The sequence below is a fragment of the Zea mays genome, chromosome 3, assembly GCF_902167145.1.
Source record: "Zea mays cultivar B73 chromosome 3, Zm-B73-REFERENCE-NAM-5.0, whole genome shotgun sequence".
In the NCBI taxonomy this organism is placed as follows: Eukaryota; Viridiplantae; Streptophyta; class Magnoliopsida; order Poales; family Poaceae; genus Zea; species Zea mays.
In genome coordinates, this window is record NC_050098.1 from 36,377,995 (window position 1) to 36,450,083 (window position 72,089).

Here is a 72,089-nt window from a genome sequence, read left to right on the forward strand (position 1 = left end):
ACCGGACAGTGTCCGGTGCGCCATGGAGAAGCGGCCTCAGGAACTCGCCAGCTTCGGGAAACTCCAACGGCTAGTCCGCTAAAATTCACCGGACTGTCCGGTGTGCACCGGACTGTCCGGTGCGACTCCGGAGCAACGGCTATCTCCGCGCCAACGGCTCTCTGCCGCGCATTTAATGCGCGCAGAAGTCAGGCGCGCCCATTCTGGCACACCGGACAGCAAACAGTACCTGTCCGGTGTGCACCGGACACCTAGGCGGGCCCACAAGTCAGAAGCTCCAACGGTCAGAATCCAACGGCAGTGATGACGTGGCAGGGGGCACCGGACTGTCCGGTGTGCACCGGACTGTCCGGTGCGCCATCGAACAGACAGCCTCCCAACGACCACTTTTGGTGGTTGGGGCTATAAATACCCCAACCACCCCACCATTCATTGCATCCAAGTTTTCCACTTCTCAACCACTTACAAGAGCTAGGCATTCAATTCTAGACACACCCAAAGAGATCTAATCCTCTCCAATTCCATACAAAGCCTAAGTGACTAGTGAGAGTGATTTGCCGTGTTCATTTGAGCTCTTGCGCTTGGATTGCTTTCTCTCTTTCATTCTTTTCTTGAGATCAATATTCACTTGTAACCGAGGCAAGAGACACCAATTGTGTGGTGGTCCTTGCGGGGAGGTTTTGCTCCCGATTGATTTGAGAAGAGAAAGCTCACTCGGTCCGGGGGGCCGTTTGAGAGAGGGAAGGGTTGAAAGAGACCCGGCCTTCGTGGCCTCCTCAACAGGGAGTAGGTTTGAGAGAACCGAACCTCGGTAAAACAAATCCGCGTGTCTCACTTCATTATTCGCTTGCGATTTGTTTTTGCGCCCTCTCTCGCGGACTCCATTATATTTCTAACGCTAACCCGGCTTGTAGTTGTGATTATTTTTGAGAATTTCAGTTTCGCCCTATTCACCCCCCCTCTAGGCGACTTCCAACTTACCCGACTAAAGAAAAGACTATCAAGGGTATGCTGGATTGAGGACTCAAGGAAAATCTCATCAATTATCAAGGACTCCTTTTTGCAGAAAAGCAAGCTTACTAATAATGGATCCTTAAGCCAAGTTTTACTTCACAAGTTAGGTTATTACCTGAATCTTCTAGCCTGAATCTAGCATTTTGCCTAATCTAGATCATTCACTTGACCTAAACTAGCTTCATTTTGTCAACTTTAATTTCACTTGTTATCTACGCTGAAGGTCGAAGATCTAGTCTTCATATCCGAGAAGTTCGGCGATCCGAATCGATTAATACCCAGCTGGGGATCTCCAACCACACGACATATGCCTCCCTTAACTGTTTTGCACATGTCTACCATTCCCACGGATCCTCCACCACATGAACAGGTCCGCGCCACCCGAGAGCACACCACCCCTTTTAGGCGGTCCTTTTTGCCAGGAGGGTACGTGCCACTCTCGCCATCTCTCCACTCCCAGTGCGCGATTGTCTTTTCACGTATGGAATAGCCGGGTTCAGGCTTACCCATGACGAGGTATGTGGCCAGATAAAAGGTCCTAGATCAGCAGGCCAACAATCGGTACGGTCCTTAATCGACACAGACGGTCGACTTTTCCTGCTCAACTTCTGGTCCCATTTTAAACTATTTCAAAAATTTGGCGCCTGACAGAGGGGCCATGCCTGGATAATGAATTTATCAACGTCTTGATGCCTTCATTATCCCAAGCCTATTTTCTTTTTTTGTAAAAACATGAGTCATAGATCAAAAATATTTTTCTTAATCTATCAGCAAGACTAAGCATCTCTAGCTTTTATAAAACGGGTGACAAAAGGTGTGGTAATCAACCTTTCAAGGATGGTAATGCATCAAGTGTTTAATCAATCAACTCCTATCACCTAATGCAGCATATAAGTGATAAAATTTTATAAACACAAGGGAGGTGGCAAATGCACCGGGGCTTGCCTTATTGCAGGAGAAGATCCCAAAATTATTCTACTCTGGTAAGTAGTTAGATGAAACTCCACCACTGGATCAACAGGCACTGAAGTGAACTCCTTCAAACATCACTGCTTCTAGGTGTTCTACAAGTCAATACATGTAGATGAATGCTTGCTATGGTATGGAAATGCATTTCATAAAGAAGGTAACAAACAACCCATCTTTAGTACACTTTTCTACAAGTGCATAAAACTAGCCAAAACACTAGAGGATTACCAAGGGTACGAGAACATGGCTGGAAAGGCGCTCGACGGTGAGGAGCTCGGCCGGACCCGGACAAGCGGCGCTAACTGACCATGAACGCGAGAATAGGGGAAGGATAGGAAGCTGCGCTGGGCAAGTCTGAAGGATGGCAGTTATGCTCTTGTTGGCGGAGACGAGAGCGCCAACAACCTCTGTGAAGCGCGAACGAGCACGAACAGGCGCGAACGAGTAGCTCTGGCGTCTGGCGATCACGGCAACGGAAAAGAAAAAACACGGTGAACATGCAGTGTTTGTCCACCAAATAAGGCCTACGTGGGGAGGCAAGAGCGTGCATGAGCTTGGGCACGTGGCCGTGAAACCAGGGCACCACGCAGGCCCAAGTTACAGAGAAGCACTGGGAACTTCGTGGTGTGCTGATAGCAAAACATCAGCAACCAAGTCACTAGTTTGGATAGGTGTCCAGCTCACTCGATCCAAACATTTCGGCGGTGAAACCTCCTTGAGTTATCCCCTCCCCTGGTACACCTTTGCACTCGACCGTATCCCCAAAATCCGAGCTGGAACACTGAGTATAGAGGTAGTGCGTGGATATCCATTTTCAGAATTCTGAACCAACTTGGAATCCACACAACCAGGACCCTCTTCACTCGCCTGCACCCCTCCAGTTCATCCCCATTTTTCTCACAATTTAAAATAAGGACAGGCCGACTTCATCTAAGCAAACTTATTCACCTAACTAGGTATATGCCCGTGCGTTGCTACGAAATCAATATGATAAAAAGGCATTAACATGCAAAAACAATCTTCTCAATTGGGAAATCATGCTGGCTAACACTGTTCTTAAAGCCTTGTCATTAGATTGCTTCGGAGCTTGACAATTGAGCAGAAAAACTCGGTTCAGGTACTTGGTCTGGTTTTGGTGCTCTTAGAGTCTTCTTGTTCTTGTTTACTACTCTACATAAATCAACCTAAAAATTATGAATTTGCAGATGTAATGACATATTAGAAGTTGTCCCTGAGTCACGACATAGTTTACATGTGACTTTAGAATTGGGAAATCATGCTTTCTTGGTTCTTGTAAATCGAATACATTGAGTTAAATAAAACAGATAAATGCTTTTGACTTTCCATGCTTACAGACATACAGCTTGGATAAGGATTTTTTTTAACTCAAAGTGTTTTTCTTGAGTTTTGTTCTAAGTAATTTAAAGCATCTGTTTCACTCGTGTCGTTACAAGTTTACCTACAACACAAGAGAAACATAGTTTTTATTTGGTCTCTAACATTATTATTCTGAACCCTATGCCTGGAGTTTTAATTAGTTGTAAAGGCATATACGCACAGGAGCATATACCTAATATATATATATATATAATAGTCCGTCTGTATATCAATTTAAAACTCGTTGTGTAGGTAGAAGGCTGTTAAGTTTTTCGTGGAAATGACTTCTGATTATCGATTTAAAGATAAACATATAGTGAAATTTGCAAGTAATGTGAGCCTTTTTGTTTCTTTAATTTCTTTGGTACTAATAGAAAACTGACCCACCTTCGCAAAACGGCCCCAACCTCCACCGCGTCATCAGAAATGACTTTTAAGAAGGCCATGAGATCCATTAGGCAGGCCGAAGAGCTTCTACGGGAGGTCTCGTTCAGGGCCAAAATTGATTGTGTCTACTTCATCGAGAACTACACCTAGAGCAACAACGGCCCCAACCTCCACCCCATCATCAGGAACGACTTCGAGACTCATTTCACGGTGCTGACAATCATTCGCCAGTGTCTTGAGTTCATCAAGCTAAACAGGAGCCAGTCCAAGAGCAAGAAAAAGACGAACGACAAGCAGGAAAAAGCACCCGAGCCTAAACTTAAGAATAATCCACCTGCAGAAACTAATAAGCAGCACCAGAAACTCAATGAGTCCTTTGTAAAACCTGCAACAGGTGCTTTGCAGACCTTGGTGAGACATGGGTAGGTGCTTTGCAGACCTTGGTGGCAATGCTTCCATCTGGAATCTTTCAATCGGGCTGCTTGGCATCTTTGGTGCTTGGAGATCCAATGGCTTCCTGATATAACCATCAACTCTTTGAGGAACATGACTGAACTGGTCATTCATTGAGTACTCAGGGCTCCTCTTGAGGTTGTGGCTGTACCTGAACAATCTTGTGTCTCGGAAAGGTGTGCAATACGGTTCTGGAACACCCGAGGTGGGCATGGCGTCCAAGCCCATGAGCCTGGCCACCACACCTGGCGCCTTCATCTCACGCACTTCCTCATCGGTCACTGAAGACGCACAGCTGTAGTCGCTGCTCCCCTTGAAGCTTGATACACCAATCCATTCATCATCATCACCCTACACAAATGCATCCACCTAAAAGTTAGTGAACGCAAGCCCCTTCACACGTATAACAACAACAACGATTTGCTGTTCAGAACAAGGTTGAGGACGCCAAAGATAACTCACCAAGTGGAGACGCCCTGACAGCAAGGTTTCTTCGCTCCTCTTAACAAGCTTGGACCCCTCTGCGAACAGATCACGAGATCAGATTAAGAAAGCATTAGCCAGGTAGAGAAGCTCTTCCCGGAAGCGAGGCATTCTTACAAACACATACTGGGCGAGTTGGAGAACAGCTTCTTGCGCGACTTTCGCTTCCAATCAAATAGGTTGAAGATCCCGCCGCCGCCAATAACCTTCGCTCCACCCTTCTCCGACCCCATCGATTCTAGAAACCCTCTACACCTGAATCAAAACTCGTCGCCGCTCCTCAGCGTTCGCTCCGCAGCATCCCCCAAAAGGAAGAGAAAATCACCTATACAGTCTGCTTCAGATCGAACAAGAAAATATACCTGAGCGGAACAGAATATCAACTCATGAATCTTAAGGTCAATGCTCAATGGCGGGGTACGGCGCCCTCGAATCGAAAGCATTCGTCTACTCGTGAAGCTCACCGAGGTCTGTAACTACCAACGTGCGGGAGTCGCGACGGCAGGCATGCAAGATTTGGCGCAGGGGCGGCGGATTTGGCGCAGGGGCGGGCGTTGCGGGCGTGGATGAAAAGGATTGCGCGCTGGCGATGGCAGGCGACGGATTGCGCGTGGAGACCTTCCATCGGCGAGCAGGGGCGTGGCGGTGGATTTGGTGATTGCCTGTTTCTTCAACAGTCTTGTCTTGTGCTATTACATCTTCTTGTGTGCTGACATTACCCCCTCCAGGAGCACCAGCTTGCCTCCAAGCGGGTGCTAAGGGAAAGTGCTGACGCATAGCTTCAATATCCTCCCAAGTTGCCAGGGATGGTGGAAGAGAGGACCATTGGATAAGAGCTTGTGGGATTGCCTTCACTCCACGATAGACAATCCTGCGCTGCAGCACTGCCATAGGTACTGTAAATGAATCAGCTAGGTCTGGCAATGCAGGAGTTACCTGACTTGGAGGATGCACAGATTGTTTCAGCAGGGAAACATGGAAAACCGGGTGAATTGACGAAGATGATGGCAAGTCCAGTTTGTAAGCTGTTGTTCCCACTTTAGCCAGTACACGGTATGGCCCAAAATAACGGAACGAGAGTTTGTTGTTTGAACGACGAGCGAGGGACATCTGAACATATGGTTGTAGTTTGACAAAAACTAAATCTCCCACCTGGAACACTCGATCAGACCGCTGCTTATCCGCTTGGTGCTTCATCCGCTGTTTGGCACGAAGCAAATGTTGCTGTAACAGCTGGTTCATTTGAATTTTGTCAGCAACGAATGAACTCAGGTCGCCTGAGTGAGCATCAAAGGCCTGGATACCGAAGTGCTTTGGAGTATAGCCATATAAAGCCTCAAACGGAGATCTGCCAATGGAAGAATGTGGACTGGAATTATACCAAAATTCTGCTGACGCTAGCCGACTGAACCACTTGGAAGGGCAAGCATGGACAAAACATCGTAGATAAGTTTCCAGACACTGGTTCACCCGCTCTGTTTGTCCGTCGGTCTGCGGATGGTAAGAGCTGCTCATAAGAAGAGTAACTCCAGCAAGCTTGAACAATTCCTTCCAGAAGTGACTAGTGAACACTTTGTCGCGATCTGAAACGATAGCAGTGGGAAGGCCGTGTAAACGGTATATGTGCTGGAAAAATTCCCTGGCCACAGACGCTGCCGAGAAGGGGTGAGATAGTGGTATGAAATGCGCATACTTGGTAAACATGTCCACCACCACAAGAATAGAATCGAATCGTTGAGATTTTGGTAACCCTTCGATGAAGTCCATTGAAATAGTGTGCCATGCTGTGGGTGGCACAGGAAGTGGTTGTAGGAGGCCTGGAGAACGTGACCGGTCAGGTTTAGCCTGTTGACAAGTGACACAGGAAGCAACCCAGGAATGAACGAACGACTTCATGCCGCGCCAAGCAAATGACTGTTTGATTTTTTTGTAGGTTACTGGGACACCGGAATGACCTCCCACAGGGCTGTGGTGGAAAGCAGTGACCAGGGTATGTTTGAGGGAATCATCTGTACCAATCCAGATTCTGTTCTTATAGCGTAACAGTCCGTCACAAAAGGAGAAGTGAGGAACAGAAGAGCCATCCACTGCCAATTTGGCCAACAATTCTTGACAGTAATCATCATGCACATAAGAAGCAGCCACAGATTCAGCCCATTGAGGAACAACAGCGGTGACCGCAGCACAACTGGTATCGTGGGAAGCTCGACGGGAAAGAGCATCTGCGACCCTATTATCAGTGCCCTTCTTGTACATGACTGAGTACTGGAGGCCCAGGAGCCGTGTAAACACCTTTTGTTGCCAGTGAGTATGTAAGCGCTGCTCATTGAGGTGGATTAGGCTGCGCTGATCTGTATGAATGACGAAAGAAGAGTGTTGTAAGTATGACCTCCAGTGATCTACAGCCATGAGAATCGCCAAGTATTCCTTTTCGTATGTTGAAAGGCCGCGGGTTTTGGGTCCAAGAGCCTTGCCGATGTATGCCAATGGATGCCCATCTTGCATTAAAACAGCCCCTACACCCTGATCACAAGCGTCGGTTTCCAATACGAAAGGTTTCGAGAAGTTCGGCAAGGACAACACAGGTGCTTGACTCAGACTAGTCTTGAGGCACTGAAATGCTGTGTCATGTTCAGAGGTCCACCAAAATGCAGAATTCTTTTTGAGTAAATTTGTCAGTGGTTTGGAGATTATGCCAAAGTGAGGCACAAACTTTCGGTAGTAACCTGCTAAGCCAAGGAAGCTCCGCAACTCCTTTGCATTAGACGGTTTAGGCCAATTGACCACTGCAGTAATTTTACTAGGATCGGTTTGCACACCTTCTTTGCTGATGACATGGCCAAGGTATGAGATGGAGCGAGTTGCAAATGTGCATTTGGATAGTTTAACTTGCCATTTATCCTTCTGTAACAGGGACAACACCACTGACAATTGTTGCAGGTGATCCTCAAGGGAAGAGCTGTACACCAAGATGTCATCGAAAAAGACAAGAGCAAACTTGCGAAGTACTGGAGATAAAGTGGTGTTCATTGCGCTTTGGAATGTTGCAGGAGCTCCAGTCAATCCGAATGCCATAACTTTGAATTCATAGTGTCCACTATGGGTCTGGAAGGCTGTTTTAAATTCTTCACCTTCTTGGAGTAAAATCTGGTGGAATCTAGCTCTCAAATCTAGACTAGAGAACCAGCTGGCACCATACAATTCATCTAGGAACTCATCAATGATTGGTACCGGATATTTACGCTTGACCGTGAGGGCATTCAAGTGCCGGAAGTCAACACAAAATCTCCATGATTCATCCTTCTTGCGAACCAATAAGACTGGACTAGAAAATGGGCTAGTGCTGTGTCGAATAATACCCGAGTCTAGCATCTCCGAGACCTGTCTCTCTATCTCGTCCTTCACTGCCGGGGCATACCTGTAGGGCCGAATGAATACCGGTTGAGCACCTGGCAGCAGTGGGATGGTATGATCACAAGATCGTGAAGGAGGTAGGCCTTTAGGAGACTCGAAGACCGACTGGAACTGCTTAATAACTTGGGCAATCCTTGGGTCTAATTGGGTATCTGTATGGGTATCAGTGGCGGAATGCAGCAAATAAACCACATGCAGCAGGTTCTTGTTATCAGAAGAAAAATTACCCTGTAACACTGCTTGCTTGCCCTGATAAGAAAATGACAGCCACCTTTCTGACCAATGTATCTTCATTGGACTGAACTTTTCAAGCCAGTCCATGCCCAGAACTATATCATAAGATTGTAGTGGAAACACTCGGAAATCAGTGACGAACACATGACCTTGGACTGACCATTGTGTTGACTTGAATACTTGATTGCAAGGAACGACCCCTCCATCTGCCACGTGCACCAACACTTGTGTAGGCAAAAGTGACATCCCAGAAAGTTTAGTAGCCAGAGATGTACTAACAAACGAGTGGGAACTGCCTGAGTCCAGAAGGATGATAACCATGTGACCTTGGCATTCACCAATAAGTTGCATCGTGTGCCGCCTGGACGGACCGGTGACCGATGACAATGATAGAGACAGCAATTCTTGTGTTGGGGTGGTCTCAGCGTCCACTGGAGAAGATTGAGTATTATCTTCTAAGAGTTGCCACATCTCCTCGAGCACATGTAACTGCACTGTAGGGGAGCAACGATGCCCGGGAGACCACTTCTCCGCACACCTGTCGCACAGTCCCCTCGCACGCCGGTAGGCCTTCATAGACGCAAGCTTTTCGTCCAGTTGACGGGGACGTGCAGCCTCTGTTGGGGGAGGACGAGGTAGAGGTAGAGGAGTTTGTGTGTGCTTTGGCAATGAGGGTGGAATGAACTTGCGAGTTTCCATCCGAGGTGGCTCCGAGACCTCCTCCTGCAATTGAGCGAGAGCACAAGCAGTATCGAGAGTAGGAGGTCTATGTAAAATTACAGAAGACTTAATATGTTCCTTCAACCCATCGATGAAACGCATGGTATAGAATAAGGGGTCAGTTTTTCTCTCGTATGCCGCTAGCTGATCCACTAATCCAGAAAATTCTTCAATGTAAGCAGCTATGGTAGAAGTCTGTCTAATATGGAATAGCTGGCGGATCAGGTGTTCATATTGATCACGCCCAAAGCGTTCTAAGACCAAGTGACTGAATTCAACCCAGCTACAATGTTTGACAGGAGTTGTCATGGACTGAAACCAACGTGCTGCGGCACCCGTGAAATGCATTGTCGCGATACGAATCCACACCTTAGGATCAACAAAGTAGAGGTCAAAGTAATCCTGGGCTCTACCAAGCCATAGACGAGGGTGTTCCCCATCAAACTGTGGAAATGGAACCTTTGGCAATGGACCAAACTGAGATCCATGCACAGGCTCCGGAGAGAACTCGTAATCTGGATGATTGGATAACTCAGGAGGTTTAATATACGAGGGAAAACCGAAATCGGGCGTACCATTGTGCGGGAGGTGAGTTTGGGCGAATACACGCCCAAAGGCAGCCTCCCGGCGTTGAGAGTCGACGCGGTGCCCCATTGGGCCGTCAGCCGTAGGTCCGGCTGGAGTACGCGCGGCGGCTGACCCGTACGCGCCGAGGATTCCAGGTTGAAGATGTGGAGGATCCCGGGGCTCTGGACGCGACGGGGAAGCGATTCTGGCGACGGCGGCCTGTACGGAATTGACTCCATGCTTGATGTCGTCGATCGTTGATTCGATGACGGGACGCCATGAATCGAAGGCCACCGAGGCTGATTCGAGGGCTGCAACGCGTGTCTCGGTGGCGGCAGCCACCCGATCCGCCCGATCCGCCGCAGTCGTAAGGTGGAACTCCAATTGAGCAGCAACATCGGTGTGTATATCCGCCTTGAGGTCGTAGAACTTGTCGGAGGCGGACACTGCGGCGTGCTCCAGGTCAACGATACGAGCTTCCCAGTTGGCGTCGTGGGCCGCGAACTTCTTATCAAGCTCGGCGAGGAACAACTTGGTTTGTGCCTCCAGAGCCAGCTTGAACTGCGGATCCATGGCACCGACTGATTTCGCGTGGCGGGTGAAGTAATGGAACTCCAGAACGCCGAGGATCGACGGAATCTGATACCAATCTGTTAGCACCGGTTACACGGAGCAGAACTGAGGAAGGGAATGGGGTTTCGTGGAGAAGAAGAACCGGAGGTGGAGGAATAAGGATAGGATTCGATAGGTATTTTCTTCTTCGATAACATTCCCCAAGGTTTCAGCAGTATAAGTATTTACTCCCTCCGTCCCAGGATATAAGGCGTAACTACTTTTTATTCTTGTCCCACAATATAAGGCGTGCTCTCTCTATGCATACGTATATCGATGCAGTGGTATAGAGACAATTAAATGCATTTCTTGGTCTTTGAACCAGAGGTGGTTACGCCTTATATCCCGGGACGGAGGGAGTACTTATTACATGGGCAGCACTGGCCCTCATTTCACCCACTCTGGGCCAGACAGAACCACATTGGGCTTAAGCTTCCTCTTGGGCCTCGTAGCCATGCCTTGGTGATTGCCTGTTTCTTCAACAGTCTTGTCTTGTGCTATTACATCTTCTTGTGTGCTGACAGCGCAGGGGCGGCGGATTTGGCGCAGGGGCGGGCGTTGCGGGCGTGGATGAAAAGGATTGCGCGCTGGCGATGGCAGGCGACGGATTGCGCGTGGAGACCTTCCATCGGCGAGCAGGGGCGTGGCGGTGGATTTGGCGCAGGGGCGGCGCGTGGAGACCTTCCATCGGCGAGCAGGGCGTGGCGGCGGATTTGGCGCAGGGGCGCGGCGGATTGTGGACGCGGATGGAAAGGATTGCGCGATGGCGATGCCAGGCGGCGGATTGCGCGTGTAGAAATCGCGGCGGGCAGAACAGCGACTGTGGACGCCTACACTAACAACATATAGAGTAGTAGAGATATAGCTCTCAAGGTTTGCTATAACACTCTAGGGCTGCAAGTGCATGGATCCATAGATACGCAGCCCCAAACTCGAGCTCACGCACTAGAATCCAATTTCCCTTATCACTGAAACCGATCTCTTATCACACAGGCTGACAGGGCATATTGAAGAGCATTTTACTCCCAGTTTTGCACAACACCAGGCCCAGTACTTCACATAAAACTTGTTCACCTTTCTTCGGTCTTTGACTTTGCTATATGGTCCTTAGCTTAAAAATCCATAGATTGGTCACAAAGATATCCCAAAGTTGCTCCAAAATATGAGTTATGCAGTGCCAATTCAGCACCAAGTCTGAAATCTGCAACCATGTCAACCCTGCTTTGGACCAGTTTTACACTTATTTCCATAGGGCTTTAGGGTTGAGTAACTTAACAAAATATATACTCCTATGATAGGTTTACAATATTTTCATAATGATTTATAACTAAAAGCCCAGGGATTAAAAGTTACAGGGCTCCAAAGTTGAGCAAAACCCACTAAAATTCAGTTTCAGTCAATTGAACTAAGTCTGAAATCTGGAGTCTTACAACATGTTTTTGGACATCATTTTCTCCCATTTCTAAACAAGCTCAAGGAGATGAACCTCAATGGAAATTACTCACTACACTATCCTCTAACACTTTTCTCTGGATAGTGCAGGCCATAACATCAGAAGTTTATCACAACAGAGATCTGAAGTTTGCTAAAAATACTGAAACTGCACTTCAATTTCTGAATCAAAGTCCAGAAATCACAAGTCTGACAGCTTCAATTTGGACCACCTTTTCTCCAAGTTCCAAGTAGCTTTAGGGGTATGACCTTTGACCAAACTTGCACATTAACATATGGTCTTCAAACTTGCTACAGTAATTTCAGTCCAAAACCATATAGATTAATCACAACAGAGCTCCAAACTAAGCACTAAAATACTGATTTCAGACTTGGGCTATTGTTCCAAATCTGAAAATTCAGAATTCAAACAGCACCACTTTGAGCCACTTTTACTCCAAGTTGCATATGGTTTTAGGGCTACCATACTTAATAAAAGTTGTTCTCCTATAGTTACTCTACAAGTTTTCTATAATAACCTTTTGCCAAAAGCCCACATATCAAAAGGTACAGGGGCCCAAAAACAAGCAAACCAAACTATTTTCAGCTGCACCAAAACTGTACCAAATCTGAAATCTGCAAATTACTCCAAATGTCTCTCAAAAACTTGAAAATCTTCACACATGAAAGTTGTTTAATTTGAAACACTCTACAACTTTGGTATTTTGATTTTTGGCAAAATATGGCTAGATTTTAAATTCCACTTTTGGGCTAATTTAGGTTTTTAGTTGTGATTGTTGTTTTTTTTACACTCACGCAACTTTGGGTCCATTACTTAAGAGTAAATCTGCTCCATAAGCTAAGATTCAACTTGGTACTTAGAGCTCATACCGACAGTGTCATTAGTTTAGAAGTTGTGTACTTAAACTTGGTTACAAACAAGGTTTTTAAACTTCTATGGCTCTCATCAAGACAACACACCACATAAGTTTTGAAAGTTTTGAACCTAGTAAAATGCATTTTAGGTGTATCAAACAAAATGATGCTAATGCGTATGATGACATGCCAAGTTTTAGTTACTCGTAACACCAGGGGTGTTACACTGAGGTCTGCTTATTGAAAGATAGAGGTTTGACTGCTGAAGCTATGGTCGTTGATTTCGTCTTCAAGAATATTCAGCCTTTGAAAGACAGGGTATACCTAGCTTATCTGTATAGTGGTACCAATGACTCTACACGGGTCACCAACAAGAGAATTCCCACTGAAGATCTGGTGAGCCGACTGGACATGATTCTGAGGGGCAGAGTGTCAAATGTTGGTGCTCCTATTGTCTATTCTGCCTGGAATCTGCCACCTCATAGGCCATTTTCTGAATTTATGTCCAACCCTCCTGCTAGTGATGGTGGTCTGGGTCTTAGAGTGCGACCCTCTCCCGAGGACATTGAGGCTCTGATTGCCTCTCTTCGGAATCTTCCCAATGATGAGATGCAAGCTCATTTTGAGATGCCAGCTAGCCCAGACAATGCAGAGATAGATGTTGTGCTTAGTATGTTGGCTGGGGAATCTTCCGACTCGACCCATGCTGAGTCGATGGCTATCACGGCTAGACAAGAGCTTGGCAAAGCAGTGGAGACTCAGAAGCCTGAGGGTGCTCGCCTAAAGTGTCCCCGCCAAGTTAGCCGCCCGACTGCACCTGTTGAGGAAAAGAAGAAGAAGAAGAAGAAGAAGAAGAGGCAGCTTTGGTGACTGTCATGCTTGGACCAGGATGCATGTCCTTCTGCTCCAGCTCGTGATGAAGTGTCAGCAGAGGTCCTTCCTGAGGTTGATCCCAATGGGTGTGTCCTTCCTGAGGTTGATCCCAATGGGTGTGTCCTTCCTAAGGTTGAAACCAATGGGTGTGTCCTTCCTAAGGTTGATCCCAATGGGTGTGATCGTGCACCAACTGTTGCCTGTATATTTGATGAAGATGAAGAAGAAGAAGAAGAAGTCCCGCTGATCCGTAAGAACAGTCGGCATACAGAGGTAGTGAGGGGGGAGTGATATTCCTTCTCCAGCTCTGTCAGCTCTTGTCAGCCTTCAGGGACTGTCAATATCAGAATTTGATCAGGCCCTTGAGGAGGTCGTCCCTGAGGATATGCTATCGGAGCCAACTGCTGATGATGTGATGGCTGTTTGTTCAGAAATTTTAGACGTGGGATTGGAGGTATTCCGAGCAGTGTCTCGTGCATCGTTGACTTTAGAAGGCAGTCTTCAATGTCAATACATTGGTCCGAGTTGCCTGACTCCCATGGAGGTGACAGGGGAGCCTTCAGCCTTAGAGGCGGCTGCTGTAGAAAACCCAGTCCCCGAGGGTGGTGCTGGTAGTTACCCAACCCCCGAGGGTGTTGCCGATAGTGATCCAGCTCTAGTGGGTAGCGCAAGCTACAACCCAGCCCCCGAGGGTGTTGCCGGAAGTGCTCCGGCTCTAGTGGGTAGCGCGAGCTGCAACCCAGCCCCCGAGGGTGTTCAGGAGAGCTCTCCTTCCCACACCTCCATGAATGTCCATGTTGGGTCGTCTCCACCTCGATCCGATGGGGCGACGGTGATGCATGCTTCTACGGCTTCGAACAAACAAGTTGCCTTGGAGGTCGGCGAGCTAGATGCGAGAGGTCTAGTATCTGCTGGTGAGGCTGAGCTCATGCTTGGCAATGTTGTTCAAATTGTTCCTGCTGATATTCCTCCGTCAAGCCATGACATCGCTTCCCCTGACTTGGGTTTACCATCATTCCTCTCCAATCTTCAGGTGAGTCAACTACTTGCCTTTTATTGTTCTTCTTGGTAAATTATCTTTCATATACTCATTTGTCTTCGACCACAGGTTTTGGTCGATGGAATGTCTGGTCAGCTAGGTCGCATGGTGCCACTGTCCCGGAAGGAGCTCTGTCTCTAATGCAGTGGAACCCATTGCTACTTCAGAAACAGATTGCTGACTTGAAGGCGTCGAACGCTGGTTAGTGACCTCATTTCTTCCTTGGTTGTTTTTATTGATCAACATGTTTTTAATCATGTACCCCTTTCATCTGCATTGTCAGATATGGCCCGGCGGTGCTCTGAACTAAAGGAAAAATATCTTCGAAGTCAAGCCGACTTAACCCAGCGGTACTCTGATCTTATGGAGAAGTATTCTCAAGGTCAAGCCGACCTGGCCCGAGTTTCTGCTTCTCTGGATGATGCACGCTCTTTGAACTCTTCTCTCAATGCTTAGCTTGACTCAGAAAGGATGGCATATGAGGTAAACTCCCTTAGTTGACTTTTCTGTGCTTATTGTTGACTGGGTGCTGAATGTTGATTCTTGTTCATAGGGGGAAAGACGAGCACTTGTGGGCTCTCATGATAATCTGGACAGGTTATATCGTGACGCTAGCAATTCCTTGACTATCTTGGAAAGGAGCCACTGCTTCACTATGTCGGATCTGGATCATCATCGCCACGAGCTGCAAGTATCTCAGGATGAAGTTCAGCGGCTCGGACAACAGTTATCGGCCAAGGATCTAACCATTAAAGATCTTCGTGCTTCGAAAAAACTCATCGCACAGGAGCTAGAAACTGCTCGACTGGCTGTCAAGGCTTCAGAAGACAGCTGCGCCGTTCTTAGGGCTCAGCGCGACAAGGCTATGGACAAAGCCATTCACGTGGGGCGGATCTTGATGAGGAGGCCCGGCGTAGTGGTTCCTGATGACATTGTCGCCGACGTCAAGGCTGCACTTGATGCCTCGAGTCGACCTTCTTCCTCAATTGCTCCTGCGAAAAACATTGCCAACAGAGACGTTTCGATGCAGTGACGTCCTGTGTAACACTGAATGTACTATGAATTCTATGTGCTTGTGATGGTGGTATTTGAATATTTTGTGGATAGGGCACTAGAACGTGTCCTTGGTGTTGACAAGTATAACATTCTGTTTTCCTGGAGTACTGATTGTTTTTGTTGTTAGGGTATAACAGTCATCCTGAACAATTGTGAAAGTAAATGTGGCGTGCTGGTTTTGGAACTTTTTCTAACTTCGGCCAATCACTTGGCTGGTAAGGCATAATGGTCGCCCTAAGATAGATAGATGTGATCGTATCGTGCTGACTTAAGTCGTCGTCGACTTAAGCCGATTGCTCCGTTAGTAGGGTATAGTGGTTCCCCTAAGCCGAGTCAACGTGAGCATGTTGCAGCGCCTTAAGCCATTGCTGACTTAAGTCGATTGCTCCGTTAGTAGGGTATAGTAGTTCCCCTAAGCCGAGTCAACGTGAGCATGTTGCACCGCCTTGAGCCATTGCCGACTTAAGCCGATTGCTCCGTTAGTAGGGTATAGTGGTCATCCTAAGTCGAGTAAGCGTGAGCATGTTGCACTGTCTTAAGTCGTCGCCGACTTAAGCCGATTTCTCTGTTAGTAGGGTATAGTGGTCACCCTAAGTCGAGTAAGCGAGAGCATGTTGCACCGTCTTAAGTCGTCGCTGACTTAAGCCGATTGCTTCGTTAGTAGGGTATAGTGGTCACCCTAAGTCGAGTAAGCGTGAGCATGTTGCACCGTCTTAAGTCGTCGCCGACTTAAGCCGATTGCTCTGTTAGTAGGGTATAGTGGTCACCCTAAGTCAAGTAAGCGTGAGCATGTTGCACCATCTTAAGTCGTCACCGACTTAAGCCGATTGCTCCGTTAGTAGGGTATAGTGGTCACTCTAAGTCGAGTAAGCGTGAGCATGTTGCACCGTCTTAAGTCGTCGCCGACTTAAGTCGATTGCTCCGTTAGTAGGGTATAGTGGTCACCCTAAGTCGAGTAGGCGTGTTGATTCCAAGTCCAGTTGGATCGAGGTCAGTTGATAGTCAATAGTTCGAATGCCTTTGAAAATGAAAACTTTATTGATGACGGACTCTCCAATTACAGAGTACAATGTTGTTCTGATAGCTTTTGAGGCCTTGCTAAGGGTAAAACTTTCTAAGATGCTCTATGTTCCACAAATTCCCCACTTCTGTGCCATCCATTTGAGTAAGCCGGTATGATCCCGGCCAAGTGACCTCTGATACAATGAATGCCCCTTCCCATAGTGGTGATAACTTGTGTCGTCCTTCCTCCATTAGAATTCGACGAAGGACCAAGTCTGCCACTACAAAGGATCGATGTCGTATCACTTTATCATGATAGCGTCTCAAGGTCTGCTGGTATCTGGCTGACTGAATTACTATGTTCAATCGCTCTTCCTCCAGCACATCAATATCCTCTAGCCTGGTAGCTTCTGCTTCAGCTATGCTTTCAAAGACCAGCTTCGGTGCCCCGAACCTGAGGTCGACGGGCAGTACTGCCTCTGAACCATAGACCATGAAGAACGGGGTATTTCCATGTAGAGCTCGACTAGGTTGAGTTCTCAAACTCCAAACCACATACGACAATTCTCTGATCCACTTTCCTGCAAACTTTTCATTTTTGTCGAACACTTTCTTCCTGAGTGCTTCCAGTATCATTCCATTGGCCCTTTCCACCTAACCATTGGCTCTTGGTTGTGCTACTGATGCATACTTGATCTGGATACTCTGTTGTTTGTAGAAATCAAAGAATTCAGAGCTGGTGAAGTTGGATCCTAGGTCGGTTATGATGCTATTTGGTATCCCGAACCTGAATATTATGTCCCACTGCCTTGGCTGATGTTAAAGAAGTAATAGGCTTGTACTCTATCCATTTGGTGAACTTGTCAATGGCAACCAGCACGTGAGTATAGCCTCCCTGAGCTTTCTTGAAGGGTCCAATCATGTCTAGCCCCCAGCATGCAAATGGCCATGTTACAGGTATGGTCTGTAGCTGCTGTGTCGGTAAATGTTGTTGTTTTGACAAGAACTGGCAAGCCTCACATCTCTGGACTAACTCGGCGACATCACTCTTTGTTGTTGGCCAATAGAAACCAGACCTGAAAACTTTCCCAACCAGAGTTCTGGATGCTGCGTGTATTCCACACTGTCCGGCGTGGATTTCATCTAATAGCTGCTTCCCAGTAGTCGAGGAAATGCACTTCATGAGGACTCCTGTTGCACCCCTTCCATACAGTGCACCCTCTATGAGGGTGTAGTGGGCCGACTGTCTCACGATGCATTCTGCTGCAGCTTTATCATCTGGTTCTTCTTCATTCTTTATGTACCTGATGATAGGCTGTCTTCAGTCATCAGGGTCCGACTCTAGGTTGGCTCAAGGTGTTGCATTCTTCCGTCTGATCTGAGGGAATACTTGGGTGTAATACTTCCTGGACGAAGATTCTGGGTGAGACCTGGGCTCGACTAGATCCCAGCTTCGACAACGCATCTGCTGTTGCGTTGCGGTCTCTTTCCATGTGATGGAATTCCAACCCTTCAAACTTGTCTTCTAATTTTCGGACGGCCGTATAGTACTTGCCCATGGAATCAGTCGAGCAATCCCAGTCCTTATTTATCTGGCTTGTGACCACTAGTGAATCTCCAAATACCATCAACCTCTTAACGCCAGTGACACAACAATGTTCAATCCGTGGATCAGTGCTTCATATTCTGCTGCATTATTTGACGCTGGGAATAATAGTTGAAGTGCATACTTGAGTTGTTCGCCTCTTGGAGCGATGAAGAGGATCCCTACGCCTGCTCACTACAGTTTCAGCGAGCCATCGAAATACATTCGCCATACTTCAGTAGCCTCTGGGTTGTCAGGAACTTGTTGTTCAGTCCATTCTGATACGAAGTCAACTAGTGCTTGAGTTTTTACTGTCGTGCGAGGCCGAAACTCTATGTCATGAGCTCCTAGCTCGCAGGCCCACTTGGCTATCCTTCCGATGGCTTCCTTGTTGTGAAGAATATCCCCTATTGGAAAGCCGATGACTACTATGACTTTGTGGTCGTCAAAGTAGTGACGGAGCCTACAAGCGGTTAGAAGTACCGCGTACAATAGTTTTTGAACTTGGGGATACTTCTTTTTAGAGGGTCCCAGAACTTCGCTGATGAAGTAAACCAGATGTTGTACTGGATATGTGTGTCCTTCCTCCACCCGCTCGACTACTAACGCGGTACTCACCACGTGAGTCGTGCAGGAGATGTATAACAACAGATCTTCTACCGGCTGATTTGGTGTGGCTCGGCATGGCGGCTTGAGTACTGATGGTGTGCTCATGAACTTTTTCAATGCTTCTAGAGCTTCCTGTGCTTCTGTGGTCCACTGAAACTTGTCCACCTTCTTGAGCAATTTGTAGAACGGTAGGCCCTTTTCGCCTAGCCTTGATATGAACCTGCTCAAGGCTGCCATGCATCCAGTAAGCCTCTGCACTTTCTTCTGTGATCATGGCGCTTCCATTCTCATGATGGCTTTGATTTTTTTCTGGGTTAGCTTCGATTCCTCGGTGGCTGACAATGAATCCGAGTAACTTCCCTGCTGGTACTCCGAAAACATATTTCTCTGGATTGAGCTTCCACCGGTATCGCCTTAGGCTGTTGAAGGCCAGCTGCAAATCTTCAATGAAGTTTTCTGAGTTTTCTGTTTTGATCACCACATCATCAATATAAGCTTCTATCTGCTTGCCCCAGTGATCGGCTAAGCATGTTTGAATAGCTCTCTAATAAGTCGATCCTGCGTTCTTGAGGTTGAACGACATGGAGGTACAGCAGAAAGCTCCAAACAGTGTAATGAATGCAGTCTTTTCCTCATCTTCTTTTGCTAAGATGATCTGATGGTATCCAGAATAGCAGTCTAGGAAGGACAACATAGAACATCCAGCGGTCGAATCAACCACCTGATCTATTCTAGGGAGTCCGAAGGGATCCTTCGGACAGTGTTTGTTGAGATCTATATAGTCGACGCACATGCGCCAATCCACTTTATTCTTTTTAAGTACAAGAATAGGATTTGATAGCCACTTAGGGTGAAGTACTTCTCTAATGAACCCTGCTGTGACTAAGTGAGCTAACTCGGCACGAATAGCCTCTCTTTTGTCAGGCGTGAAACGACGCAGTTTTTGTCGGATCCGCCTTGCTTGGGGATAGACCTTCAGTTTATGCTCGGCCAGTTCTCTTGGGACTCCCGGCATATCCGTAGGCTGCCATGCGAATACGTCTCAGTTATCTTGTAGGAATAGGATGAGCACACTTTCCTATTTGTCATCCAGGCTGGAGCTGATGATGGTAGTCTTGCGTTCATCAGCGAACCCAAGGTTGATCCTTTTCGTCTCCTCAGTCGGCCGCATAGAGGTCATAGCTTGAGCTTTGTTCGCAGGTATCGCAAGGTCTCCCTCAGGCTTTGAGTTTGCCTGCATGGAGAAAGTCGTCGGTGGTTTAGTAGTGAGGGCCACCTGGATGGCTACTCGGAAACATTCCATGGTGCCTTGGAAGTCAACGCGCACGGTGATGATCCCTTGTGGCCCTGGCATCTTCAATATCATGTACGAATAGTGCGGAATGGCCATGAATTTCGCCAATCCTGGCCTGCCGATGATGGCATTGTATACGTAGTCGAAGCTTGCCACCTCGAACCTCAGGAACTCGGTTCTGTAGTTTTCTGGAGTTCCAAAGGTAACAACATGTCCGAGCAGGTATTCTCCTTCGGTCGGCACAATGCCAAAGAAAGGAGTGTCCGACTCGTGGAGCTCTTTGAGTGCAACTCCCAAGCCCAAGAGTGTCCGGGGGAAGGTGACGTTGATGCTGCTTCCCCCGTCCACTAATACTTTCTTTACCCTGCTCTCTCGGATCACTAGATCGACAAGGAGCGGGTACTTGCTTGGATGATCGAAGTTGAGTCACTGATCCGCCCGGGTAAAGGTGATTGGGTGTTCTGACCACCGATAAGGGGTAGGGGCACTGGTGGTTGCCATCAGTATCTGTCGGTCGCTGAGCTTCTGTTGCCTTTTGTTCTCTTGCGACCCATGTCCTCCGAATATGACGTTGACCTCTCCGTCGACGCGCGGGAATGCTCCACCTTCTCCCCCTTCCTGTTGTTGAGGTCGTTAAGGTTCACCGGGCCCTCCTCGCGGTGGGGGAGGTGGTAGAGGTTGGAAGGGTCGGCCATTCCTGACGGAATGTTTGAAGTCTCTGCAGTTCCGCAAGGTGTGGCGCATATCCTTGTGATACGAGCACTAGGCATCGAGGATGTCGTCCAGTGTCTGCTCGCCTCCGCGGGGCGCACCTCGGGCACGAGAGACAGGTGGTCCATCGGCATGGACCTCTTCACGAGGCCTCTTCTCCCAACACTTGTCGGTTTGCTGGTTCGCGTCACGCCGCGGTGCAGACGGAGCAGGCTTCGCTCCCCCGATGAGGTCCTGAGCCCATTCGTCAGCGGTGATGTAGAGGTCCACTTCCCGGAACAGCTGCTTGGAGGTGATCGGCGCCTTTTACAGTTTGGCTCGGACGAAGGCCGAGTCATTGGATCCCGATAGAAGTCCTCAATCACTGCTGCCTCAGCGACCTCGGGGATGCGATATCTCATGGTCTGAAACCTTTTGAGGTACGACCGAAGTGTTTCATCCCCCTAGCACCTGATGGATTTGAGGTCCCACAGCTGCACCGGCTTGTCGGAGAGGGATTGGAAATTGGCGATAAAACGCCGACTGAAGTCGCTCCAATCATCGATGCAGTGCCTCGATAGGTGTCGTAGCCATTGCAATGCATCTTGCCCAAGGACGATGGGCAAGTACGCAGTCATTGCACCTTCAGTTGCCCCAGCGCCCGGGCAGCGGTTGTATAGATGGCCAACCAGCCTCCCGGGTCCTGCTTAGGCTCGTATTTGTCGATGTTGGAGACCTTAAAGTTTGGGGGCCATTTGATGGCCCTGAGACGCGGAGTAAGTGCAGATACCACACATGTGTCCTCCTATCGACGACTGTGGTGCCGGTCCCGGGGAGGGGAGTTGCTGATGTGTTGTCTCGACCGTCCCTGGGTAGTGCCACCAGTTGAAGCCGTTGTCGACTCAACTCTAGTGGCCTGACTTCGTGTCGGAATGCCATGGTCTCGATCGTACTCCTCTCGGCGCCGTATCTCATTCTCATGTCGTCGTTCGCGTGAAGCATTGATGGAGCTCCATGCGTCCCACCGACTGTTGATGGCATGCTGCAGAACGCTTGGGGGATGAGCGAGGGGTAGAAGATGATTAGCCGCCCGAGCGAGCAGCCACCGATAGCCTTCAGCGTCTGGAGTCCGAGGGAGGCCATCAGCTATCCGAGCCAACACTCCTCCGACTTCACTTGGTGTGTTCATTGCGCGAGCGAAGTCAGGGTTCAGGTTTCACGCAAAGAGAGGGTTCTCTCGGCATAACCTCGCATCCTACTCAGCTTGCTCTTGAGCTTGCCCGCGATCACGTCGGCGAGAGTTCCTCCTTTCTTTGAAGACTCGCTCGTCAGGAGTTTCTCCTACTTCTGAGACTTCATCTTGGAATACAGACTGTGTCGGGTCCCGCTCCCTAGCTTCGTGATGTTGCCGAATGTTCCAGCGTCGGTTCCTCCATCGGTGAGCTTCTCGCTGAGGAGGTTCTTCCCCAGCCATGGTTGGCTCGTCGTCGGAGATGGGAGATGATTCTACTCACCCCCTGATGAAGAGGACATCGGGGTAGAAAGGAGTCGCTGTGGTGACGAATTTCTTTCTGTCCTTCTTTGAGGGCGAAGGTGCCGAAAGAGCAGCTTGACGGGCCTCCATCCTGCTTGCTTCTTTTTTCCTCGTAATCCATGTACAGTCTTCTATGGATGAGGTGGACAACGGGGTTCTTCGGGTAAATGAATTCTCGGCTTTTGATTTGCAAGAGGTAGTCTTCGCTTGGGGCGCTGGAGGTTGCGCTATCTGCTGCCTCGTTCCGGCTTTCTCAGAGATTATCGGGGAAGGCTTCTTCTCTGGTGGATCCACTATGCGATGCAGAATTCCTTCTTCGTCTGCCACGGACGAGATGGTCCCGAAGCAGAACACGGATCCAGGGCAGAGAGCGATCTTGTACTGGAAGGTGACAGCCATTGAGCTAGCTTGGATCAACAACACACCCCCTACCTGGCGCGCCAGCTGTCGGTGTTTGGGGCCCGACCGCGCACCCAGGGTTACCCCTTGAGGTGCTTTTGGGTAGGACGGTGTTGCTGATTGTAGCTCGATGGTTCATGCAAGACGCACGAGAGACGATAGACAATTTTCTATAGGTTCGGGCCGCTTGGAGGGGCGTAACACCCTACTTCCTGGTGTGGATCTTTATGTGGTAGGTTACAGGGGAATTCTCTAGTATGAAGAATGCTAGAGAACCGAGTAGATGGCTGATGAATGACTCTTCTCCTCGATGTGGTGCCCCCTAGGCCTTATATATTCGACCGTGGGGCACTACATGCATGTATGATAATGATGTATTCCTAAGTAATAGTGAACCGACTAAACTTATCTTCCTACAATATTACCGACTTATTCTCATTCGGTTTCAATGTCCAAGGTGGTCGCGCGGGAGAATTGGATCAGAGCTATGGATAACACTCAAACCCCACGAGCCGCCTTGGCCCGCGTTCACTCATTCCCTGTGTCGGCCCATTCTACCAGCATTTCTCCCCTAGCCCACGAAGGGATGGCCTTGCAAAACAATAGGCCCAAGGCCTTTCGCGAGGCCTTCTAGCCTTCTAGTGGGGCCGAGGGATATCTGTCCCCCACAAGCACCCAATCCGAATCTCTTAGTGCGTCCTCTACCCTGTATGGCTCAATAAAGGAGACAAAGGAGTAATGTTCACAAAAATGAGCAACTCGAGATCTAGTAGTTACCCCCTTACGAATGTCACCGAGGATGGAGTTAACGGGGTGATCTCTTTGAATTGCTTGGTGGTAGGCCTGGGCACTTTTAAGCCGAAACCGAATTACCGAACCGAAAATTTGAAAACCGCACCGAAGTTTCGGTTTTTCGGGGTTCGGTGTCGGGTTCGGTTTTAATTCCTGAGAACTTCGGTTCTCGGTGTCGGCCTCGGTTTTAGGCTTACACCGAACAAAAACACCGAACCGAAACATCAGCGTCATGCGTCCCACTCCCACCATTCTACCGTAATCGGCCCATATGCCATAGCCCATAGCCCACTTCTCCGTGCGACTGAGAACTTCTCTGCGCCAACTCGGTAGTCGCCTAGTCGGCAAGACGCCAAGACCAGACGCTCAACGACGCGGCCCTCCTTCAGTTCCAACTTCCAACCCTAATCCATTCGACTTCGACAGACCGGCGGCGACGCTCCCCACTCCCCACTTCCCCAGTTCCCCGCTCCGGCGCTCCCCAGTCCCCACGCGGCCAACCGCCAACCAGTGCGCAAGGCCTCAATCCGGCGGCGGCGGCAGCTCTGCGGCCTGCGGGCTACGAGCGGTCGAGCTGAGGGCCACGAGCGCACGCCTGCGGGCTACTGTGGCAGCAAGACTGCAAGAGGAGGCGGCGACTGTGTCTGTGCGACTGTGCGGACAGTGCGGTGGCCGGTGGGCTACTGAAAATAATTTGATTTGTTCTACCCCTACCGGTTTGTAAGTTTGTTGTTCCAGCCGCCTGCAACTGAAATAATTTGATTTGTTCCAGCTGTATCCGATTTGTTCCAGCCGCCTGCAAGTCTCCAACAGACTAATAATTTGATTTGTTTGTACATCTCAAATGTTTCTTTCGGTTGTAAATTGTAATGCTCAAGTACTTTGCTTAGCACACTTTGTGAATAATATAAGCTGTGGGCTGTGGCTAATAAACCAAACAGCCATACGTGTAGGCGTGTAGCTCTGTTGACTACTGCGATGGATTTCGGATGTTCAGTTTAAACCGAACTCCGAACCGAAAAACTGAAAACCGAATAGCTCGGTTTTCTTTTGTGAGACGCGTAGATCGGTCTGCTCTGTCTGTAAACCGAACTTCTACAACACCGAAAAAACCGAACCGAAAAAACCGATTACACCGAATGCCCAGGCCTACTTGGTGGACTCTTGGGTGTGGCGGTCTTTGACCCTGTATTTCTTGATCATCTTCCTTGTCTTGATCAACTTCATCTCCCCCTTGATCATTGTCCTCCTCTTGAGGTGGCTCATCCTCTTGATCTTCATCTTCATTGTCATGATCCTGATCCTCATCTTGAGTTGGTGGAGATGCTTGATTGGAAGATGTCGGTTGATCTTGTGCTTGTATGGGCTCTTTAGATTCCTTAGGACACGCATTCCCAATGGACATGTTCCTTAGCGTGACGCACTAAGCCTCTTCATCATCTAGCTCATCAAGATCAACTTGCTCCACTTGGGAGCCATTAGTCTCATCACACACAATGTCACAAGAAACCTCAACTAATCTAGTGGATTTGTTGAAGACTTTATATGCCCTTGTGTTTGAGTCAAAACCAAGTAAAAAAAACCTTCTACAGCCTTAGGAGCAAATTTAGATTTTCTACCTCATTTAACAAGAATAAAACATTTGCTACCAAAGACTCTAAAATATGAAAACATTGGGCTTTTTACCAGTGAGGAGTTCATAAGATGTCTTCTTGAGGATTTGATGAAGATATAACCGGTTGATGGAGTAGCAAGCAGTGTTGATTGCTTTCGCCCAAAACCGATCCGGTGTCTTGTACTCATCAAGCATGGTTCTTGCCATATCCAATAGAGTTCTATTCTTCCTCTCCACTACACCATTTTGTTGAGATGTGTAGGGAGAAGAGAACTCATGCTTGATGCCCTCATCCTCAAGAAAACCTTCTATTCGTGAGTTCTTGAACTCTGTCCCATTGTCGCTTCTTATCTTCTTGATTCTCAATCCGAACTCATTTTGAGCCCGTCTCAAGAATCCCTTTAAGGTATCTTGGGTTTGTGATTTTTCCTGCAAAAAGAACACCCAAGTGAAGCGAGAATAATCATCCACAATTACTAGACAGTACTTACTCCCACCGATGCTTATGTAAGCTATCGAGCCGAATAGATCTATGTGGAGTAGTTCCAGTGGCCTGTCCGTTGTCATTATGTTCTTGTGTGGATGATGGGTGCCAACTTGCTTTCCTGCTTGACATGCGCTACAAACCCTATCTTTCTGAAAATGAACATTTGTTAGTCCTAAAATGTGCTCTCCCTTTAGAAGCTTGTGAAGATTCTTCATCCCAATGTGGGCTAGTCAGCGATGCCAGAGCCAACCCATATTAGGCCTTGCTCGGTTATTTTTAATCCATATGGATTGGAGGGGATTGATACGGATTGAAGGGGATTTTGACTTACTAGGGATTGAAACCCCCTCAATCCCCCTCAATCCATATGGATTGGGGTAGAACCGAACAAGCCCTTAGTCTTAGAATCTCCAAGAAAAACATTAGAAATAGAATGGTCAGGGGATATAACAATTTTATAAAGTCCTTTGACCAAACCTTGATTTCCATCCCCGAATGTGATAGCTCTTTGGGGATCTTCGTTTTTCTCATAGGAGGAGAACATTCTTTTCTCCCTTGTCATGTGGTTTGTGCACCCGCTGTCAATTATCCAACTCGAGCCCCCAGATGCATAAACCTACAAAACAAGTTTAGGCCTTGTCCTTAGGTACCCAAACGGTCTTGGGTTCTTAGGCCTTGTTTTTCTCATAGTTGGAGAACATCTTTTTCTCCTCTGTCATGTGGTTTGTGCATCCGCTATCAATTATCCAACTTGAGCCCCGGATGCATAAACCTACAAAACAATTTAGGCCTTGTTCTTAGGTACCCAAACAGTCTTAGGTCCTTTGATGTTAGAAACAAGCACCTTAGGTGCCCAAACACAAGTCTTTGATCCCTTGTGTTTGCCCCCAACATATTTGGCAACTACTTTGCCTGATTTGTTAGTAAGCACATAAGAAGCATCAAAAGTCTTAAATGAAATGTTAGGTTCATTTGATGCAGTAGGAGTTTTCTTTTTAGGCAATTTAGCATGGGTTGATTGCCTAGAGCTAGAAGCCTCATTCTTATACATAAAAGCATGATGGGAAACAGAATGAGATTTCTTAGTATAAATTCTCCTAATCTTGTGTTCGGGATAACCAGCAGGATATAAAATATAGCCCTCGTTATCCTGAACCATGGAAGCCTTGCCCTTAACAAAATTAGATAATCTTTTAGGGGCATTAAGTTTGACATTGCTTCCTTGTTGGAAACCAATGACATCCTTAATGCCAGGGCGTCTCCCACTATAGAGTATGCTTCTAGCAAATTTAAATTTTTCATTTTCAATTTCATGCTCATTAATTTTTGCAATTAATTGAGCTATATGATCATTTTGTTGTTTGATTAAGGCAAGGAGATCATTTATAGCATCAACATTAACATCTCTACATCTAGTACAAATAGAAACATGATCAACAGTAGATGTAAAGGGTTTGCAAACATTTAATACATTTATCTTAGATTTTAGCATGGCATTTTCATCTCTAAGACAAGAAATAGAATAATTGCAGATATTTAAATCTTGAGCCTTGGAAATTAAATTAGCATTTTCAGTTCTAAGGCTAGAAATTGATTCATTTAATTTTTCAATCTTAGCATTTAAACTAGTATTTTCATTTCTAAGATTATTAATTGAGTCATGGCAAATGCTAAGCTCCTTAGTCAGGTTTTCACATTTTTCTACTTCTAGAGCATAAGCATTTTTTAGTTTAACATGCTTCTTGTTTTCTTTAACAAGGAATTCCTCTTGGCTATCCAAAAGTTCATCCTTCTCATGAATAGCTCCTATCGATTCATTCAATTTTTCTTTTTGTTGCATGTTAAGGTTGGCAAAAAGTGTAAGTAGATCATCTTCATCATCACTAGAACTACCCTCATCACTAGATGTAGTATACTTGGGGGTGGTTCTAGATTGTACCTTCTTCTTTATTGTCGTCCTTTGCCATGAAGCACTTGTGGCCGATGTTGGGGAAAAGAAGACCCTTGTTGATGGCGATGTTGGCAGCATCCTCGTCGGAGGAGGAGTCGGTGGAGCTCTTATTGGAGTCCCAGTCCCGACACACGTGGGCATCACCGCCCTTCTTCTTGTAATATCTTTTCTTCTCCTTCTTATTTCCCCTCTTGTCGTTGTCCCTGTCACTATCACTAGACATTGGGCATTTAGCGATAAAATGACCGGGCTTACCACATTTGTAGCACACCCTTTTGGAGCGGGGTTTGTAGTCCTTCCCCCTCCTTTGCTTGAGGATTTGATGGAAGCTCTTGATGATGAGCGCCATCTCCTCATTGTCGAGCTTGGAGGCGTCGATGGGGAGTCTTCTTTCTTTTCTTCCATCGCCTTGAATGCGACGGGTTGCACCTCGGGTGTGGAGGTGCCGCCTTGCTCCAAGTCGTCGATGTGTTTGGAGCCTTTGATAATCAACTCAATGCTCACAAACTTTCCTATTACTTCCTCGGGAGACATTAATTTGTATCTAGGATCCCCCACGAATTAATTGTACTTGAGTAGGATTGTGAAAAACATGGGATCTTAGAATAACCTTGACCATCTCATGGTCATCCCATTTTGTGCTCCTGAGGTTGCGCACTTGATTGACCAAGGTCTTGAGCCGGTTGTACATCGCTTGTGGCTCCTCTCCTTGGTTGAGGACGAATCGACTGAGCTCTCCCTCGATCGTCTCTCGTTTGGTGATCTTGGTCACCTCATCTCCTTTGTGTGTGGTCTTGAGTACATCCCAAATTTCTTTGGCACTTTTTAGCCCTTGCACCTTATTATACTCCTCTCGACACAAGGAGGCGAGGATTATAGTAGTTGCTTGGGAGTCAAAGTGACGTATTTGGGTGACCTCGTCCGAATCGTAATCTTTGTCCCCCACATTTGGTACCTGCGCTCCAAACTCAACAATGTCCCATATGCTTGCGTGGAGTGAGGTTAGGTGATGCCTCATTTTATCACTCCACATAGAATAATCCTCACCATCAAAATATGGTGGTTTTCCTAATGGAACGGAAAGTAAAGGAGCGTGTTTAGAAATGCGGGGATAACGTAGGGGGATCTTACTAAACTTCTTGCGCTCATGGAGCTTAGAAGTGACGGACGTTGCGTCAGAGCGGGATGTGGATGGCGACGAAGAATCGGTCTCATAGTAGACCACTTTCTTCATCTTCTTCTTCTTGTCGCCACTCCGATGCGACTTGACGCGGGAAGGGGATTCCTCCTTGCCTTCGGCGTCGGACTCCCTTGATGGAGCCTTCCCGTGGCTTGTGGCCTTCTCGCCGGTTTCCATCTCCCTCTTAGCGGATCCTCCTGACATCACTTCGAGTGGTTAGACTCTAAATGAAGTACCGCGCTTTGATACCAATTGAAAGTCTCTTAGAGGGGGGTGGATAGGCGGAATCTGAAAATTATAAACTTAAGCACACACTACAAGCCGGGGTTAGCGTTAGAATTAAATCCGAGTCCAAAAGAGAGGGGAAAACAAATCAACTAAGAAATAAAGTGGATGAATATAGTGATTTGCTTTACCGAGGTTCGGTTCTAAAGAACCTAGTCTCCGTTGAGGTGGTCACAAAGACCGGGTCTCTTTCAACCCTTTCCCTCTCTCAAACAGTCACCTAGACCGAGTGAGCTTTCTCCTTAATCAAACGGGTCACTTAGACCCCACAAGGACCACCGCACACTTGGTGTCTCTTGCTTTGATTACAAGTCACTTTGAGAACAAGAATGAGGAAGAAGAAAGCGATCCAAGAAACAAGAGCGCAAAGAACACAAACAAACTCTCTCTCTCAAGTCACTAGGTGAGTGGAATGTATTTGGAACTTGGAGAGGCTTTGATTCTATTGAATTTGTGTCTTGGAGTGAATGCACTAGATCTTGTATTGAATGTGAAGTGCTGGAAACTTGGATGCTTGGAGTGGTGGTGGTTGAGGGTATTTATAGCCCTCAACCACCACATAGCCGTTGGGGATGGCTACTGTCGATGAGCGCACCGGACAGTCCGGTGCGCCACCGGACACTATCCGTTGTACCAGCCACGTCACCCAACCGTTAGGGTTCGGGCGCTGTCGATCGTTGGAGCCTTTGTCTTCTAGTGGCACCGAACAGTCCGGTGCCGCACCGGACAAGTACTGTTCACTGTCCGGTGCACCTCTGACGGGCGGCTCTTCTCTGCCGCGCATTGTTGCGCACTATTCCTCTGGAATTAAGCTTTTGTAGGCGACCGTTGCACAAAGTAGCTGTTGCTCCGCTGGCACACCGGACAGTCCGGTGAATTATAGTGGAGCGTGCTGGTTGAAACCCGAGGGTGGTGAGTTGGGCGTTGTACGGTCCTGGTGCACCGGACACTGTCCGGTGGAACACCGGACAATCCGGTGCGCCAGACCAGGGCACACTTGGTTTCTTGCTCCTTTTGAATTTGAACCCTTTATTCAATCTTTATTGGTTTATGTTGAACCTTTATGCACCTGTATATCATATACTCTAGAGCAAACTAGTTAGTCCAATATTTGTGTTAGGCATTCAACCACCAAAATTATTTATAGGAAAAAGGTTAAACCCTATTTCCCTTTCACGTTTCAAGTTGACAGGTCTAGGACCGTCTAGCCTAGTTTGGTGGACCGTCTGGGTTTGACTTTTTCTGATAGCACTGACAGGTTTCAAACGGGAATTATAGCCGTTACTTGTACGGTGGACCGCTCGATCATAGGGCACAGATCGTCCTGTGTGCTAGTTGCGCATAACGGCTAGTATTGAGATGGGGGCTATAAATAGAAGTGGAGCTCGTATGTGAGGGCTCTCTTGGCCATTCCTAGCATACATTGAGCTCATTTGTGATCCTCTAGCTCAATCTCTCACACTCCTTGCTTGAGATTGCATTCTAGTGAGTGATTGAGAGCTTCTGGTACATTTGCATCCACTGGTGATCTTTGAGGCACTATGTGGTACATCGGGCAAGCTTCATTGTCTTGTTACTCTTGGAGGTTGCCGCCTCCTAGTCAGATCGGGTGTTGTCTCCATCGAGCTCTCCGTGAAGGTTGTGGAGGAGCCACAGTGTTGATTGTGAGGGGTTCACGCCCACCTCACCGGAGCGGCAAAGGCGATGCTAGTGGAATTGAGGTATTGAGTGATTTCTTGTCCACTTGGCTCAAAGTTCAAGCCGCGTCTTGATAGAGGAGCAAGTGAGAGCTTGAACTCAACGTCAACGTGGATTAGGGGTGATCGACAAATCATCAATACCATGGGATAAATCTCGGTGTCATTCTCTTCACTCTTTGCTTATTACTTTGCAAATAGTTAGTAATTTGTGTATTGTCTATCATTTGTAGTATTGCCATAATTGTTCATCATTTTTTGCTTGCCTATCATAGCTAGGAATTTATATCTTTTTGTTGTATTGATTAAATTTCCCTAGTGTCTTTGATTTTAGATAAAATTGTTTACTCACCCCCCTCTAGCCGGTGTCCTAGATCCTACACCTGTGTTTAGCGTCTAGATTGGCGCCAACACACTTTTTTGTGACTCCACTGGGGATCCATGTGTCTAGATCTGCTAAAAATCAAGCCCTTAAATAGCCAGTTCCAAAGATCACATTGATATCTCCCCAAATAATATCCTGAAGCCAACTATTGAAAGCCTGACGGCCGACGAGCAACAGCAATACGAAGACTACATACGTCAAGCGAAGGAGAAATTCTTGTTACAATACACGGTAGATCGCCACCAAAAGGTTGTCAACATGGAGAGACCAATGTCGCATCTCTTCTATCATTTCTTCAAATCCCAACATAAGTAAACCCGACGACATCTAATATATTAAATAATATGTAGATCAGCAGTAGAATAAAAATAAACCAATAGATTAGAAGGTTAGAATATTCAATTAAAAAATTAACACGTTTGTTGAAAAAATTCGTTGCTCCTAGTTTTCCATCATTTGAAATTAGTAATACGATGTCTATGTCTAATACATCGGTAACAAATAGGGATTTGCAGCCCCAGCCATTATATGGTATGCTAATGAACTCATATCCAAGACTAATACCACCATTGTTGTCCCTGCTTGGCTAATCGACGCCCCTGGACACGATCAGACTGTCCGAGCCTTTGCTCGGACAGTTCGGCCCTTACGTGGATCGTCCGGCTTTCCATGCTAGATAGTACGGAGCTGCACCAGGACCACCACGTGGCACCCCGATTATAATGAACACAATCAGACAGTCTAGCATTGCATCGGTCCGTCCGACCATCTGGACCGGCCAGTCCGAATATGCATACGCAGAACCTACTGTTGCACATTATGCACCAATTTATTATGCACCACAGCAGCAGTACATTCCCCCACTACATATTTAAACCACAACGCACCATACGATCACAGACTGATCAACATTATCGATCGGTCATGGTAAGAAGGTCGACGTAGCAACGCCCGACCGAATAGCCAGGGTCCGGTGGTCTGCCACTAGGTGCAATGAAGAAAATTATGGAAGAGATGGCTAAACTATTTCGAGGTAGGCTCAGAGTTAGTGCAGCCAAAGTAGGACAATAATATCAAAAGTCATATGATCATACCCACAAGGGGCAAGGATACCGGTGTTTTTCATTTTTCTGCTGAAAGTGGTAGAAGCACACACGAACATGTAGGCCAGTTCCTAGCACACCTAGGAGAATTGGTCGATGGGGAAGCCTTTCGTGTTCGTTTATTTTCTTTATCCCTTGCTGGTACCACTTTTGCGTGTTACGCCATCATGCCTTCGAATTACATTAATTCCTAGAATGATTTAGAAAGTAAATTTCACGAACATTTCTTTTCTAGGGAATATGATTTAGGGTTAGATGATTTAGCCTCAGTCTGGCAGCGATGTGAAGAATCAATTAATGATTATATCTAGAGGTTTTGAGACACTAGAAACAGATACTTTCAAATTCATGTTACAGACAAAGAACTACTAGGGTTGGCTTTTATTGGGTTGCTATCCTAGTTAAGAGACAAACTGGATGACACTTAGTTCTTTTCAGTAGCTCAGCTACATCAGCGGGCTTTGACCTATAAAAGCTGATGAAAAGAGACATCAAAATCAGCTGGGTGTATTATACATCTAGTGGAGCGGAATAATTTGGATGACGAATCTGAGATATATATACCGCTGAACTTGTTTGGCCAACGAAGGCCAAACCTTCACCTTGTTCTTCTTTACAGCCAGTTCAAAAGAATTAGCAATAAGTAGTTAAATTTACTTTTAATGTTCTAAGTGTGATAAAATATTTGATGAACTAGTAAAAAGTGGCAACATTAAAGTAACTCATACTCTTACTCCTCTATGTGAATTAAAAAGATGTGCTTACTGCAACATTAAAGCAACTGGATCAACTACCACTTGTGAATTTCAAAATTTATTGTGTTTAGTACGTCTTGCTTGATCAAAACTCTCTTATTGCAAAACTATTCTCTTATGGAGAGAAATCTTTATTGCGGGAAAAGGGGGAGTTTTTGATGATTGATCAAAACTAGTCTTGAAAATGTTTTGATTTGCTAAAACAAAGTGTTTTGGCATAGAAGCAAGAAAATGAATTTGTATTGCGAAAACAAACCAAGTGGTGGCAAAATGATCCAAATATGCCAAATCCTAGACTTATTCTATTGGTATTTGATTTTACTTCAGTTTGAAAAAATATGGCTCATATTTGAGTATGTTGGTACCTCGTGTGTTGCTTTTAAGTGTGTTGGCATAAATCACCAAAAAGAGGGGAATTGAAAGGGAAATGTGCCCTTGGGCTATTTCTAGTTTGTTTTTGGTGATTAGTGCTCAATATATTGTCTTGGACTAAACATCTTGATGTATGAGCATATGTATAAGCATTTGAAAGATAAATTGAGAAATATAGGAGAATGTTGCAAATCCTATTGAAATGAAGGAACAAAGGTATGAGTCTAGCACTTAGTAAATTGTTTTAGTTGCTAACTATGTTCATCTAAGAGCTAGGAAACTCTCCAAGTCAAGACAATTTAGAGTGAAGAAGTTTGGATAAGTTTGGCCAAACATGAGCCAGTCTGGAGAGCACCGGACTGTCTCGTGTGCACCGGACACTGCCCGGTGCCTAGATTGTTCACCTGGCAGAACAGGTCGTTCTTGGGATTTTACCAAGGCACCGCGGCTATAATTCACCGGACTGTCCGGTGTGCCAGCCACGCGCCTGGCCAACGGTCGTCCGTGCGATCAGCGCTGGCCACATCAGCCGAACCAACAGTCACCAGGTCACACTGTACTGTCTGGGTCGCCACCGGACTGTCCAGTGTGCCATGGGGCCAACGGCTGACAACAGTCGTCTTAGTCAGGAAAGGAAAGAAATTAGTGACTCTTCAGTGTCCGGTGTTGTCAGCTCCGGTGTCTAGGACAATGGAGAAGCTGGCAACAAGGCGGGTGTCGAACTAGCGGAGAGCGCGGGTGTGCTTCCACAATGCGTGAGGCGCCGTAACGTGAGAGTACTTGGGCCAGAGTGGGCCGAGTAAGGCCTGATGGGTCGTATTGTAAACCAAAGGGTTAAATCTAGCGCTGTAGCATGGGAGAGGACACCGAAAATCAGAACAAGCTAATAGATTCCTTCTTCCCATCGCACATCTTCCTCTACCTCTCGCTCTCTCCTGCTTCGATCTGCCCTACTCTGTTTGATCCCCTCTACCACAACGCTAATAGGTGTGCACCGGACAGTCCGGTGCACCTGCAGACAGAAGGCAACCATGAACTTCCAAATGAAGTTCAAATAGCTCCTTGGTCCCTTAAGGCTATAAAAGGACCCCCTAGGCGCATGGAGTTGTCAAACAAGCATTCTTTGAGCATACTACAACTACGAGACCTCGTGACCACGCTGCTATTTCGTTAGATAGAGATTTGAGCGCATTCTTGAGCTGTGACTCTGATGTTTTGATTCGTGTGCTCTTTTTCTTGACTTGTGTGCGTGTTGCTGCTGCACTTTTGCTTTTGTGTGTGTTGCTACTCCCCCTTACTCTTGTGCTATGATTAAGATCATTTGTGTAAGGTGTGAGAGACTCCAACTTGTGGATATTCCTCATAAAGGGGATTTGAGATAAGGAAGAAAATCATGGTGCTCAAGTTTGATCATTGGATCACTTAAGAGGGGTTGAGTGCAACCCTTGACCAAAGGAGGTCACCACAACATGGAGCAGGCATTGGACGAACCACAAGATAAAATCTTTGTGTCTATTGTCCATTTACTTTATTGCAATTGTTGACTTCTCGAGTTCTCATATTCACTTGTGTTATTGCTCCTAAGTTTGATACATATTTAAAAGGAGCAATCAAGTGAAGGGTTCTCCTCTCTCTCTCCATCTCTACTCATAACAACTTGGTTTTAGTTTTCACTAACACTTGTCATAAACCAAGTTTGTGTTGTTTAGAGTTGATTATAGCAGGATCACCTATTGAAAGGAAAATGTGCCCTTAGGCCATTTTTATATTGTTTTGGTGATTAAATGATCAACACATCATGTTTATACTAACACCATCTTTCATAAGCAAAGGGCATAGGCACATAAAGCAAGTTGAGCTTAGAAGAGAGCAAAATACAAATCTATATGGTGCCAAGTGAAAAAGGTAAGCTCTGGACACTTAGTCAATTGTTTGTGTACTAATCATACTTGTCTAGGTGCTAGAGACCTTATGAAGTCAAACCAAAAAGGAGCAAAAGAGACTTAGATTGAAAAAAGAGAAGAAGGACTGCTCTGCGTAGAATCAGACGGTCCGGTGTGCACTGGACAGTCTTGTGTACGGTCCGCCGAACAGTCCGCTCTCGGGAATTTCAGTCTGCGTCGGCTATAATTCACCAGACCGTCCGCGTGGAGCGCGAGAAAGTCCGGTGTGCCAGCTAGCCAACGGCTACTAGCCACATCGGTCGGGGACCAACGATCATATGGTGCCCCGAACGGTCCGGTGTCACCCACCGGACAGTCCGGTGCCCCCCAAAACAGGAAACCAGCCAATCAGAGATTCTGTAGCCGTTGCACTGTTCACTGTCCGTTGTGCACCGGACAATCCGATGCACCCACGGACAGAAGGCAACCAGGGCCTTCCAAATGGAGCTCCAACGGCTCCTAAGTCCCTTGGGGGTATAAAAGGGACCTTAGGTGCATGGAGCTCTACATCAAGCATCATTTGAACATCCTACAACATTAAAGACACTGCGACCACACTTTTGCTTTGATAGATTGAGATTCGAGCACGTGTTTTGAGTTGTAACTCCACTGCATTGTCTCTTGTGCTCTCCTCTCGACTTGTGTGCGTGTACAACTATGATTTTGTCTCTTGTGTGTGTTTCTACTCCCCCTTACTCTTGTAGGTTATTTGAGATCAATTGTGTAAGGCGTGAGAGACTCCAAATTGTGGAGGTTCCTCACAATGGGAAAAACTTGAGATAAGAAAGAGAACTGTGGTACTTAAGTTGATCATTGGATCACTTGAGAGGGGTTGAGTGCAACCCTCATCCATTGGGACGCCACAATGTGGAGTAGGCAAGCATTTTACGCTTGATCGAACCACAGGATAAATCGTCGTGTCACTTGTTTACTTTACCTTACTGTGATTCTATTCTTTCTAGCTCTTCCCTTCACTTGTAATATTGCTCTAAGTTTAATACTCATCTTGTGAGAGCAATTAAGTGAAGAAGTCGTCACCTCTCACACTCTTCATTTTAACTTGGTTTTCAATCTCACTAATCAATTTTAGACCAAGTTGGTCTTGTTGAGCTGTTCATTACAGGATCACCTATTCACCCCCTCTAGGTGCTCTCACCTATTCACCTCTCTCTAGGTGCTCTCAAAACTTACCCAATTGGTTAAACTAGTTAGTCTATAATGTTGTGATGGTAATCAAACATCAAAACTAATATAGAAATGGCTTAAAGACCATTTCCCTTTCAAAAGGAATGAAAGAGACCCGGTTCTTTGTGAACCCCTCAATGGGGACATATGTTTATTTGTGGAACCAACTCCGGTTAACAAATCTTGTGTCCCTTATGTATTATCGTTCCCTACTTGCATTTGCCTTGTCCCATTTGAGCAATACTTGCTTTATTCCCCATTTGAGATTTATCTCTCTTATATCTTGTTGCTACCTTGTATTCTGCACCTAAGTTTTTCTAGCAACATAACAAGTCATTTACATTGGCAATATTGTCTTGTTCTAATCACTCAAGTTACAATATTCTGATCGAAGTTGATTGCTTGAGTTAAGATTTTAGGATTCACCTATTCACTCCCTTTAGGCAACTATCAATTGGTATTAGAGCCCGACACTTCATTTGAGGGACTAACAACCCAAAGTGATGTGGGAGGGGGGAACAATTTGAAGTTGAAAAAGAACAAGATAGTCCCATTGGTAGACAACAAGGATAAGGACAATGAGTCAATGCACTCAAAGAAGCCCCACAAGTGTAAGGACTCCAAGAAGTCGAAAAAGAAGATCAAGATCTACGACGAGGACGAAGCCTCTACATCAAGCTCAAGTAGCGAGGATGAGTCTATCTACATCAAGCAACAAAGGAAAAATAAAACAGTTTATTCTAACTATTCTAGCATATCTTTCAATTATAATCATATTCCTTCAAATACCACCACCCCTCTATTATTTGTTTCACTTGAAAAACCTCCTCAATTTGATGGAACAAATTATTCCAGGTGGAGCCATAGTATGATAGGACACTTATGCTTACCCCATCCAAATATTTGGTATATTGTTGAAGTAGGAATGGAGTTGCCCGATAGCGACGATGAGGACTTCCAACAACTAGAAGTGCAACAAATAATAAATCACAATGCCTACTCTTTTTGCGGTAGAGATAGAAACAATTAGACAAAATCTAGTTTGCACATTATTATTTAGTTATTTACATAGTTTTTGTTTAGGAGATTTATTTGTAGTCTAATTAGCGTTTTAGAAGTTCTAATTTACTTCCTCTTAAACGTCCGTGTTTCTTTCATGACCTACAAGTCTACAACCAAAACAACTTGCATATTCCGTTAGTGACTAGGTTAATTACCAGTTCCACACCGCGAGTTCTATACTAGCTGCTTCAGGCTTCAGCTCTACCAGTTGGAGTGTAGGACTGTAGGAGGAGGTAGAAAAGGTAGCCGCGTCTCCACGATAAGGCTACCCGCAGTGGAGGACCAGGTGCTGGACTCTATCCCATATAGCGTAAAGAAACACCTGCAGCGGGTGACTGGGTGCTAGACTCTACGCGTGATTGAGCTGCAAATGTAGAATTTGGACGCACATGCGCTAAACGAGGCATGCAAGCAAGCAGCCGACGGAGGCAGATGCATGCATGCACGCGGAGGTGGGGAGGCGGGCCCACATGCATGCACGCGGCCGTTCACAGCACATGCATGCACGCGGAGTGGGAAAAAATATAATATAATATATGGTAGTTGGTATAGGGTTGGAATATAGAGTAAATATGAGTGCGGAGGATTGTGGTATAGAGTGTTGATCAGGACAGAATATTCTTTTTAGGGTAGAAATTTAGAGTAGTATGAGTGCGGATAGCCTAACGAGGAAATCGAGCAGCGGCACCAGGGCCCAGGCCAATCCCAGGAAACCGGAAGCTCGAAAGCTGCCAAGCCCTCGCCGTCCTGCCGCCCACGGCTTACCGCTGCCGCCTGCCGGCCACCCCACCCAATGAAAATCCGCATATACTGTAGTACTCCGTTTCGCCCGCGCCGCCCATCCGTTCGGCTGCCTCGCACGCCCCAAAATCCCCTGCTGCGCCTCCAAAGCCAGCAGCCGGCAGGTCCCGCTACAAAAGCAGGCGGCATGCGCGTGCGCGACAGGTAGCAGCTGCCTGAGCCAGTGCGCTTCGGTGAGCAGACAGGACGGCATAGGATAGAGATGGCGGCCGCGGTGGAGGGGGTGCGGCACCGAACGCTGGAGGCGAACGGAGTGCGCCTGCACGTGGCGGAGGCTGGGCCCGAGGAGGGCAGCGCCCCAGTGGTGCTGCTCCTTCACGGCTTCCCGGACCTCTGGTACGGCTGGCGCCACCAGATGTCCGCCCTGGCGGCGCGCGGCTACCGCGCCGTGGCCCCGGACCTCCGCGGCTACGGCGACTCCGACTCCCCGCCTGATGCGTCCAGCTACACCACCTTCCATGTCGTCGGGGACCTCGTCGCGCTCATCTCCGACCTCGGCCAGCGGCAGGTTTTACTGCAGCAATCCGTTCGATTCGTTGCACAAAACTGCGAAGCAGACACGGTACGTTGGCTTATTCGCCCTCTTTTTTTTTTGATCGGGTTCTCTGTTCGCTGCAGGTGTTCGTGGTGGGGCACGACTGGGGAGCCACCGTGGCGTGGCAGCTTTGTCTGCTTCGGCCGGACCTGGTGCGGGCGCTCGTGAACCTAAGCGTCGTGTACCACCCGCGGCGGCCGGAGATGAGCCCGCTCCAGGCCATCAGAGCTGCCTGCGGCGAAGACCACTACATGTGCCGCTTCCAGGTAAACAAGTGGAGTACTGTGCTTCCTTTCCCATTACATACTGCTACCGCAGCTCCTATGGGCCAGGCAGGATCAATCAATGGTCTTATTTATGATGACTAGTCATGTTCCGTCCTCTGCTCTGATAACCATTGGTTCGGGCATTTGTCATTTTTTGTTGACTCGTTTAGTTTGGAGAGCAGATTGGTTCGATGGATACTGGAACGATTACTTGGTGCCTCAATTTGACTCTGTCCCGTAAAAAAAAGGAACAATTGGATCTATACCATTAAAAGATCCAAACTTTAGATATATACCATGGACCCCACATGTCATTGACTCATGTGGACCCACATGTAAGTGAGATAGTAATAGTATGGATCCAAAGTGGTGATCTTTTAATGGTATGGATCCAAATTTCCCAAAAAAAAATTCTCCTAGCTGTTAAGGAAGGGTCGGATTCGGTACCCCGCACACATAATAGTGGGAGTGACCATAAACAGCTAGGAATATCCACAGTTGCAGATAGATAATGGCGACGAAATAAATGCTAATTAGAAACTTTTGGTTTGAAAAATGAAACACAGCCCATAGACTTAATTCAGAGGAGGTTAGCAGATCATTTGATACAAACTTGAATACTTAGTCCCTAGATGTCTTATTTTAAGAGAATATGTTTCCCTACAATAAATTGATTTTAGTGCAGTAACTGTTATGTGCAAGGTTTCTTCTCTTGATATAATGATACACCGCTCTGCATGTTTGAGGAAAAAAAAACGGTTTTGTGCAAGGTTGCATATAACAGTATTGTTTAATGGAAATATCAGGTCTTCTTTGGAGTTCTATCAACGAACATCAGCATGCAGCACCAGATCAGCTGTAAAACTTACCTATCAGATTGTCTCACTGATTTTAGTTGATTTAAATCTTCAAGGGAATAATAACTCTTGGATGTCGCTGTCTTGAAATCATCGACTTGGTCCCATTTGCATAGTCCAGTTGTGTGGAGCTAACTATTTTTTAACATATATGACATATTTTGTGTATATCAATGCCCCTTTAGATATGTTTTTTTTTCTAAAAAACACTGCACATTTGAATTACATAAGGATGCATACAGGAATTTGGTGTTGCTGAAGCTGAATTTGCTCTATATGACATCAAGTGGGTGTTTAAGAAGACATTTGGCATGCGCAAGCCAGCTCCTCTTATTCTGCCCAAGGACAAGAGCTTCTTTGACTCTCTTGATTCAGATGGAACTTGTCCTCCATGGCTATCAGAGGAAGATATTTCTTACTATGCAGAAAAATTTGCGAAAACAGGCTTTACTGGAGGACTTAACTACTACAGGTGCATAGACAGGTATGTGCCTTCTGGTCAGTCAACAATTTTGATTTCGCATTTTCTTTATTGATGCAATCAATCATTTACCATCCAACAATTTCCTGTTTTTTATTTGCCATGGGATTACTGAAACTCAGTTCATGTTTGATTGGTCCAATGCTATTTGTTTGATTGGTCCAATGTATGCCTTAGGGCATGCATAACTCATATGAATGCACTGTGTATTTATGTGTTTCTAGAGGGTAAGACAAAAATTGTGTCTTCATCAAGACATATCTTTGACACGGTTCTTCAAGTCTTGAGGAACAACTTCATATATACAACCTTCGTTAATAAATCGTGTCTTAGAGTTTTTAGGGAATAAGATACAAAAGTTAGATACACTTTATTGTATCAAAGTATGTCTTAGATATCTTTTATACTTGATGATTTGTGCCCCTGTATCTAGGTTATACACGCCCTTAGGTGTCTTTTATACTTGAAGAATCATGCTCCTGTTTCTGGGTTGTACATGTCCTAAGGGTTTCTTTGGGACAATTTCCTCAATTTTAAATTCACAAAAAATTGACCCTACAGGTCAAATAGTCCAGATTCACCAAATTGATGAATCTAGGGACCAGATTTACTATTTTGGGAAACAACTCAATATGTGGTCCACCAATTTAGATTTGGTGGAGCTAGTAAAAATTAACCACCTCTACCACTTGTAACATAAACTACTGTTCCATTCTGTTTTTCGTCGTTTCTTTTTTCTTCACGAGCGGACCCAGCCATGGTCAGGAGTCGCATCCAGCTGGCAGCTGCTCTCCTATCTAGGGATGGTAATGGGTATTGGTATGTGTATGGGTAACTAACCGTAGGTAATTATCCATCAGACACGGATATGGTGGAATTCATTATCCACGAGTATGGGTATGGATATAACAAGGTATCCATGGTTAATTTTTTCGTAGGTATGGATATCTAGTATCCGTACCCGTTACCCAATGGGTATGTGACACGTGGGCCTTCCGGATTCAATACATTATCCCAAATTCACATGTTCCAATTTCTATCCATGATATGTTGTTTGGTGTTGAAATTGTTGTTTGATGATGTTGGAATGATTAAATTGTTGAATTGTGATAAAATTGTTGTTTGGTGTTGAATGCTGATATTGCAGTGAGTGAGCGGGTAATGAATATTCGTCGAGTAACAGATATTAGGTGGGTACGAGTATGGGTACAGATCCATACCCATGAACGTGTATGGGTACGAATAAGGCTTGAGTTTTGTCTCACGGGTATGGGTACGAACCATATACCCATGTCCTACCCGCCCGATTGCCATCCCTACTACCTCTGTTGGTCGTGCCCCTCTCCCGATTGGCCCTGCTCTTCCTACGTCTGATGTGCCTTGCCCATGCATGGTCAACCCCATCATGTCTACCCTGGTCGCGCCACACACACGTCAGCCAGCCCTGCTCGCCCACGGTCGACCGTGGCGGTCGGTGCTCTCCCCCTCATTCTCCCTTGCCCTGATTTTGCTCCCTTTGTGTTCTAGATTGAGAGCAAGAGGAAGAACTGCTCGTGAGCTCGACGTCTTTTTTCCGAGGAGAAAGAATAGACCAGTTATTGACATGTAAGGCATGTCCCGGTGACAAAAAGAGGTCATTCCAACTAAAATGTCCTTTTGTGGATCTGGAGCTAATATTTTTATAGTGGATCCTAGATTTTTTAGTGGAGCTGCTCCACGGTGAATCCTAGGTTCAAATTCATCATTCATTTTTTCACTGATAGAGTTGTCCCAAACATATCCTAAGAAAACTAGCTAGAGGGAGTACACAAGAGTAATTTCAAAAGACTCTCCAAATCCTTTCTAATTGTTAGAAAGAAATATGATAAAAACAAAAACGGTAGTTGTGTCTTTTTTATGGAATCGTTCTGATATTTTATCCAGCATAAATGGAAATCGTAGGTTATTTAAAATTTGAAATCGATTTGGCCCTCTTCCGATCGTTTTTTATTTTTTGGTATTTTATTGTCCGTATTGTAATCAATATTTTCAGTTTCAGCCCAACTCGTTTCCTTAGACTGCCTGCCCAGCCAAGTCGATGGCCCAATACTTTTATGACGGGTATAGGATATAGGCACATGCTGAAACAGCTAACCGCCCAGGGCCAGTTGGCTTAGAAGATTACTCCTAGAATCTGTTAGCTATTTATTAGATAGAGTTTGTTAGCTAGTTATCCCTAAATAGAAGGGCTACGAATTAGGAGGAGTTTGTTGAGGCCTGGGACCGGTCTATAAGGTCAAGGCGTTGTATCCAAAAGGGCTATGGATTGATCAATCTAAGAAAGATTGTTCCCTGCCTCACATGTGTTCTTGAACCGGCAGCAGCATGGCTCCCCTTCGCCCCCGTTCGTCCAACCATCATCCAGCCATTAGCCACTCATATAATCTCCGTAGTAGAGGCGATCCTACCAATTTGGTATCAGAGATGCCGGGATCAAACGCTGGTGACAGCGTTTCCGCCGCTGTCCAGTCCCCATCCTTGGTCGGTCACGACGATCCTTGCGGAGATCCAGCGCCAGCTAGGGGATTTCGCCACCCAATTGTCCTCGATCTCCTCTCGTGTGGCTGCAGTCGAGAAGCCACCTGGTCCAGCTACCGTCTCCCTTTTGCCAGGGAGCCCCTACGACATGCCGAGATATGGGGGGCCTTCCCCAGCCATGGTAGGGGCTGACGCCATTCCGCCACCACACCCCACCACCACCCCAGCCACCACCTACTCCACCATAGTTTCCACCGCCCCGCTGCCGCTCCATCCGCTACCCTTCCCGCATTCCTGTCACCCATCCCACAGTTGTCGCCAATGCCACACATCGTGGCTAGTACCCAATTCCAACCTGCTACAGCAGGCGTCCCCTGTTTCCATCGCCTCGAGTTCGCCACGTTTGATGGCAAGGAAGATCTCCTTCAATGGCTAAATCGGTGTGAACAATTCTTCGAAGGACAACGCACGATGGAAGAGGAGAAAGTCTGGCTTGCCTCCTATCACATGACAAAAATTGACTGGACATGGTACACCCAGCTTTAGCGCGATGAACCTTCCATGTCGTGGGGACTCTTCAAGTAGCACTGCCAACTCCGCTTAGCGCCGCCACTACGCAGCAATCCTCTCGGCGAACTAGCACGCCTTCCCTTCCGCACGACAGTGCATGACTACCAGGAGAGGTTTTGGGACCTGCTAGCCCAAACAACCCCACTGTCCCAGGAATAGAAGGTACAACTGTTTACGGCTGGACTGCCGGAGCGTATCAAGGTCGGCGTGGAACTCATGGCACCACGTGATCTCAAGCACGCCCTGAGTTTGGCGCCCGCATATGAACGTAGGACACAGGCACTCGACACCCACCAGGCACCAAACTCCAACAAGCACCTGCAACGTCCACCTGTCAGTACCAGTGCCAGCACCACAACCAGCTATCACTGCAGCACCCAGCACCATACAACAGTGGCCATTCAAGAAGCTGACACATGCCGAGATGACTAAGCGCCGTCGCCAAGGACTTTGTTACAACTGATATGAACTATATGTTCGTGGTCATAGGTGCCCTAGGTTGTTTTACTTAGAGGTGACCGATTATGAGGATGACACGACCACACAAGAAGAGGAGACACCGGAGAATTCTGAACCAATGATCTCGCTCCATGCACTGACAGGTATCCGATCGGAGGACACAATGAAGATGAAGATCCAAGTCAGGGACAGAATCCTCATTGCTCTTCTGGACACAGGATCCACACATAATTTTATCAACACAGAGACTGCACAATCCATGCAATTGGAGTTCAGACCCTGCCATGGTCGCCACATGATAGTAGCCAATGGGGACAAAGTCAACTGCTATGGGCTTGCAAATAGTCTCAGCTTCTCAGTAGGTCCGGAGGAGTTCATCATGGATGCCTATGCCATTCCTTTGGATTCATTTGGTGTCATCTTAGGAGTTCAATGGCTACGCACTTTAGGACCCATTCTTTGGGATTTGGATTACATGTATATGGCCTATGACATTTGGATTCTAGCAAGATTGAGGCTATCACTTCTTGGCCAGTTCCTTAGTCACCAAGGGGACTTCATGGATTTTTGGGACTAGCCGCATACTACCGTAAATTTATCAAGGACTTTGGTACAATTGCATGCCCGCCCTACTTAAAAAGGAGGGGTTCCATTGGGGACCACCAGCAGCTACAACATTCCGCACACTAAAGCAGGCCCTCTCCGCAGCACTTGTCCTACAGCTTCCAAACTTCGAGCAACCATTCATTGTTGACTGCGACGCTTCTGGAACCGGATTTGGAGCTGTGCTGCATCAAGGGTCAGGACCACTAGCACTTTTTAGTCATCCATTTGCACCGCGACATGTCAAACTCGCAGCATATGAACGAGAATTAATTGGATTGGTTCAGGCAGTTCGCCACTGGCGACCTTATCTATGGGGCAGTAAATTTGTGGTGCGAACAGATCACTTCAGTCTCAAGAATATGCTCGACCAATGGTTATCAACTGTCCCCCAACATCATTGGATCAGTAAGTTGTTCGGGTTCGACTTCACTGTGGAATACAGAGCTGGGAGATTCAACACAATTGCAGACGCCCTGTCCTGTCGCAGCTCTCCTAATGCCACGCTCAACACCTTATCCAACAGGAATGTGCGGAATGTTGTAGCTATATGAAGAGCTGCGGCAGGAATGTGCAGCAGCACCAGAGTGCCAACAAATCTGCAACCAAATCGAAGACGGTGCCCTTACCGATCCATGGCAGCTGGTTGATGGCCTTATCTTGTATGGCCGTCAGGTGTTTGTGCCAGGGTCTTCTGCCCTGTTGCCAACTATATTGGACACAATTCACTCGACAGATCATGGGGGCATCCAGAAAACACTGCAGCGAGCACGCGCAGACTTCAAGATCAACAAGGACAGACAGTGGTACGAGATTGGGTTCGTTCATGTGCCGTGTGCCAACAAAACAAGACTGAAGCCCTACACCTAGCTGGTCTGCTTCAACCACTAGAGGTGCCATCGCAGGTTTGGGCGATATATCGGTTGGGGCTTCCACCAGGAGCACGCATACACGATGTGTTCCATGTCGGTCTGCTCAAGCCATATCGCGGTGCTCCACCATTGCTGCCACCTTGCCTTGCCGGTTATGGAAAATGGTTGGCTACTCTCTGCTCTAGATAAGGTCCTCAAAGCTCGACTTCAGCGTGGCGTCTGGTTCGTGCTGGTCAAATGGAGCGGTGTGCAACCTGAAGAAGCCTCCTGGGAGCCCTTGCAACAATTCAAGACCTCATACCCTGACTTCCAGCTCGAGGACGAGCTGTTCGCGGAGGAGGGGAGAGATGTTATGACGGGTATAGAATATAGGCGCAGGCTGAAACAGCTAACCGCTCAGGGCCAGTCGGCTTAGAAGATTACTCCTAGAATCTGTTAGCTAGTTATTAGGTAGAGTTTGTTAGCTAGTTATCCCTAAATAAAAGGGCTACAAATTAGGAGTCTATTAAGGAGTTTGTTGAGGCCTGGGACCGGTCTATAAGGTCCAGGCGTTGTATCAAAAAGGGCTATGTTTGATCAATCTAAGAAAGGATTGTTCCCTGCCTCACTTGTGTTCTTCAGCCTCACCTGTATTCTTGAGCCGGTAGCATCACGGCTCCCCTTCGCCCCCGTTCATCGAACCATCATCCAACCATTAGCCTCTCATATAATCTCTGTAGTAGAGGCGATCCTACCAAATACCCTCTCCTAATGTTCGAGTCCGAGCGCCACAACATTGTGTTCACACAAGTGGGGTGTCCACTGGCCATCAAGGCCCACCGGCCTACGGCACAGAATGCTTCATTCTAAGGGTGTATACCGTGTACGATGGATATTTTGAGTTGTGTCTGTGTCTTTGACCGTGTTTAGGGGTACATGTAAAAACTCAATAGACGTATCTTGGCTCTATGCTCGAGACTGATAACATAGTGATTGGTACATTAAATTTATTGAATACCATATCGTGAATCCTTTATTCTTGCCCGCTTCAAGATATGATAACTAATCAAACAATTTCAACCTTGGGGTGAAGAGTTTACACAACTTATGTTTGCTTGAACTTTTTCTTGTTCGTAGGAAATGAGTTTTTTTTACTACAAATTGATATGTTGTTCCGTGAAATATTGATGTTGTTTTCGTTACCGTCCAATATCGTGTCGTTTTCGTAAAATGTGAAATTGGTTGAGCATTCTCCCAATCTTTTTCGATTGTTTTCATCGCTAAAAAGGAATATTTAGGTAAAAAATACTTTCCAACTTCTCTAATTGAATATATAAATATAATCATCATTATTTTGGATTTTTCCCAACTAAATATGAACAACGAGGTTTAATCTCTAGAGTGCGTGTAAGATATAGGAAAGTTGGAGAGAAAAGATGTAAAAATTGAATTTAAAAATTGTAAGATATAGGAATTTTTTATTCAAATAAGTTTTTTAAATGATATTTAAAAATTGATTTTTAGAAGGTTTTTGGAGATACTCTAAGAGCAAATATCAATAATATATTGTTTGATGTTGCTCTTAGAGTATCTCCAAAAACCTTCTAAAATTCAATTTTTATTAGTTAACTCTTTATTAGTTTATTATTAATACATGACTCACTTGTGTTTTAAAGTTTTTTTTCTAGCTCGTTTCTTCTATCTCATTACATAGCCTGTTTACCACCTGTTATTATACTTGTCTAGATCTATTTTGGTGCCAGCCAGTGCAAATTCAATTGTTATGTACAATGGCTTTATTCAGAGCTGACAGGCATCTGTAAGGTCTCACCAGATCCATTTTGTGCTCATGTAGGAGTTGGGAGCTTTCTGCGGCATGGACTGGAGCTCCGATAAAAGTTCCGTCGAAATTCATTGTTGGGGACCTTGACATTACATACAACGCTCCGGGGGTACCGGACTACATTCACAAGGGTGGCTTCAAGGCAAGCGTGCCAAATCTAGAGGACGTGGTTGTAATGGAGGGAGTGAGCCACTTCATCAACCAGGAGAAACCCAACGAGGTCTCTGATCACATCTGCGAGTTCTTTAGCAAGTTCTGATACGTATTGGAAAAATCTCAAGGAGCCGTTATATGATTCTGAGCTACTCGTGTTTTTATGTCAAAAAAATGCGGTTGCGAGTGTCACCATACAAATATACGATCTAAATAAAATTCGTCTGTCTCACCTTTTTACACAGCTCTACCAAGAAACTTGTTTTGCCTTTGTGGTAGACACCATATGGGGTGATCCAAGAAGCAACTTCCAGCGGCCACGGCAGCTTGGAGTTGCATGATAAATTTCCTTTTGATGTATGACACACGTGAGGGTGAGGCTCTCATATTATTGATTTAGGACTCGTTTGGGACGCTCGAAACCGGCGGGTTTTCCGGCCAAAACCCAGCTTCTCCATGCCCCGTGTAACAGAACACTCCTGTGGCTGCGTCGACGTTTGGAAGTCCATCGGAAGGGAAGCGTGACCCCGGTTTGGAACGGTTTTCACGGGCAGGAAAAACACGCGTCAGAAGGTCGGACACACAAACCCCGTCTTGCCTCGTCTCGTCTGCTCCCCATCTCCCCGTCTCGCCTCGTCCTCTGGATCCCGCCGCCGCCTTCACCCACCGCCGACGTAGGGTCTCACCTCGTCCTCCTTCAGATCCAGTCGTCGCTTCACCCACCGCCGACGCAGCACCCCGTCTCGCCTCGCCTCGTCTCGTCCGCTCCCTATTTCCGTGTCTCACCTAATCCTTCTCCAGATCTAGCTGTCGCCTTCACCCACCACCGACGCCGAGCAAGAAGACACGGAGCCCGAGGCCACGTCCAGCTCGTCCATCGATCCGGCACACGCGTGCTCCTCGAACGTCGCTGCCCCTCCTCCGAAGAACACGATGACCCCTCCGCCGACGCTATGAAGAAGATGCAGAGGAAGACGCCCACCGCCGAGCCTCGTCCAGATCCAGCCGATGCCCTCACCCACCGGTAAATATGCATACATCCATATTACAAAAGCAATTTGTTTGTGCGCATCGAAATAGGAACCGTTTTGGTGAACTTTGGAAGCAGACAAGGGTTTGGTCACATCCGTAGCATGACCAGTTTGTTTCTTGGTCGTAGGAGGGACATAGGATGTTTTGTTGCCTTCTACTACCTTCTCCCTCTACCATTTTATTTCTCTCCATATGATTTGGTTCACGGGAACCCCAATGGCGAGGTGAATTTGGGGATGTAAGACAGCTCAAGAACACAATCCTTTGGGCAAACGTACAAAACTTGACACCCCGACAGCTATATAAAAGACCAAGTCTACCCTAATCAATGTTTAATCTTGCATCACTTTATTCATAATCCATTGTGCCATCAGCACATAAATAATCGCCCCAATGATGACTACTCTTCACTGCTACCCTTGTTACAACTATCTGATAGACGCCTTGCTTGAGAAAGCTGGTTATAGTGTATACGCAGCGCTTAGGTAGCACATCAATGTGAGTAATTGAGTTGTTCAGGGTACTTATCCAAGCTGAATTATTTTGCTGTACAATCCAACCTACTTTAACTAAACAAGCACCTTATTGCTTTGCTAATGTAGTGCGATATTCAACTTTATTGTAGTGTAGTATTCAGCTTTGTTGTATTCAGCTCTGTTGTAGTGCAGTATTCAGCTCTGTTGTATTCTATTCTTGTGTAAACTAGCTAGTTATTTCCCATAGTTCAATTTGTTAACAATATGTGTTTGCTCTATCAGGAACTTGAGAAGAGGAAGGAGAAGGCCAAGGTTGCCTACGAATATAGGTGTACATTTGTGCTGTGCCTAATAGGCCGGCCCAAAGCACACAATTTCTGGCACGGCCCATATCTGGCACGGTCCAACCTAATTGTGTGCCTGGGTCGGCACGGCCCACATTGTGGGCCGTGCCTGGGCCTCATGTCAAGCCCACGGGCCGGCCTGGCACGACCCATTTAACTAAGGCCCACCGAGGCCCACTAAATATAGACTCAGTATTTAACTAAGGTTCATCAAAGCCCACATGACTAGCATAACTTGGAGAATCTAGAGCTTCAATAAGCCATCGAGAGCCAATACCTAGATATGGATAGTGAATAGTGATGATCATTGTATATGTATTCTGTATGGATGTATAGTACTCAATTAAACACTAAACAGAGAACTTATGAGCTAGTTGTAATATTTTTTCTTTCTGACCAAAGGTTTATAATGTGCATCCACAAAACATCTTAGTTTTATTTTGGTCATATATATATATATTATACTTTTTGTTGATGTATTACTGTTGTATGTATATGGGCCGGTCTAGCATATTAAGGTATTTTGGGCTATTTGGGCCGGCCTTGCACACATAACTAATTGTGGGCCGTGCCGTGGGCCGATGACTGGGCACACGTGCTAGCACGGCACGGCCCATAATTAGATATGTGCTTTTGTGGGCCGTGCCTTTGTGGGCCGTGCTTTTGTGGGCCTGTGCCGTGCCGGGCCAGGCCGGCCCACATGTACATGTATACCTACGAAAGGAGGAAGCAATTGGCCAAGCTGAGAAGGTATGCTGATATTTTTGCCCCTCACAAGTACTGATACCCCAGCTGAAAGATGGGTTTAGTTTTAGTTATGACTTTCATTCCCCAGCTAGTTCATATTCTGTTGTAGATTCTGCTGCACTTTGTTCTTATGGATGCATGGAAAAATATTAATTATTAAACTAATTATGTATTGTACTATATGTTAGTTGTCTTGAGCTGAGCACAACTCTATCCAGGACAGGAGATCATTTGCTGCCTATACTTGTGTTAATCTATCCAGGACAGAACTTAGTTTACTTCTTGCCCGACCATGGCCAATTTGGCTATTGTTTTTTCAAATTATATTCCTAGTTTTCCTTATTTCTATGAATTACGTAATGTCATGCCTTAATATTCATATAGGTGGAACAACAGCTCCTGGAATCAATGGTGTACCTTGTAGGGTGAGTTAATTTGGCAGAGTCGGAGTTGTGGCGTGTTATCTTATTTTGTTGATTGATCTTCATTTTTCATTAATTTGATGCCAATTTTCTATGCATATCTACAGAGAAGGAAGCCATCTCAAGAAGCCGCTTGCCATGTCTCATGAACTGCATTCTCGTGTGTCTGAACCCCAATCTCTTGTATCTGCTTCTTGTCAGCATTCTCTGTTTTTAGAAAACTGGTTCTACTGAACCATTTGGACAATCTGCTTGTAGTGTTCTTCTGATTATACATTAAATTGGACAGTTCGTTTGCCTTTGGTGCATAAACCAAACATTTGGCATATGTTTTAACCTGTTCTGCTTGTGTTACCTGTTTGTTTGGAGAATTGAAGTGGACAGTTTGTTCAGCACTTTCCAAATAGCCACAGGGCGTGCAAACCCCACCGGGCAGCATCACACGGTTTTTTTTTTGCAGGTTTACCCCGGCGGTGCTAAATTACCGGGGTAGTCTGTTACCGAATTTTCCAAACGAGGCCTTAAAGATAATAACTTTCCTGTGAACGTGTTCGGTGTAAAATATCTTTTTTTTACCAGAAAGCATTAGGAACTTGTATCGTTTGTTTCACGAAATATAACGTAAATGGTAATAGTAACGATTCACACTAGAATACCACTAGAATATCTGCGGTAACAAATTTAAATAAGGTGGTATCCATTTGTAGTGTGGTATTGATTACAGTTGGACTTAAATAAACATAATTCATTTGTAGTGTGGTATTGATTACAGTTGGACTTAAATAAACATAATTTAATGTTATTGATTACTTGTTATTTTATCAATATGTGAATCAAACGTCACCCAATGTGTGTATGAATTTGCCCATTCGTGAGCAGGATCTCGACGGTAACCGTGAGCACACCGTCACTGCACACGGCGCCGATCTTGTCCATGTCAGTGTTGTCCGGCAGCACAAACTTGCGCATGAACTTTTGGCCATCAGGCGGTCCATGCACAGGTACCTGCGTCCTCGCGCTCCTCGTTGTGTCGCTCGCGGCTTGTCACCAGCACGGATATCGAGCCGGCTTAGCTCGTTCAAATTTGAGCTGGCTCTTTAAACTAATAAGTTGGTTTATATCAGCTTGTTAAAATAACGAGCCATAAAGTCATCTTGGCTCGGCTCGTTTACGAGCTGGAACTGGTTCATTTAGATCGTGAGCTAGAGCAAAAAAAAAAATTATCTAATATTGTTTTGGTTTGGTTTGATTATATTCTTCTCACTAGTTTCTTGTTTTTATTTTACTAGTTTTGCATTAGTAATGTTTTCGTAGAAGTGCTATAGTGTTCTGAAACCTGTGTCATCTGTTCCGAACCGGCACGACTTACATGTGTTGGTCTAGAATTATCCTTTTTTGGACAACTTTGGAGTGGTCTATAGGGCAACAGATTTATGATGAGCGATGGGTTTGAATGAGATTTTGGTGGCATAACTATGCTATTCTTCATTGCACCATTTTTGGGTATGCAATTGGAAAACAATGGATTATACTACTCAAATTTCGTTCCCATGGCTCGCCACAAATATATGCTCTATCGATCACTCTTAGGTGGGCTTAGGATCTATCATTCCTATAGATGTAGTGACACAATTGATATGTGTTTAGTACCCGAAGAAATTCATGAATCACATATTGTATTGTTTCCTCAAACATAGGTGAGGACTGTCGATGGATATATGAAGATTGGCGTATGAATGATCCCTTAGTGGAGTGGATAAGAAAGATAGAAGATTTTATCGATCATGCTTTTGCTTTGTCAATAACCATCACAAATGTGTGGTGTCCATGCAGCGTGTGTCGAATTTTTAGATGTCAAGACAAGAGAACTTATGCTAGGGCCCCTTTGCGACTATGACTACATGTCTAACTATGAAGTCTAGGACTATAACGGCGAGGAGTTCTGTAACACCCTAAATCCATCAAATAAAAACAATCGAGTTTGACTTAAATAGCTTCCAGTAGAAAAGAAAATATTTATGTTTTCAAAAAAATGATAATATAAATCAATTGATCAATTTCCCGAATAGATAATATTTTATCAAGTGTTTGATGCATTCATATTGGAGCATATTTTTGGTTGAAATGTTTTTTTTCAAAATTTCTAATGTATTTGGAATTCATTTCTTAATATATATATATATGTTTATTCACTATTTGGATTTATTTATTGGTGTGGAATTATTTTTATAAAAAAAATAATAAATTCCTTAATAATCTTATAATAGAAACATGTATATTAGTTTGTTAATGACATTTTTGGATTTATCCTAATTTATTTTTAGAATATATAAATATATGTATTTATAAAATTCTAAACATGGAGAAGTGAATTTGGGAGAAAAAACGGATCCGTGCATGCGTTCAACCAATCTAGGCCTAGCAATTCCATCGCTCTCCTTTCTTTGACATGTGGACCACATATGCCATACCTTTCTTCTCTCTCGCATTCACTCACTTGCAGGTGGGCTCCACCCGCCTATTCTCTCTCTTCCTCTCTTTTCTCTTCTCTCCTTTCACGCTCACAAGTATAGATGGCCAATAAGCACGAGGCCCGCGAACCCAACACGGAACCCACTATTTGGGCCTGATCCGAGCCCGGCATGGCCCAGTTCTATGCGGGCCCGGGCGGGCCCGACACGGATAAGCGGGTCGGGCTCAGACAGGAAACTAGACACGGTGGGCTAGCCCGACACGATCCGTTTACTTCTAAGCCCGCTTTTTTTGTACTAAATCGTGCTTACCGGACCGCTTAGCCCGTTTTTCGGCCCGCTTTTTCCGTGCTAAACGGGTCGGGCCGGCCCGTTTGGACCAGCTGCGGGCCGGGCTCGGACAGGAAAACGAGCCCGCGGGCTTAAACGGACCGGCCCGATTTTCTAACCGTGCCTGACGGGCCGGGCCCAAAATAGGTCGGGCTTCATTGGGCCTGGGCCGGGCCGGGCGGCCCGTTTGGACATCTCTACTCGCAAGCCAAACAACGACGATGTCGGGCTCTCCTGTTTCTCGCATGCGTTGCCGCCCGTTCGAAGCACCGCCGCCGCCAGCCCACCTTCTCGCCTCCCGCCACCCTACGCAGCGAGTGGAACAGCCGCCTATAGGTGTACATTCGGGCCGCCCGACCCAGCCCAAGCCCGAAAAGGCCCGTATTGTTTGAATTTCGGTCCGGGCCGGCCCGTTTGAATTTCGGGCCGTGCCGGGCCGGCCCATGGGCCTAGCTCTCGGCCCACGACCCGGCCCGTAATTGCTTAAACGTGCCGGGCTCATTTCGGGTGGCCCAAAATTATAAAAGCCCGAAATTCAATTTTTGGCCCGAAATTCATATTAGGGCCCGAAATTCAATTTTTGGCCCGAAATTCAGTTTTTGTCCCAAAATTCACATTAGAGCCCTAAATTCAAAAAATAATAAAACAAATAAAAGATAAGACAAATAAATTTGAACAAAATCAAACTTAATATTTGTATTAAAGTTACCACAGCTATGCAATGACTACCTCGTTTATAAATCATTTTGTTAGAAGAAAAAAGAGTATAATCAGCTCTATACAAAGTTCGTAAGTTTAGTTTATTGTCTAATGTTCATAACAAAAGTAAAATTACATCACACACTCTAATTCAAAGCTACAAAAAACATCTAACTAACATTATCTCTAGCTTTGTGTTCTTTATCAAGTATATGAAAGTGTGGAATGAAGTGTGGTTTTAATAAATATATGAGCCTTTTCGTGCCTCTATATGGGTCATTTCGTGCCTGCCTTAAACGGGTCGTGCTCGTGCCCGCCCATGGGTCGTGACCTCGGCCCAAACCCGACCCGATATAACGGGTCGTACCGGCCCGGCACTAAGGGCCCCTTTGGTAGGGCTTATTTTTCAGCTTCGGCTCTGGCTCATGTAAAAGTTGTGCCAAACACCTCTTTTTCAAATGGCTTCACCAGTGAAGTGCTTTTCCAAAATGAACTAGAGGGCATGAGCCAAAAAAAGTGGCTCACCCGGCTTCAGCTCACGTCATTTTTGCACAATAGCCCTCCCACCAGTCCAAATTATTTTTTTTGGTCCTGCCCTCAATCCCTAGCCACGTACAGGAGAGATCGACCAGTATCGGTCTTTCTCCCACAAAGGCGTCGCCAGCAACCAGCGCTGGCCCCCTGCTGCGCGTCCCCCCTCCCGTCCAGCTCGCCGGAGCAGCTCCCCGCCGGCCCCCGTCGTGCAGCCCGCCACCAGCCCTCTGTCCAGGTCGCCGTCACGCCAGCCGCCGTGGAGGGCGCCGCCACCTCCATGAAGAACGCCGCCACATCCGTGAAGGGCGCCGCCAGGTACTGCTCCCTCCCTCCATTTTGCCGCAATCCACCCTCAAGGCATCGCCATCCCTTGGTGTCCAGATCTCTCTCCCTACAGCTGACCATCATTCTCCTCCCTGTAGGTCGCCATGAATCCGCTACGTCGCCAGCTGTTGCCGCCGTCTGGCCGAGGCCAACCATCCAATGCCGGAGTAGGTCGTGGTTCCACTGGTGCTGTGGGCGAGGGTGTGGTACCAACAAGTGCCGGGTCTTTGGATGCGAATTGGGCTACTCACGTCGACACATCAGCTGTACAAGACGATGGGTGGCTTGCCGGCATTCTTGGCACTGCCACAGACATCCTTCAATCACCTTCCGCTGAGATGCACCGAGCACCGTCTCCCGCTGATGTGCGACGTCCTCCTACTGGTGATGTGCGACACCCTTCTCCTAGTACTGAAACTCGACGCCCTTCTCATGCTGCAACCTCTATGGACACTGATGTGGAAATTACTGATGCTAGGTGATTATTTGATTCCTAATCCTTTATTACTCATTGTTATGCTTGCTGCAACTTGAATTGTTATGCATTGTTTGTCCACATTGGCGTGTACAATACGGCGACATGGGGGGACGAATATACTAGGATAGTTTGTGAGATTTTTGCAGATGAAGTGATCAAAGGAAATCGGTCAAATACACATTTGAATAAAGCTGAATATCAGAATGTGATACAAAAAATCAAGGATAGGACTGGTATTGTGTACAATAGAAAACAGTTTAAAAACAAATGGGATCGACTAAAACTTGATTATGGCATTTGGAAGCAATTGACTGAGCAAACAGGATTAGGATGGGATGCTAATGGAAATATTGACATGCCTGAGGATTGGTGGAAAAGAATGGCAAAAGTGAGTATTCATTTCAGTTTTGAAGTTATTTTTCAAGTAATTCAGGTAATATTCACATGCTAATTGAATGTTTTTTATTTGTCCTTCAGGCTATTAAAGGATCACTACAGTTTAGGCTTAGAGGCCTTCAAAATGAGGACAAATTGGCAATTATGTTTGAAGACCTTCGCAATACCGGTGATGACCATTGGAGTGCCGGTAGTGGTGTTCCTCCATCCCAGCCGAACATATCTATGGACAATTCGCATGTTGAAGTGGATGGAACTGAAGGGGATGAACATGTCAATGAAAATTGAAAGTCGCCTAGAGGGGGGTGAATAGGGCGAAACTGAAATTTACAAAGTTAATCACAACTACAAGCCGGGTTAGCGTTAGAAATATAATCGAGTCCGCGAGAGAGGGTGAAAAACAAATCGCAAGCAAATAAGAAGTGTGACACGCGGATTTGTTTTACCGAGGTTCGGTTCTCGCAAACCTACTCCCCGTTGAGATGGTCACAAAGACCGGGTCTCTTTCAACCCTTTCCCTCTCTCAAACGGTCCCTCGGACCGAGTGAGCTTCTTCTTCTCAATCAAACGGGAACAAAACTTCCCCGCAAGGGCCACCACTCAATTGGTGCCTCTTGCCTTGGTTACAATTGAGTTGATCGCAAGAAAGAATCAAAGAAGAAAGTAATCCAAGCGCAAGAGCTCGAAAGAACACAAGCAAATCTCTCTCACTAATCACTAAGGCGTTGTGTGGAGTTTGGAGAGGATTTGATCACTTGGGTGTGTCTAGAATTGAATGCTAGAGCTCTTGTAAGTAGTTGAAGTAGGAAAACTTGGATGACTTGAATGTGGGGTGGTTGGGGGTATTTATAGCCCTAACCACCAAACCAGCCGTTTGGTGGGGCTGTCTGTCGCATGGTGCACCGGACAGTCCGGTGCACACCGGACAGTGTCCGATGCGCCAGCCACGTCACCAGGCCATTGGGTTCCGACCGTTGGAGCTCTGACTGCTGGGCCCGCCTGGATGTCTGGTGGCACACCGGACATGTACTGTAGAGTGTCCGGTGCGCCACTTTGCGCGTGCCTGACTTCTGCGCGCTCTGGCGCGCATTTAATGCTTCTGCAGGTGACCGTTGGCGCGAAGTAGCCGTTGCTCCGCTGACTCACCGGACAGTCCGGTGTACACCGGACACGTCTGGTGAATTATAGCGGAGCAAATTCCCGAAGCTGGCGAGTTCCAGAGTAGCTCTTCCCTGGTGCACCGGACACTGTCCGGTGTACACCGGACAGTCCGGTGAATTATAGCGAAGCGCCTCTGGTTTTTCCCGAAGGTGAATAGTTCAGCGTGAAGTCCCCTGGTGCACCGGACACAGTCCGGTGGCACACCGGACAGTCCGGTGCGCCAGACCAGGGCACACTTCGGTTATCCCTTGCTCTCTTTGTTGAACCCAATTTTTGGTCCTTTTATTGGCCAAGTGTGAACCTTTGGCACCTGTATAACTTATGCACTAGAGAAAACTAGTTAGTCCAATTTATTTGTGTTGGCAATTCAACCACCAAAATCATTTAGGAAATAGGTGTAAACCTAATTCCCTTTCAAAGATGAAAGTGAGGCTGAAGAGGTAACACCGACCAGTAACAAAGGAAAGAGAAAGATGGCTAGCGGCTCCAAGGAAAAGAAGAAGAAAATGGTTAGAGCAAACTGGGTTGCTGAAGGTTTTGATCAAATTCTCGAAATGACCAAGAGAACTACGGAGTCATGTGAGTCTATTGTTAGGAGAGAGGATACATCAGGTTGTTCAATCAAGGAAGTTATGACTTTGGTTAAAGAGTGTGGAGCAACTATTGGTACAAAGGAGCATTTCATAGCTACTGTCTTGTTCACCAAGAGAGCAGAAAGAGAGATTTTCATGACCATTGACACACCAGAAGAAAGGTTTTATTGGTTGACAAGTAAGCACGAGTGGATGACAAGAAATGATGTGCCAAGGAGGATCTAGGATCACCTTTATATTGTTGTTTGCTTTGTTTAATTCAGATTGGAACCATTTTGTTTAGTTATATTGGAACTGTAATTCATATTTGCATTAGTACTTGTACCTGTTACAATATTTTTATTAATGAATCTGTCTTATCTATGTTGCGCAGAGTTGATATGAATATGAATGATGATATTAATATGTCTGATGATATGCATATGTCTGATGATATGGCTGCTGATATAAGTGACAGTGACTCTGATGATGAAAACATTGTTGCACAGGTTGTCCCAATTATAAGGTCTGTACAAACCAGTCTTTTATGTGCTACTCTTCTCGCATCTGATTACTACTTCAAGTATCATGAGAAAAATGGATCTAGAATTGCTGGACAAAGTGGATATGGTTGGGTAATGGATACTTTGGAAACATCAGGAGGTAGTCATCACATGTTTCGAATGAATGCTTCACTCTTTCATAGTTTGCATGATTTGCTTGTTAGTTCATATGGACTTAAATCATCTATTCACATGAGTTCTATGGAATCATTGGCCATATTTCTTGTTACATGTGGACATGGGTGGTCCAATAGTGCTTTGTGTAACATCTTCAGACATTCGGGTGAGACAATTAGCAGAAAATTTCATGAGGTTTTGCATTGTGTGGTGGCCATGTGCAAAGCATATATAAGACCTATTGATCCTAATTTCTCAACAACACATAGTAGGATTACTGATGATGATAGAATGATGCCACATTTCAAAGATTGTATTGGTGCACTTGATGGATCTCATATTATGGCAACACCTCCACCAGAAGATCTCATTAGGTACATTGGAAGAAGTGGTAAAGCAACTCAAAATGTTCTTGCTGTAGTTGATTTTGATATGAGATTCATATATGCTTCAGTAGGGCAGCCTGGGTCTATGCATGACACCAATGTGCTTTTCCATGCATTGAAGAATGATAGCGATAATTTTCCCCACCCTCCGGTAGGAAAATATTATTGTGTTGATGCGGGATATCCAAATCGTCCTGGATATTTGGCACCATACAAAGGTCAAAGGTACCATATACCAGATTGGAGGAGGGGGCCATCTCCTAATGGTGAGCAAGAACATTTTAACCATTTGCATTCGAGTATTCGCAATGTGGTGGAGCGTGCATTTGGAGTTTGGAAAATGAAGTGGAGGATACTTTTGAAAATGCCTACCTACAAGATGGAAGTGCAAAAGATGATTGTTGCAGCTACAATGTGTCTTCATAACTTTATTCGAGAGAATCATGCTTTAGATAAAGATTTCAGTAAGTGTGATCGGAATCCAGATTATATCCCTACTATTCCAGAGAGATACGCAAGATTTCAGCCTTCTCAAAATGCTTTGGATACATCAACTACTCAATCCAATGATAGGACTATGGATAGATTTGGAGATGATATTGCTAAGGCAATATTTCTTTCAAGATCATCGGGAGCATAGATGTACTTTGTTTTGTAATTGAATATTTATTCTCGAATTTGAGTTTATAATGTTTGCTTGTGTCTTCTATAATGATATTTCAGCTATACATATAAAAGTATCTATAAAAAGTAAACTATACAAGGGTCTTTCTGAAAAACAACCTATAAGCCGTTTTGCCAAATGATTTTTCAGAATGGCTTTGGCTCATCTAAAGAAGTGGCTTCACCTCGTGAGCCAGAGCCAAAGCCATTTTTGGAGAAGCCAGAGCCCTGCTAAAGAGACCCTAAATTATTTTGGGTCGTGCCGTGCCTGAACCTTGCTTTTTTTTTCCATGCTTCGGTCCGGCCCATCAGGCCTGACCCAAATGTACACCTATACAGCCGCCTTTCCTGCCTGTTTCCTCCACTGCCGCCGCGACCCGTAGCCTCTTCTTCCCACCCACCTCATGCTATTAATGGACATGGCCGAGCTCCACCACTAGCGTCCTCTCCACTCCCTCTCTCGTTGCCTATATAAGCAGCGCAGAACGCTCGTTCTCCCCCTGCTCTCCCTTCGCGCTCCCTCTATTGCCGCGTTGGCGTCACCCTCCTCCTGCGGCATTGCGTGCCATCGTCTAGCTTCGCTGCACGCACCCATCGCCGGAGTTGCCAGTGTGGCGTGTCGTCCTCTGTAGTATCACGCCGTCATCCCCCGAAGCCCCCACCTCGCTGGTGTACCTGTTACCCTGCTTTTCATGACGTGCTGCGCCCAAGTTTCCGCACGGGCAACCTACTGCTCGCCATTGCTGTGTTGTGTCGTGCCTGTGCTCACCGTCGTTCTGTCCTAGCTCATCAAAGCTATCGCCCTTGTCAGCCACTGCAACCGCTGCTCTGCTCTCACTGCAGCGTCGAAGTCGCCATCGTTCGTGCTTGCCGGAATTCACCGACGCCCCTACTCATCCTCGTCGTGCTGAAGAATCGACATCGTGAAGTCACATCGGATCCCTGCATTTCTTCCTCACGCAGCGATCTATTTTCTATCCATGGTCCGAAGATAGAAGAAATGTCCGATTTATTTTCACATCTACATATTTTAGCCCTACGATATTTTTCAAATTGTAAAAAAAGATTAATTAGAGTCCAAACAATTGGATTCTTGTGTTGCTAGTTTCGTAAGTAGCGCTAGTAACAAATTACATGTTTTCGTAATTTTAATTATGTTAGATATAATTAATCTATGTATTATTTATGTATATCACTTTGTTTTTCCTAAAAAATAATAAAATTAGTGTTCATATTCTTTTATAATTAAAATGATAGTTTACATATTGTTTTGTGTATAGCTTTCTTAATAAAGATTATAAGCCATGTACAAGTTCACTTAAGGCATATATCGTAGCTCTTCATAAATAGGTGTTTAACAATATAATTATATAATTATGATCTTTTCATATAAAATTTGTTTAGTTGTTTATTAGCTTTTCATAAAATTAATGTTTTATAAAGTGTTTATAACCTTATGAACCCTTAACCTTAGACATACTGCATGACTTTTATAAAAGACTAAATTGGTAAACCTAATATTTGTATATTTGTAATTAAAATATATTCAAGCTTAAGTCTTATTTTATAAATAATGAACCAAACCTTTTTCAAAAGAGCGTCTTTTTGTTATAACTGTGACAGAACCTCCCAAGTCATTAGGCCCACCTACAGTTGTTCTTGCCCAACGGACCTTAGACAACCCTGCAGGTACACCTGATCTCTTGACAAGTTCGGTATCTGTATTCTTTACGTTGCCCAAGAGCATTTCACCCGTCACGCAGATATTACAACACATCAGAGGTACGAGTATGCGGAAGCAGTTACAACAACTTTATTTTAGATTAAAGTATAGAAAGAGTAGTATTATTACAGACCAGAGCAAATATAAGAGTGCTGGAGTAATATTATTACATAACTTGGGGGGAAAAACCCCTCCCGATAAACAGTAAAAAGTTTTAAAGGAGGACACTTCCTCCTGAGGCTTCAGTCTTGATTTTCTTCTTTAGGCACCACCTTGGAACAAAAGCAACAAAAATTTGCTGCTTCCTCACCTAAAACAACATGGGACAAAGCCCTGAGTACGAAGTGTACTTTCACAAGTCTTACCCATCAAAATAAAAGACTCTCAAGGATATGCTGGCTTTAAGGGAGTCAAGGTAAGGCTTAATCAAGAATCGAGACTCTGTTTGCAAAAATGCTTACTAATAGTGGATCCTTAAAAATCCAATTTTATTAGCATGTTAAGTCATTACCTGAGTCTAGAGTTCTTTCTACCCTAGTTCAAGCACTTGACCTATACTAGCCAATTTCTTATCAACCCTTCTTGTTCACTGGATTGCTACGTGTAGGGCAGTGACCAAGTCTTCATGTCCGAGAAGTAACGGTGATCCGAATCGATTAATACCCAGCTGGGGATCTCCGATCACACGACATATGTAGCACTTAACCCTTGCATATGTCAACTCGCCACCGGGGTTCTTAAGACCAGATTAGGTTCACACCAACCGAGAGCACAGATACACCACCGTCTAGCCTCTTGCCACGGAGGGTACACGCTACTCTCGCCATCTCTCCACTCCCATTGCGTGTTATCTTATTCTGGTATTAGTCTGCCCAAGGCAAAGCTTACCCATGACGAGGCATGTGACCAGTTAAAAGGTCCTCGATCATCAAGCCTACATCGAGACGGTCCTTAATCGACTCAGACGGAGACACTACACCAAGACTCTCCTCTCGTGCAAGTCACCCGCCCGGTCTCAGCTTTATCATTTCAAACCCAAAGTTTGGTACCTGGCAGAGGTACATCTTTTTCGATGTTGAACCCATCATGGCCATGATGGATCCACCATCAAGTTTTATTTTGAAAACATCCCACCCACTTGAAGCATCATCTTTTGTTAAAACAAAACATTTTGTTTTTCTAGAGCAAGGCTAAACATAAGAAAAACCTTTTTATAAAACAGGGGATCAAGGAAAGGTAATCAGATTCTCAAGAAAGGAAATGCAGCAACTTGTTTAGCACACAACTCTAATCACCTAATGTATCAAGTAAGTGAGAAAGATTTTAAAATAGCAAGGAGGTGGAAAATGCACAGGAGCTTGCCTTGTGTTATAGGTGAGTCAGGCTCTGCTCCACATATGTCAAAATAAAAGCAGTTCCCTGCCTGAGGTTCTTCAGGTGGTGGTGGTGGTGTAGTCCTTGCTTCTTCAACTTTTATCTCTTCTTCGTTTTCTATATATAGCCATATATAATCATGAATGCTCATGAAATGCAAAGATAATAAAAGTACATTATCTTAGGTCTTGAATATAATTTTCCTTCACGAATCTCCGGGAAACTAGGGTTTTTGGAGTCTATAGTGAAGTTCATAGGGCAGGAGACTAGGGTTTTGGGTTCTAGGTACCAAACATGGTCCAAATCATACCAAACTTTACCCAAGGCTTCTAAATAATATTTAAAGCTTATCTAAAAATTTTAGTGATTTTTGGAATTATTAATAAATTTCTAAAATTCTAGGGGTAAGGGTTTTGGCCATTTTAAATACTCCATAATTCCTTATTTGGAATAAAAATCCTAAAACTATTTTTATTAAATACTATAGAAAATCAGGAGCCTAGCAAAATTGGTCTGATATTTTTAGCATTTTTCTATAGTTTCTTATGGATTTCTAAAGCTTGGTAGAAAAGAAAAAGGAGAAAACTGTGAACAGTTCTGGGCTGAAACTGGCCCAATACAGCCCACGCCCAGGCGAAATGCGTCGCGCGCGCCTGCATTGGCGGTTTTACACAGAAGACCTCAGCTTTTTGAATAAGCAGTAAATAACCCCGAGCACTATTTGTTTGTCTCACCGACGTTTGCACCAAGACCCTCGAAGTTCTATTCCTTCGCAACACCAGGTCTGCGATGGTGGTCGGCGACGAGCACGTCTCCGATGAGCCTATATTGGCCGGAATATGCCAAGACCGGACCCCTAACTTAGCCGGCACCGAATTCGACCCTCGGCGACACTAACCCCTCAATCAATCGCACTAATCTGGGCCGGAGCACGCCTGTTCACGTCGACGACAAAACTCGAGAAGAAGCTACGGTGTTATGGGCAATTCGGTATGGTCTAGTTCAATCAATCGAGCCTATGAGCAACAGGAGATCCTAGAGATGCTAGAACATTCAACAGAGGGTTATGAATCAACCTGGAGCAGGTTGGCCACGGTGAGCTCACACCGCACGGTGTTCTTGGTTGATTTGGGGGAAATCCCAAATTGGGGCTTGCTGGTGAGCAATTGGAGGCACGACTTGGTGGGTTGGGTGCTTGACTACCTTACGGACTCGACGGCACACTCAATTTATAGGCTCTGGGGGCGGTGGCCTGTGAATTTGGAGTTGGCGCGGTGGCGGCCGGAGAAGGAAGAGGTCACTGGTGGCGCAATCATGGCGTTCACCGGTGTAGTGGTTCAGAGAGGGTAAGCCTAAGTGTGCCACGGTTACTACCACGTAGTGAAGAGTCACGACGTGGTATAATTGAGGTCGCCGGAGTGTCCACGACGACACCGGCGGTCCGGCCACGTCGCAACGGCTACAGGCACGGTGATAAGCTTCCCCTTCGACCCTATCTGCCTCCCCGCGAGATCTTTCACCTCCCCGTGAATATCAACAACGTGCCCAGCACGAATCCCGACGACCAGCGCAAATCCGGACACGTGGATCACCGGCGGCGAGGTACCCTGAATCTGTTGATATTTGTGTGGCACTGTACCATTGAAGATCTGATTCAGAGTGCCTGACCAAGCAACTTGTGACGCCAAGATCTTGGATTTTTGCGTGAGAATGTGTTAATCTCTGTGTAACAAATTTGTAGCTCAACAATCCATCTTTAATTCGACTATAGCAACTATCCTCAATCGAGCACTAGATCCTACCTAAACTTGATCCCAAAGTTCGGTCAGTGGCACTAGTGGCCATGTTTCAGTTTCAAAATTGACTGACAACCCAACTTTGTGCTTATTTTACTCCAATTTCTATTCAACACCAGTGCTCAGTCACTTAATCAAACTTGTTCTCCTATGATAGCTCTACAACTTTGCTATATTGACTTTGAGCAAAAACTTAAAGAATCATGAGATGTAGGGCTCCAAAGTCAGCCTTGTTCAACTATATTTCAAACTTAACCATAGGATCACTAGAGTGGCCTTTTTGCAATTAGGTCCAAATCTCATGGCTTCTTTTGCAAATCTTCAAATAGGTAAACCATATGACTTAAGGTACCCAATCTCCATGGTTTTTGCACTTAGGTCCAAAAGTGTGCAACATTTGCATATAACCCCCCCTAGGGTTTCTATTTGGGGTTTTTAGTGGTCCTTTTTAGGGTTTCTGGCACTTCTAAAGTTCGGATGCTATCAATTCCTATTAGAATTTGGATTCTAAAGTTTTGAAGAAGTTTTGAGAATTTAACTCATTTGGGCTTTATTGACCCCCTAAGCTTAGTTTAGGGTTAAGTACCCTACACTAGGGTTTTACCCATGATATGTCACATCAATACAACTTGTTTGAAATTTTTTCCTAGTGAATGAACTCTAGGTGTGACAAACACATGATATGCCAATGCTTATGATGTTATGCTCAAGTTTTAGTGACAGTAACACCAGGGGTGTTACAATAACCATTGTTTGTGATGTTTTGAAAAGCAAATGCTCTTTTCGTTATGCTTTCTTTTAGTTTTGTCTAAGGTGAATGTTGTATGTTATTGAGTGGTGTTTGTTTCTTCTTGTTAGTTTATGTGATGTTCAGTCATTGATCCCTTATTTGAGAATCAATATTCAATTTTGAAGAAGAACCTCAAGTTTTCTTTAAGCAAGGCAAGTGGACTTCTCTCCCTGCATATTCTGTTTGAACCTAATCAACACATGATAACTAAGTTTATATTCATGATCTACATAATTTGATGGGTTACCTGTTCAAATACACCTAACATTTCCAACCTTATTCCTTGATCAAACCTGGGTTTTGTACTCTACTTAAGTAGCTATGTTATTGCTTCAACTTTAACTTTATGCTGGTACTCCTGCTAATGATATCAATGTTCCAAATGGTAAGTTTATATTATTGTTGTTAATCTAATGATTAAGCAAGATCATATTGAGATAATTGGAACATGGAGTGACCACCCAGAAAAATAGTGCGACCATGAGGGTGGTATGGGACGCCCTTGGCTAAATAACTAGGAAAGTCTTATCTTAGGTGCTGGTCTTGTTAATAGGAACGGGGGTATCTGCCATGCGCTTATATTTCTAGCTCAGGTGGATTGGATATGGGCATAGTTCCCATGCTTTTCCTGTAGACTAGGGTATAAGATTAGGTTACGTCAGATGTACTCTATGCAGTTTGACCATTTCCAACATCTGCATAGTGAGGACTCTAGGGAGAAGCCTCGTAGTGAGACCCTAGCCACTCACCTCGGAAGTGAATACGGGTCTAGCTAACCCAAGCTAGAAGGGAATAATGACTCATGGGTAAAGTGTACCACCTCTGCAGAGTGTAAAACTGATATATCAGTCGTGCTCACGGTTAAGAGCGACATGGACCCTCATATGATAATTGAACTTGAAGATGAAAATAAACCATGGCCCTTTTTGGTTCAAGTTGTTCTAAACTTATGCTGGTGATTATTTATGTTGACGATATATGTGTTGAGGATTATTGCGTATGCTTAAATGGGTTTGGTATATAATTATACTTAGTAATGAGGTGTTGATAATAAAATGTTGACCAACAAAAATGCTAACCACATTAAACCTTAGGTGTCGTTTGGTTCACATATTGTGTAGCGTCCCAAAAATTCAAATCTTGAAAATTTCTCAAACTCCCTCTAAATTCAAAATGAATTTCAAATTTCGTTTCAAAATGTTTGTTGCAAGTTGATATCAACAAATAAAATACAGTGGTCTATATTATCTCCAAAATCCTCCTCAAAATATCCTACAAATATTTCCCGCGTGATCCCCCTCAAATTCTTTCCAGAAATACTGCCCAGATATTTCCCTAGTGATCCCCTTCAAGTTCTTTCCAGAAATACTGCCCAAATATTCCACCGATATATCTCCAGATATTTTCCTCTTGAGAAATACCTTCAGAATCATTTTTCAAGTTCCTACAAATATTTTCTTCATAACTTTCCTCATGCCCATACGTATACGTATGCCTCCAGTGTCATACGATGAGCTCTACAAGCTAATTACACTCATACAAGACAAATTCATGCTAATATCCCACTAATCATCTCATCCTCTCACTAATCCTCTCATCTCTCCCCCTAATCCCCCCACCATAGCTATAAATAGAGGGGCAAGGGCCTCCTCTCATCCCACCCCAAGCCATTTCATGGCAACTCTCTTCCCCCCCACACACACACCCACTCCATGTTCCACACAAGCACACACTAGCATAAGGATCGTTCAGTCGTTCTTCGATTGTTCATCCCCCTGTTCTTGGTTTGTTCGTCCGTTTGTCCGATCGTTCGATCGTTCGTCCGTTCGTTCGTCCAAATAATTTTTTCCCTGCCGTTATGCTGCCAAAATTCCGATCGTTCGTTCATAGTTCCTATTCATCGTTCATCGGTCGTTCATAGTCCCTATTCATCGTTCTTCCAGATAATCTTTGTCCTACTGTTATGCTGCCGAAATTCCGATCGTTCGTTCGTCCGATCATTCGATCGTTCGTCCATTCATTCGTCCAAATAATCTTTTCCCTGCCGTTATGCTACCGAAATTCCGATCGTTCATTCGTTCGATCATTCGATCGTTCATCGTTCGTTCATAGTTCCTATTCATCGTTCATCGTTCGTTCATAGTCCCTATTCATCTTTCTTCCAGATAATCTTTGTCCTGCTGTTATGCTGCCGAAATTTCGATTGTTCGTTCGTCCGATCATTCGATCGTTCGTCCATTCGTTCATAGCTCCTATTCATCGTTCATCGTTCGTTCATCGTCACTATTCATCGTTCATCGTTCGTTCATACGACTATTCACCATCACTATTCACCATTACTATTCATTGTTACTATTTAGCATCGTTACTATTCATCAATGATATCTGTGGCAACCTTTTCGTCGTCACTATTCATCATTACTATTTATCGATCATCCGATCACCCCAAATTTCAACTACTCATCCGTCATGCTGTCCAGTCCACCTAAGACCAGCCAGACCAATATTTCAGTCATACGAACTCCGGTGACTGTGATTTTCCTTCCAGTAGGGAACTTCCCATCTGGTCACCCATCCTAGGTTTCTCTAAGTTGAGCATGCTTAACTTTGAGATTCCTTTGAACCAGGCTTCCAAACTCAGATTCCAATAATTCTTGTTTCTAAATTCTTATCAAACTATTCCCTATCCAACCATGTCATCCCTTAAGCATGGTTCATGTTCGAGAAAACTCTCAAAATACTCTTGTCCCATATTCTGCCTATAACTCTCTTGTTCATACTAAGTCAGACGATTCATTCGTCACTATTCTCACCAATAGTGAACTTCACTGTGCTACACCACATACACTCAGCTATAAATACACCCAGCTACCCTCTCCCTCTCCACACACACTCAACACCCTCAGCCAAGGCAAACACCCCACCCACTCAGTTACTCCGCTCTGCCGGCTACACGCATAGTGTCGCTTCGCCTCCAGTCCACCCTCCTGGTAAGCACCTCCGCTCCACCACCAGTAATATCACAACACCACATGACACAGATTCTACTCAAGACTCTACCCATCCATATATCGCTATTCTGACCACTATACTAAATATTTGTTGGTATACTTGCTTGTTTGTATGTTTGCTTATTCATGTTGCATAGTTATCAGAGCGTTTGTGCCGTCTCATGGAGGCCAGATCTGCAAGTCTACGCCTGGCGATGGAGCCAGAAGCCAGTTCCGCGAGCTCTCCTTCCCCCCTTCGCCGGATAAGCACGGCAAGCTCACTGGATCCCTTTGATGCATAAATTACCTATGTTTTACAACCACAACCCTTAGCCTGTTATTTTATGCATGATATGATTTTGAGACAAGTTATTATGGCCACCCAAGCCGCTTGCCGCAATCAATCCTTGATATATTTGTTACCAATGATTTGAGAAAAGGTGTGAGTTTTCAAAAGAAAATGCTTTTCAAAATGTGTATGATGAAGGGTTTTCACCCTTATCACCTTTTAGTAGGGATGATCAGGGACTCCCTGGTTTAGGGGAGGGCCTAAGGTGAAGGCTCACCTGGTTTAGGCGTGAGCAGAAGGATTGTCCCCTCATATAAGAACCGGTTTGTCATTTTCACTACATGTACTCTTGATAAGTACAACCACTTGAGACTGTGTGGGCAGTCACTCAATCTGAACTCGTACGGTCCAACCCCAGGGTTATGAAGGCTGGGGAGCACCGGGAGGATAAGGAGGGGGAATGTTTTGTTCGGTTTGGACATGGTGGTGGCCTGACTCCTTCCGGTATAACCGTTAAGGTTAGGACGTGCGAGGAAAGAAAGAGATTCGGATTTGGATCTCATTGATCATGAGATCGTAGAGCCAGACTAGTGGGTAAAGTGTACCCCTCTGCGTAGAGTTCAAACCTATTCGAATAGTCTGTGTCCACAGGAATGGATGAGTCTGGTGTGGTATGACAATTAGTGTTTTGTTTTAAAAAAAGGTGCGTTTGAGAAAAGTGGTTTTTAAAAGGTCCGGCGGTTGAGCCGTGAGCTATGGTGGACGGGAAGTCCAGTAGCTGATTTTGAAAATGAAAACCAATGGGAAACTGCTGAGATACCTGGATGGTTTAGTCCAGGGGATTTTGTTCTAATATTGAAAAACTTCCTGCTCCTTTGGGAGAGGATGCGCTTGGAAAATACAAAATGTTTACAAAACAACCCTGCATAAAATATTGCTGTTTCTGCAAAATATCCTGAGCTCCACATATTCCATGCATTATATCTGATTTCCCCATTCCGCGGGTGAAGGTGGGCTGCTGAGTAGGTTTGTACTCACCCTTGCTTATTTGTTGTTTTTTAGAAAAAGGAGATCGGGTAAGAGTTTCGACTGTTCCCAACCTTGCCTGTGGATGTTGGACCGCTGATTTGCTTCGTTGCGTATATCGGGCTGCTTTGGCCCCACTCTGATGATATGTCCCGAGTTGTGGACCAACTCTTAAAGTTGATCACCACCTTTATAGGTTTGTCTCGTTTAAGCAGATCTGTAATCATCTGATGTATAAATGTGTTTACTAGTCTCCTGGGACTAGTAATTGTATCACATTTGAGTCCCAGAGGACCGGGACGCTTCAGGTGGTATCAGAGCTGTTAGGTTGGCCGCAGGACGTAACCCTTAGCCTAATCAAAAGTTTTTGAGTCAAAACTATTTTCTTAAAAAAAATTATTGCTCTCATCCCTTCAATTCAAAATGCTTTCCCCCTTTCCTTCTCTCAGAAGTCAGATGGAGGTTCATTGCCAAACCAGCTTTTGCCAGAATGAAGATGGTTTCCCCAAGTTGCTGAGAGCATGCACAGTTCGTCTCGGAATCAGGAGCCAACCAGAGTATGATGGTCGTGAATTCGTCGAGCATGGCACAAAGAAGTGTGTCGTGACTGTATACATTGGATCCAGTCCGCACCATGTGGAATGGAGTGTCACTGCTGCTAGGCACAGATTCAGAGACACCTGCCAAGTCATCGCTCACAAGGCATTGCGGGCCCTATGTCAGATTTATGAAGAGGAAGTGGCCGACACACCGCTCAGATTCTTTCCGCCCTTTCAGAGAGACCGTCCAGTTTGGATGGCCAGGATGCGTGCATTGGAAGGGAAGCAGCTGCATGGGGATGACCCCATAGTCGTGTACCTCACTGCCTACCTGCTCACCCTAGATGCACAGTATGATTTCTTGGCTCAGCACCACCGTCAGATGATTGCCCGAGCAGAAGATGCAGAGAAGCGAAACCGTAAGCTCCATGTGGATCTCACCACAGCTCAAGCCCGTGCAACTGCCTTGGAAAGTCGTGAAGTCATTGCTGCTGAAGCCCTGAAGCAAGCCAAGGATGAGCACGTCTAGAAGTTGATGGAGGCCTACTTGGTAACCCACAACCATTGTAGAGCCCTGCGAATCCAAGAGCCTGCTTCATCCAACCCAGTTCAATCTGTGAGAGTTGAAGATCCCCATATTCTTGAAGGTCACTCGATCTCTATCAGAGGAGAGAAGAAGACTTGGGAACTACCGGAAGGAGCCATAGTCTTGAAAGGAATTCCAATCTTCCCTCAGGCTATGGATAATCAAGAGCACCCCGAGTCCTCCCAAGATCCCCCGCCAGAGTTGTTTTAGCCCCTCACCATGAAGAAGATTCCAGCACCATCCCTTGAAGTCAAGGAAGAAGCTGCAAGCACCCCGCCAGCACTGCCGCCCTCTGAGGAGCTACAAGAGCCAGTCGCGCTTGAAGAAGAGTTCAACCCCATCTTGCCATCTCAGTCGCCGCTAGAAGAAGTCATCAACATCAGCTCCCTCATGACCCATCCAGGAGATATCTCAGATTGAAGTTGTGCGTCAGCTGAAAGGGAACTAGGCTTACACCTATTTCCTAATTGATTTTGGTGGTTGAATTGTCCAACACAAATAATTGGACTAACTAGTTTGCTCTAGTCTATAAGTTCTACAGGTGCCAAAAGTTCACAATAAGCCAATAAAAAGACCAAGAAAGGGTTCAAACAAAGAGAGCAAAAGACTCGAAAGGCACCCAGGTCTGGCGCACCGGAAAGTGTCCGGTGCACCAGGGCACTCGAAGCTGAACTCGCTACCTTCGGGAAAATCATAGGGCGCTCCGCTATAATTCACCGGACTGTCCGGTGAAGCACCAGATAGTGTCCGGTTTCACACCGGACTGTCTGGTGTGCCAGTGGAGCAACGACTACTTCGCGTGCAACGGTCAACTGCAACGCATTTAATGCGCGCCTGCACGCGCAGAGGACAGAGCACGCGCAGTTGGCACACCGGACAGTCTACAGGACCTGTCCGGTGCACCACCGGACAGCCTAGAGGCCCCATAAGTCAGAGCTCCAACGGTCGAACCCCAACGGTCTGCTGACGTGGCTGGCGCACCGGACAGTGTCCGGTGGTGCACCGGACTGTCCGGTGGTGCATGCGACAGCAGCCTTCCAATGGCCATTTTTGGTGGTTGGGACTATAAATACCCCAACCACCCCACATTCAATGGCATCCAAGTTTCCCACCTTCAACACATTACAGGAGCTATAGCATTCAATTCTAGACACTCCAAAAGATCAAATCCTCTCCCAAGTCCGGAATCACTCCAAATCAAATAGTGACTAGAGAGAGCGACATTTGTGTTCATTTGAGCTCTTGCGCTTGGATCGCTTCTTTTCTTTCTCATTCTTCTTGTGATCAAACTTATTTGTAATCGAGGCAAGAGACACCAATTGTGTGGTGGTCCTTGCGGGAACTTTGTGTTCCGATTGATTGAGAAGAGAAGCTCACTCGGTCTAAGTGACCGTTTGAGAGAGGGAAAGGGTTGAAAGAGACCCGGTCTTTGTGACCACCTCAACGGGGAGTAGGTTTGCAAGAACCGAACCTGGGTAAAACAAATCATCGTGTCTTTCTCTTTATTTGCTCACGATTTGTTTTGCGCCCTCTCTCTCGGACTCGTTTATATTTCTAACGCTAACCCGGCTTGTAGTTGTGCTTAAGTTTATAAATTTCAGATTCGCCCGATTCACCCCCCCCCCCCCTCTAGGCGACTTTCAATTGGTATCAGAGCCCGGTGCTTCATTAGAGCCTAACCGCTCAAAGTGATGTCGGGAGCATTCGCCAAGAGGGAGTTCGGGACCGGGGAGAAGCCTGCCACAAGCCATGGGAAGGCTCCATCCGGGGAGTCCGCCAACAAGGTGAAGGGATCCCCTTCACACAACAAGTCGCGTCGGAGCGGTGACAAGAAGAAGAAGATGAGGAAGGTGGTCTACTACGAGACCGACTCTTCATCGCCATCCACCTCCGGC

General features: G+C 45.7%; 2 protein-coding genes and 1 long non-coding RNA gene across 3 annotated transcripts; 2 read left to right on the top strand and 1 right to left on the bottom strand.

The window, feature by feature from the left end:
• Positions 1-3,693: 3,693 nt before the first annotated feature.
• LOC103651877 (uncharacterized) lies at positions 3,694-5,335 on the bottom strand. The gene is made up of 3 exons (XM_035966185.1): positions 4,811-5,335; positions 4,663-4,721; positions 3,694-4,551 (listed from the first exon to the last, which is right to left on the bottom strand). Exons 1-3 carry the CDS (start codon positions 4,914-4,916, stop codon positions 3,997-3,999), a joined length of 720 nt encoding a protein of 239 aa, XP_035822078.1. The 5' UTR covers positions 4,917-5,335; the 3' UTR covers positions 3,694-3,996.
• A 33,109-nt stretch (positions 5,336-38,444) lies between these two features.
• LOC100282504 (epoxide hydrolase 2) lies at positions 38,445-47,610 on the top strand. The gene is made up of 4 exons (NM_001366433.1): positions 38,445-38,739; positions 38,850-39,032; positions 40,132-40,373; positions 47,226-47,610. Exons 1-4 carry the CDS (start codon positions 38,587-38,589, stop codon positions 47,470-47,472), a joined length of 825 nt encoding a protein of 274 aa, NP_001353362.1. The 5' UTR covers positions 38,445-38,586; the 3' UTR covers positions 47,473-47,610.
• A 318-nt stretch (positions 47,611-47,928) lies between these two features.
• On the top strand, positions 47,929-50,723 carry LOC111591125 (uncharacterized). The gene is made up of 3 exons (XR_002750273.2): positions 47,929-48,390; positions 50,350-50,390; positions 50,495-50,723. It is a non-coding gene; the product is annotated as an uncharacterized lncRNA (long non-coding RNA).
• Positions 50,724-72,089: the final 21,366 nt, after the last annotated feature.

Coding starts and splice junctions, on each gene's coding strand:
- LOC100282504 (NM_001366433.1), top strand. CDS start 38,587: ATGTCCGCCCTGGCGGCGCGCGGCTACCGCGCCGTGGCCCCGGACCTC. Junction 39,033..40,131: donor ACTACATGTGCCGCTTCCAG/GTAAACAAGTGG, acceptor GGATGCATACAG/GAATTTGGTGTTGCTGAAGC. Junction 40,374..47,225: donor TACTACAGGTGCATAGACAG/GTATGTGCCTTC, acceptor GTGCTCATGTAG/GAGTTGGGAGCTTTCTGCGG.
- LOC103651877 (XM_035966185.1), bottom strand. CDS start 4,916: ATGGGGTCGGAGAAGGGTGGAGCGAAGGTTATTGGCGGCGGCGGGATC. Junction 4,722..4,810: donor GCTGTTCTCCAACTCGCCCA/GTATGTGTTTGT, acceptor ATCTGTTCGCAG/AGGGGTCCAAGCTTGTTAAG. Junction 4,552..4,662: donor TGTCAGGGCGTCTCCACTTG/GTGAGTTATCTT, acceptor GCATTTGTGTAG/GGTGATGATGATGAATGGAT.